This window comes from Lontra canadensis, unplaced genomic scaffold (assembly GCF_010015895.1).
Source record: "Lontra canadensis isolate GAN:19392208 unplaced genomic scaffold, GSC_riverotter_1.0 scaffold69, whole genome shotgun sequence".
Taxonomy (NCBI): domain Eukaryota; kingdom Metazoa; phylum Chordata; class Mammalia; order Carnivora; family Mustelidae; genus Lontra; species Lontra canadensis.
The window spans coordinates 3,081,224-3,153,312 of NW_022631063.1; the positions used below are offsets into that span (position 1 = coordinate 3,081,224).

General features: G+C 36.1%; 1 protein-coding gene across 4 annotated transcripts; it reads right to left on the reverse strand.

The window, feature by feature from the left end:
• Positions 1–928: 928 nt before the first annotated feature.
• Positions 929–51,588, reverse strand: SLC38A11 (solute carrier family 38 member 11). 4 transcript variants are annotated; one of them, XM_032880327.1, is made up of 12 exons: positions 51,447–51,588; positions 50,849–50,966; positions 48,335–48,409; positions 43,455–43,589; positions 42,480–42,545; positions 38,632–38,738; positions 36,598–36,677; positions 16,693–16,763; positions 15,463–15,624; positions 12,272–12,384; positions 9,540–9,671; positions 929–1,412 (listed from the first exon to the last, which is right to left on the reverse strand). In XM_032880327.1, the coding sequence occupies exons 1-12, from the start codon at positions 51,483–51,485 to the stop codon at positions 1,119–1,121; spliced, it is 1,392 nt and encodes a 463-aa protein (XP_032736218.1). In that variant the 5' UTR covers positions 51,486–51,588; the 3' UTR covers positions 929–1,118. The 4 variants fall into 4 exon arrangements, with proteins under 4 accessions (XP_032736218.1, XP_032736217.1, XP_032736216.1 ...); XM_032880326.1 differs by lacking the exon at positions 15,463–15,624 and having other exon boundaries at positions 51,447–51,579; XM_032880325.1 differs by lacking the exon at positions 9,540–9,671 and having other exon boundaries at positions 51,447–51,579.
• Positions 51,589–72,089: the final 20,501 nt, after the last annotated feature.

Genomic DNA, 72,089 nt, shown 5'->3' on the forward strand with positions numbered 1-72,089 from the left:
CAGTGTCTGCTTCTGGAGAATCCAGCCAACAAGCACTCGAGAATCTCTCTGAGGATCCCAGAGGAGTGAGAATTCCTCTTCTGGGGTCCTGACTCTTCTTGCAAGCTTCTAGTCTGTAAGTTCAGCTCCGGTTGTATACTCCCATCAGTACTTGAAATTCAGCAGGTCCAAAGCGGACACATAACCGATCTCTTGGGCTTGTGCCTGAGAACTTGTGGTTTTTCCCTCTGCATTATAATTTATTTAATGGCACTGCCACTGTATTCCCACAGGATCAAAACTCGAGAGGTAATTTTGATTTCTCACGTATCTTGCTCTGTATAGTCTATTATTCATGCTTCTTACCATGGGAAGAACTTTACTCACGTCTCCAGGGATTCACTCCCCTCTAAACAAGGGATCTCCTAAAACTGTAATGGAGACTTTCGCTTTGCTCTTGGGATATCTGTTTCCTTTAATAGTTTTCAGTTTCCCTTCTCTCCCGTTCCACAAACTTAGAAAGAAACACATTTTTTTTCCTCATAAAGGATACATACATAAAATTCCAACCCACAATCACCTACTTATTTTGGAGTGCAGTATGTTGGCTCACCCATTGAATAAAAGAGTAATGCTTTAAGAGGATGGCAGCAAGGGCCAAGGGCTTCACTTTTCCTCCTGCAATTGAGATTAAGGCAGCATAGTCATTAAAACATTAACTTTGTTTAAAATAAATCAATAAACAAAAAAAATCTCCCATTTTCTTTCCCTCTTTATCTTTTAAACATATATATTTTTAAAGATTTTATTTATTTTATTTGACAGACAGAGATCACAAGTAGGCGGAGAAGCAGGCGGAGAGAGAGGAGGAAACAGGCTCCCTGCTGAGCAGAAAGCCTGATGCTGGGCTAGATCCCAGGACCTTGGGATCATCACCTGAGCTGAAGGCAGAGGCTGTAACCCACTGAGGCACACAGGCACCCCAATCCTCTTTATCTTTTATATTGGACTAAAGAGTAAAGAAAACCAAGTCTTGATAAATGCCGAAATAATAATTTTATAATATACAGACTAAAATGTGTAAATGTGATGAGGTTTAGAAGTCTTTGAAAACATATATACTTTTGAAAGCAGTCAACTCATTGAAAGGTACTGCTGTTTAAAACTGAAAGTTGTGTTGTCAGCTGAAGATGAGAAACTGAGCTGTTTGTGAGGGAGAGATTGTCAGGAAAGCAGTAGAACATTTCCTGCCCATGGGTGCAGTCTTGAGGATGTGTGATGGCCATGAGGAGTCCAGTAACCATCACCATAACACCGACAGGAAGCATGACACAGGACATAATCTTATCTGAGTGTGTCCTCAGTTCTTCAGACAGTTTCAGATAGCATGCTGATGGAATGATAAAAATTAGTGGAGTGGCACAGAGCACACCCTGCATATTGAAAACAAGAAATAACAATATGTTACCAAATGAGCATTCTTTGGACAGTTTTTGAAATACATTTATAAAATGTGTTTATCTTTGTACATATTAAAAGTTTAAGAGGTTGAATCAACCAAGGGAAAGAAGAATAACCCAAGACTTAGGAATAGGCTTTCCTCTTTCTGATGATATATTTACAAATGAGAATAAAATAATAGTGTATCAGACCTAAGGAAAAAATGATCAAAAAATAATAATTTAGAAAATAAAGCAGAAGGTAAGACCAACTTCTGGCAAACTCTTGAAATTTCCCATATTTTCAGCACATCACATTTTCCTATATTCTTATTTCAAATTGCTGAGTAACTACTATGCTGTTCAAATATGAGTGGTCTATTTGTTATTTATGTACAAGAGGAGACTGACTACTGGGAGGTGTGTAGAGGAGATCATCTTTCCTCTTTCTTGAATTGGTGTAAAAGTAGGTTCCCCTCTGTATGAGAAAAGAAAACTATCACCCCCGGAGCACTTAACATGAAATACTTTTCTAAATCCTCTTTCAAGTAAAACTAAACATGTTAATTACCCTAGAAAATTGACAGCAGAACTAAATGACTATGACTCATTCACCCTCCCCTGCATTAGCTTATGGATAAATCCAACCTGAGGGGGCATGTCAGATTGAAAACTATGGGGAGTAGTGTTGTCTATTATAAAAATCCCAGGAGGGGTGCCTGGTGGCTCAGTCAGTTAAGCCTCCACTCTTGATTTAGGCACAGGTTGTGATCTCACAGTCATAAGATGGAGCCCCATGTCAGTCTCTGCACTCAGAGGGAAGAGCGCTTGAGATTCTGCCTTTCCCTCTCTCTCTGCCCCTCCCCCGACTCACACCGTGTTATGTTTGTGCTCTCGCTCTCTCTTGCAAATAAATAAATAAATAAATAAATATTAAAAAAAAAAATACCGAGAGTTACTGACTTCAAGAAAAGATACTTTCCCTTTGAAGAGGCTAAATTCGAGTTACACACTTGGCAAATGAAATAATGTTAAAATTTAATGTACTTTAGGCGATATAGTTTTAAAATTATATTAAATGTTAATTATACATTAAACAAAATATAACATACTATTAAATATATTAAATATAATTGTATAACAAATGACATTCTCTTAGGCCATAAAACACAAGTTTTTAAAAACAGACAATAGCAAATGTGATATCGGTTTAAAATTAAAAGCAAGCCTTCCATAAAATACACGTTTTGCTATATTTGAGGAAGTTATTATGGAAATATGTAAATATACAGAAAAGTAGAAAGAATAGTATAATGAAACCCTATATACCTATCACCTAAGATTTAAAAGCTTTCTGACACATTAGTTGGTAGATTTCCCCAAGGAAAAATCACAGAAAACTGATTTTGAAGCTGGAGGATATAAAAAAACAAATTATAACTTGAAATAGTTTTAAAATAAATATTTTCTCAATAGCATCATTTACTAAAATTACTGTGTTATACTCAGTACCATCCTCATACCAGAAATATTACAACTATGATTCCAAAAATACAACTTTTGTAGCTTTTACAAAAATAGCAGAAGTCCAGAGAAATCGCAGCTGATTGGAATACATTATGAAATGACTATTGAGGCACTATCTAAAAACTTGGGGAAGAATAAGAGGGACCACACTTCATGGAAAATATGCCTACAGCTAGAGATAAGAATGGGAAAAGAGGTGCCTAACTGTATTCTAATTTAAAAATATATGGAAAATGTAATTTTGCTATTTCTAATACCTGCATACAAATGAATACCTACAAAGGTACACAGATATAAAGCATTAGTTTTCATATGGCAAGAACTGAATGAATTATGGACTCCTTAAGCTGTCTTGAAATACTCAAAACTGACAATGTTCTTTTAGGAAAAATACTGTAGAACTCCATCTGTGTTTATAATGATTATTATCTTTTGATTTCTTTGAAAAAATTTGAAAACAATGAAAAAAGGGTTAAGATATAAATATACGTATGTGGGTGTGGGGGTGTGTATATGTATAGAGTCTCTTCTCTTCACAGGAACAAACATGTGAGACTAATGCATCTGAACTTCAGAGTGCTGAAAATGCTATCAGGATGAAAACCGCCACCAGCTGCTGTTAAGAAGCTATCCTCTGTCAGCATTTTGGGACACTTCCAAACCTAACTTGCTGGGCAGTCCAAAGCAATGGGTGTTCTGTTTATGCTATAATTCTTAAGAGTTGAGAAAGTAGTAATTAGTGGGTAAACTATATGGCTGATGTTTGTACTGGAAGAAGTCCAGTTGAGTATCTTGTCTAGATAGTGGTTACTTTCTTAATATTTGAAAGCACAGTCCTGCTAGAGGTTGTTGTTGGGACCCAAGATCATCAGTAGAATGACACAGCAGTTCCATCTGCTCTTTTTCCTGTAAATTCGTCCTGCTTATTTGATCTATTTAATATAGCCTTGTGTGAGACTACACCACTGGCTTTGGAATAATTTTTTGGAATTGCTAGGCAGGATGTAAACATCCTAACTTTCATTAAAGGGACAATAAGATGTAGCCTTATTTTAAAGGCAAGCCAGCACTGTCTTTTGATAATAACACTACTGATACCAGGGCATTCTGCAAGTTGCTGTAAGCAAATTAACAGTAGGTGTTGAGGATTTTTACTGGCAATACAAATTGGGAACTTAATTCTCCTACCAGAATAGAAACGTCTCAAAGGGTACAAAGCAGCTGAAAACTGAACAAAAGAATGCTTATACCTCTTCTAGGTTTCTCCTTGGTAATCAGTTTGGATTCTTATAACTTGAAGAGAATCTCGGGCTCACTCAGGCAGCTTGGACTACGCCTTGCTTACCCTGATGACTGTATCTCTCTATGTGGGCTCGCGCTGGGTAATTGGCTTGCTTGCTTTCTCCTATGTGAAGCTGTACACAATGCTCATTGGGCTGGTTACTCTGGCCACAGGCCCCAGCTGCTTCTTCTTTTCTCTTTGTACTGCGAGTAAAAAACCCACCGGGCCCAATTACTGTAGATGGCTTTTTTCTCTAATAGCAACATCAGTGCCCAGATACTGGATTCTTAATATCAAGAATGGGACTTCTGTTTATTTTATTTGCTTCTAAAATGAATCCTTTAAAATTGAGGGTGCATTTCCTTTGGAAAATATGTCATTGTTGTCTACTGTTATGAAAACAATGCAATAATAAGGAAGCTATGCTCTAAATGGGGTTTTGCTTTTTATTAAGTAACTAATGTAACTCCAAATATTTATCCTATATTCTAGTCATAGTAAGTAACAGCATTTCCCCAACTTTGCAAATTGAGAGTCTGATTCTATTACACATCTCATAAGTGAAGATCATTATTCTACTTAGTGATGATTCAGACACCACAGTAGAAAAGAATTCTTAGAGTACAACAATTGTTAACTAATATAAAACTATTAGCTAAAAACTAATTTAGATGAAAAACTTCCAGTTCCATGTTATTTCATCTCCTGGTATTGATTTTATCTCATTATTAAAGTCTAACCATATATATTATAGATTACTCTTAACCTCACTTATAGGTAAGTTTAATGCATAGGTTTTTAACTTAAAAATTGGATAGAGAAATGAACCTACTTATTTTGCATAATTTAAAGCCTTCTATTTAGGAAACCTTAAGCTAGCATAATAATTAAAAATGTGGTCTATAGGGGCTGAAAGCCTGTGTTCAAATCTTGATTCTGCCACTTGCAGGTAGTGTGAACTATTTAGTCACTCTATTTAATCACTCCATGCCTCAGTTTCTTCATCTGTAAAACTAATACAGATTAAGGAAGGTAACACATGCAAAACACTTGGCACAGAGTCATCAATACTTGTTAGCTCACACTGTCATTCCGAAGTGGAACACAGCATGCTTTAGATCCGGCCTATGTTCGTTACTGAGAGAAATGATGCCTCATCTGGCTCTATTAAATGTGACAAATGTCTACATGAAGGGAGTTGAGTTAAGACCTGAATATGTTGTTGTGCATGCCAAAAGACTTTTGTTGATTGGAAAAACATACGCTCAGGTGATCTGTAAAAGAATGGAGATCCTATACTACATTCTCACAAAATGCCCTCAGTGATTCAGCATTTCCATGCAACACCTGGTGCTTATCACAAGTGCCTCCTTAATCCCCACCACCTGTATAACTCATCCGCCATCCACCTCCCCTCTGGTAATCACCAGTTTGTTCTATTTTTTTTTTTTTTTTTAGTTTGTTCTCTTAATTAAGAGTCTGTTTCTTGTTTTGCTTCCTTCTCTCTTTTTTTCCCCTTTGCTTGTTTATTTCCTAAATTCCAAAAACGAGTGAAATCATACAGTATTTGTCTTTCTCTGACTCATTTCACTTAGCATAATACTCTGGCTCCATCCACGTTGTTGCAAATGGCAAGATTTCATTCTTTTTTACGACTGAGTAATAGTCCATTGTGTATGTATGCCACATCTTCTTATCCATTCATCACTCGATGGACATTTGGGCTCTTTCCATAGTTTAGTTATTATAGGTAATTCTGCTGTAAACATTAGGGTGCATGTATCCCTTTGAATTAGGGTTTTTGTATTCTTTGGGTAAACACCTAGTAGTGCAATTGCTGGGTTGTAAGGTAGTTCTATATTTAACTTTTTGAGGAACCTCCCTACTGTTCTCCGGAATGACTGCACCAGTTTGCACTCTCACCAATACTGCAAGAGAGTTCCCCTTTCTCCACATTCTTGCCAACATCTATTGTTTCTTGTGTTGTTAATTTAAGCCATTCTGACGGTTGTGAGGTGATATCTCATTGTAATTTTGATCTGTATTTCCCTGATGATGAGTGATGTTTAGTATCTTTTCACGTGCCTGTTGGTCATCTCTATGTCTTCTTCCCATTTTTAAATTGGATTATTCATTTTGGGATTGTCGAGTTTCATAAGGTTTTTATGTATTTTGGATACCGACCGTTTACAGGTGCCATTTGCAAATATCTTCTTTCATTCCATAGGCTGCCTTTTTGTGTTGTTGATTGTTTCCCTCTGTGCAGCTTTTTATTTTGATGTAGTCCCAATAGGTTATTTTTACTTTTGTTTCCCTTGTCTCAGGAGACATATGTAGCAAGAAGTTGCTATGGCTGATGTCAAATGGGTTACTACTGCCTGTGTTCTCCTGTAGGATTTTTACAGTTTCAAGTCTCACATTTAGATCTGTAATCCATTTTGAATTTATTTTTGTGTTGGTGTAAGAAAGTGGTCCAGTTTTATTCTTTTGCATGTTGCTATCCAGTTTTCCCAACACCATTTGTTGAAGAGACTGTCTTTTCCCGTTTAATATTCTTTCCTACTTTGCCAGTGTTTAATTGACCATATAGTTATGGGCTCACTTCTTTAAACCTAGTGTAATTGTCTTGGGTTATTAGATCATAACAGACAACTTAAAACTCTTATTTGTCTTTTTATGAGTATCTATATAACCAGGTTTAAAAAAAAAATCTAAGAATCTTGAATCATGTTTAAAATTTTTCAAAATAGTCTTCCACAACCAGTTCAGATCTTGACTTTATAATAGACATTCATCCAATATTCTGCCCTCATTATTCTATAATACCAGAATTCTGTCTTAAACACAAAAAACTTTCAACATAAGTACAACAGGGAATATTTAATGTAATTAAGTGCTTACAATTTTGTTGTCAGAGAGATAAGCAATTAGCAGAAAGTTACGGTAATATTTATAAAAATAGATCATTACTAAAAAATTAGAAATATGTATGAGGTTGTTTAAATTAAAGGGAATAAAAAATTGTTAGGCGATCAACATGTGGTGAGCTATCAGGTAGTTGATAAACATATTTTTTTATACCAGAATCCTACAATACTAAAAGAACAGACAACCAAAGATGAACTCAAATGAGACATTTAACAAAATAAGAAATAACAGATCTGGGAATCATTATGTTGATCACACCTCAGCACAGATGAAAGATTACTATCATTGTCAATGCAATCAATTTTTGGTAACACTTAATATACCAGTGCTACTCTAAAGGATGTCTTTTATGTCCAGGAACATTTGTAGAAATAGTTCCTGATCTGTGGTCCCAAGAGTCAATTGCCCATGCAGTAATTTGAGCACTGTGTTCTTAGCACTATGCCATAGACTGTGGAGGATGGAAGAGGCAGCTAAATATCATTCTTGTCTTCAAAGAACTTACTCTCTGGTAGGAAAGGCAAGCTTATGGACAGTCCAAACAGTACATGATAACAATACATAAATCAAGTTAGTGCATTGAGGTCACAGCCATCCACTTACACAGATCAAGGTTGGAATGTGAAATGATTTTGTATGAACTGTCTAGCCTTTGGCCTATGCAAAACTGAGAAGTAGGTGAAAGTTACCTTTGATATTCATGCATCTTTCTAAGAGATTTCTTTCTATTGCTGGTGGAATAGATGTTTCTCCAGGGTCCTGTGGTTTTGGGAAGCTGCCTACTCCCTACTCTTCGTATACCCTGCTACGAGAACATCCTCAAGAGTCTATTACTGACTGAATCTGTTTTGTCTGTAACTTAAAATTCAGATGGTATCTTGAGGGAATAGTGTCTTGGACACAGACAATAATAATACCTTTACCTATCTCTCAACTCTCAATGGAGTGAGGAAATAATGACATGGGATCTCATCTGTAAAAGTCTGCCCTCCCTTTGGTGCACAATTAATAAATGCTGAGTGGTGGGATTCTGAGCAGAAATTCCATAAGGATTGTAGAAGAGGAAAATTAATGACTCTAAAGTGGTAGATCCATTTCTATTCATTTCTCACCAGATGGCATCATTGTCCCAGCTCCACAAAGTAGAACTGAGGAGTCATTCTTGATGTGTCCCTCTAGCCCCCTGTGTCACCAAATCCTCTTAATCTTTTCTTATATGTGTCTTTTGGGAATCCCTCTTTCCTTTCTCTTCTCTTTGATTTATATAGCAGCTGAACTTTTCAGGTTTATTTGTGAGATTGTAAGCTCCATGAAAGCATAGATCTTTTCTGATTTCCTCCCATCATTGTATCTCAATTATATAAATTTGATCAACAAATAAATGAGTTAGAAGTTGCACTAGACCTTAAATCTTTGTATATTTGGACGAAAAAATGAAAGGAAAAATAATAATTATAAAAGAATAAACATAAGCCAAAGGATAAAAGAAAGAATTAATATGGCTTACTCATAGGCCCAAAATAAGATTGACTAGAGCTAAAAGTGGATTTGGGAAAGTAAATGGTAAATAACCTTCTATAGAAGGCACAGGGTCAGATTACAGAGGCAACAGAGTTTATGCTTGCTCTCGTAGGAAAGTGGAGATTTTCAAGCATTGTCAAGATAAACTGGAAGGAGAACTTAAATACGTGCTAGTTGAAACGCAAAGCCAGTTTTAATTCAGATGTGATATGACGGGGACTTAGACTTGGGAGAGAGAAGGAGAGATTATGAGGGAAAGGTCTAGAAAAGGAAACAAAAGATTTTAAAGAAAAAGAACTTGGGCTGTGGTAAGTGAATGTGGGGTATAGATATAAGTCTCTTCATTCACAATTTTTTAATGAATCCCTCTAGACCTGTTTTTATGCAGCAACTTCCAGATCCACTTAATATGTAGTTATTTTTAGTAATATTTATGTTTATTATAGAAAATAAAATATGAAAAAGTGCTTCAAACCAGGGTGTCTCAACCTTAGCACTACTGAAGTTTTAGATTGGATAATTCTTTATAATGGGGGCTTTCCTGTGCATTTTGGGGACTTCAGCAGCATCCTTGGCCTTTCCCAATAGATGCAGAAGCACCCACCTATCCACCTGTGACAGCTGAAAATGTTCCCTGGTAAGGAGGAGCAAAATCTCCCCATTAGAGAATCCCTGCTCTAAAAGTATATAGTTTTAGAAAGTACACAATATCATCATTGTAATATTTATTATCACATAACAAACACATTTTCATCTCATTTCAGAAACTGATACCTTTGTTAGGGAAAATCCTTCATTAAATGTAAACATTATTTTTGAAGGGATTTTTAGAATGGAAGGTGTAAATTTTTAAATGTACTTACATTGAGTTCTAAAACTTTTCCAAGACAATCAATCAGCAATGATATAAGCATGGCTACAGTAATGATAACCACCGTTACAATAATGTGGAAGACCAATGAAAGATTCCCACCAAAAAACACATTGGTAATTACCTGCCAAATAAACACATTATTTAGAGAGGGAGTCTCAGAGGCATGCAGGACTTATCAAGAAAGTATATCATATTATAGCAATCAGGACTGAATAAAAAACTACCAGTAAGACAGTCAGTCAAATCTTAAGCCATATGAATGTCCTATCTTTTCCAAAGTACTTACACATAGATGAACACACAATTCAATAACAAGTATTCTTTGTTGAATTATTAGACAGGCAATAGATTATATTACAGACTCAAAACATGGTATATAATGTGTGAAAAAACATATTTCTCAAGTGTAAGAAAGATCCTGGGAAGTTACCTTATAAGGTATTTGAACCCAACAAGAAACATTGATGCTATTTAGATTATTTGAGTGAGAGGAGACTGAAGAGAATCAACCAATCTAAGAAAACAAATAGTGATCAATTTGTGACTGGATAAAAAAGATCAAATAGAATAGAACTAGAAGTTAATAGAAATCAAATAGAACTAGAAGGAGCTTTAGTTACCTAGATCCAACTTTCTTTAATCAGTTTTATAGCAATCCTGAAATGTCCTTGTCCTACTTTGGCTTGAGGTAAGGTTTGAAAGGTTTGTCCTACTTTGGCTTGAGGTAAGGTTTGAAACATGGGTAGGATTTAGAGCAGAATTAGAGACTGAAGTAACAGTGTGAAAAGAGCAAAAGAGGAAAGAAGAACAGGAAAGATACCTATGAAAGACAAAAGGAGACAATCTGAATAGGATTGACTCTGTGCAAGAGAACCCTGAGACAAGAGTTGGAAATGGTAGAAGGTCAGATGCTGGGGACCTTAATGAAACCAACTCTGCAAGCTGTTACTTACCCAACATTCCTCACAGACTGCACAGACTGCTAACAATTACCATGAATAGTAATAAATTTTACTCATTTATGGTTTTGCAATGGGTGATATTTTTCAGGTATTTAAAATTCATTCAATTACCATGAATAGTAATAAATTTTACTCATTTATGGTTTTGCAATGGGTGATATTTTTCAGGTATTTAAAATTCATTCTTATAGAAGCCTCTAATATATGATTATAATAGTAGAAAATCACTGAGTGTGGCAGAATAGTGAGAGATACTCATTAGTGGTAAGGACAGGCTTTTTGGTGTCCTTGTATGTGGCTGGCTACTTTACCTACAAGTAGAAATGGCTTTGACTGTGTTTATACTAAGTGTGTGTGTATATGTGTATGGAGGGGCGGCGGATAGAAAGGAGAGAAAAAGGAAGTGAATGAGCAAAGTAGATTTGAGATTCCTCTGCCTAGTATTTGCTACCATGGAAGAGATCTTTATTTAGTTCTATCTTCCCATCAATCACGGCAGCTGGAGAGGCAGAGGACTAAAGATATAAGCTGTGCAGGTAGAGTGACTCAGATGGTCACCAGAAACCACATAAGAATGTACCATCTGTTAACTGCTGATCTACTGATCAGATCTGAACCCAAAGTACTGGGCAGAAGCTAAAATAAAACCATTTCCTGTATCCAACAAGAGCAATAAAATTTCAAGGTTCTTAGATTTGAAAAGTCTTCATAAAATTTAGTCTACTTCTCCGGTATACTCAAGGTGGAGAACTGGCCTGTGAGTTAGACATTTGTAAGTGAGGACAAGTGCTAATTGTAAAAGGATATACATAGTGCTGAACATTTCCTTATTCCACTTCCCTGAGCAGTTCCTTACCCCCAGAACTGGCATAAGGTAAGCACTGGTCTTTCTCTAGAAGCCCTAGGGTTAGATAGCATATTTAAAGCTCTGTAGGCGTTTCACTTCACACATTAAACCCATTCACATGGTGCACTGTGTAAATAGCCTCTAGGAATAGATCCTAAAACTAAGCCCTTTTCAGTGTGATTGCTGAAAGAACCACTGTGAAGCAGGATCATGCTTTTTCTGCTGACTGGTACAGTGGATTTTTCACTGACTGTATAAGGGATTCCCAACAAGCCATGTTCTCCAGCTTTACACAAAAAGAATGAGTTCTTTTTCACTTAATCTTCCTTCAAAAATCCATACATATAGAACAAATACATCACAAATACATATATATGAAATATACTATGTCTATTATTTTACATGGTAAAAAATATAAATATATTTGTATAAATATATAAATGAAATATATCTGTAAAACTAGTTTTACAACTAGGTTTAAGTTGAATTTTGGTTTTCCATTGACAATAAGGCATTTTAGTTTTTTCAGAATAACAAAACTGATCAAAAACTGTTCAAAGGATGATTTTGTAAAAAATGTTTTTAATCTTAGTACTTAATTTCTTTGTAAGAATGTTTTTAAGAAAGAACAACTTAGTTTGGCTCTATTAAAGGCTGGCATTCATTTTGGAATGCAGTTGTATAAATATTTATACTTATGCTAATATAAACTAAACCACCAAACATCATCTTCAAATTCAACATTTGAAAAAAGTAATTTGTAAACATGTGAATATAAATTGTAAATGTTTAAGTTATATGACTTGCCATGCACTTGTGAATATGCAGAATTAAATTATTTACAAATCTTCCTAAATTAAATGTAGTAAGAGGGATTGACTAGGTAAAATGTTAGAAAGGAATTGTGCTTACCTCTCTAGTCACAAAGCATTCAATAGGGTACGTTAAAATGACAGTGACTGCATAACAGAACCTGCCGAATGTTACCAAATCATCATTTCTGCAATAGTTTTCAAATAAGTCTCCTAGAGAATAATATAAAATAGATGAATTTCAACAGAATATTTGAAATAAATATCTAACAAATCAGATATTGGATATTTATTACATAAGTGGAGCTCGATGAACTCCATTTAATTAATAGAATAGACTGCCAAGTCTAAATACACATTTTTTGTTTTCAACAACTATACATACTGATAACACTTTCAATAACTTCTCAATATTTTTAATAACTATACATACTGATAATAATATCCTGATATTAAAACTAGTACATGTTCCACGTGAAGATGAACTAATCAGTGACAGTTTTTCTCTTACTCTGTTTGTTTTAGTAGATCTGCCTTAAATTTGTATCAACTTCTGGAAAATACTTTCATCCATTGTCTTCTGACACCCGAATCAACTCCCTAAATTCTTGTGCATTAGCTTTATAAACTTGCTCTGGTCTTTGTTTCTGGCAAATAAGTGACTTCGTTATTAAAAAAAAAAAAAAAAAAAGTCTGTTAAAATAAACAAATTTCCTTTTGAAATGTTATTCTTAGATCAAGGGCAATCCTGAAAGGAAGAGTAGACCAGTACATCTGGGGAGCTGAATTTCCTGTAATCATGCTATCGGGTTTAATCCCAGACCCAGGGCCACAGCAAGGATTCACCTTTTATGGTATCTGACATGTACCCGAGTGCAAGTGCACTAATACAAAACTGTAAAAATATGTTTATTTCTGAGGAAAAGCATTATATTTAATTAGTTCCAAACTAAACAATGGACCATGTACACCTTGAATCAATTCTTTTTTTAGAGACTCTATTTTCTCAGACATCTATGAAGAAATGGAGGGATCTGATGAGGGCCCAAGCGTCATGTCAGCAAAAAGTTTCCCAATACTGAAACAAACACTATTTGGGCTTATTTATTTCCTAAATATAACACACTTACATTTTAAAATTTGGGTCATATTTTCCAGTTAGACTGAAGAAAAAGTCAGATCAAAGTCACACAGTACTTCAATGTTTAGGAAGAAAACAAAACTATACTTCTGTTCTTTTTTTTTTTTTTTTCATTAAAAAGTTAAATGACGTCCTCTGCCAAGACTTACTTTAATGACACTTCTCCCCTCCCCCTATAAATTGGAACCAATGTACATTACTTTCTAGGGTCCCTTTGGGGCAGAAAGGGATTAAACCACAAAGCAGTCCTGACAGAGACCTGCTTCAAGGTTGACTGAAAAGATTGTACCACTCAGAGAAGAGGACAGAAGGTCTCTGATCACCAATCTTCACTAAAAAAATGGATCCTACACCTTTTCCAAAGGGACTGAGAATGTCAAGAACACCCTCGACTTCTTTACTGCCTAACAAGCTAAAATTTATCTACTAAAAGGGAAAAGAAAAAAAGCATGCAGTTTGCACAGGTAAGACCAGATTTGCCCAAAATGAAATGGCCTGAAGAAACAATGTCAAGTTTATTCCAGCTTGCGTCTAAGTATATCTTTGGGAATTATAGCTAAGTTAAAAAACTAAAAAAAAAAAAAAAAAAAAAAAAAACCAACCCAAAAAAAAAAAAAAAAACAAAAAGCCCAAACCAAAACCAACCTGTCAGCTTTGTTATATAAAGATTTAATTGTATCTACGCAATTACCACCGATAACACCACCAGGAAGGTTTTAGTAAGAAAGAGGGTTTATGTCTTACAGGGAAGGCATTTAAAAACCAAGGTTTTGTACAGACTGGCCCCTACAGGCCATTCACCTTGGCAAATGATGTAGCAATAGTGATACATGGCAGTATTTTGAAACATAATTTTTACCAAGACTTTCACAGTCACTTCATTGCTGCACTCAAATGGCACATATACAGATTATATTTTTGATGGCATTGGAATTATGTTAAACACTGTTTTGAAGCCGTTTTTACTTTTTTCTTTATTTCTTGAGAAATCTCTGCCTATAATCATAGTCATCTGTAACTATATGAAACAATACACCCAAGAGTACCTCGTATCATGTGAAAACTAAGTGAAGAGGAGCTTGAGGGTAAGAGACAGCTTTTAATGGGTTGCACTTGACCAAAGTAGGTTAGACAGCAAGAGAGAGTGGAACAAAAAATTGAACTGGAAGTCAGGAGACTTGTTTTCTACTTTGTCACCAGCCAGCCTGGGCAAGTTTCTTCACCGCTTTGTGTTTTAAGCAGGGGGTAAAACTAGTTATTCCACTTACCTTCATAGGGTTGTTTCAAGGTCAAATGAGATAATAGACCGGCAAAAGCTGTGACATGTCTGAATCACAGCATTTTGTGGGCTGTCAGATTACCCTGGGTATTATACTACACAGAGAAGTGAGTGCACAGGTCAAAGGAAGCAGAAGAGATAGCCACTCCGCTGTTGGGCCTGGGTGAACAGGGGAAAGAGAAATAAATTCAGTGTGGGGTGGTGTGTTGGAGGAGAAGGGGAGGGGTGGGGCTGGTTTTGTGGGAACGATGATGTTTTGTGCGTAAAGCAAGAATGGGATAACTCAGTAGGAATGTCCTGCAGGCAAGAGGCTGGAGATGGAAAGAAAGGTCTGGACTAGAGTTTAAAACAATGACAATCTCCATAGAATTTGTTGAGAGAAAAGAAGGCAACTTGTCTGAGCCAGTTAATGGAAGGTGGGGGAAGAAGAGGAGAGAAGGTAGGGAAAAGAAAATATTAACAGAGTGAATGATGATATGGCAGTGCTCCTTCTCCTACAGGAGGAAAGACAGGACGTTTAGAACTGTCATGTGATTCACAGAGATGCATGAGAATCAGAACCAAGAAGATTATTCACTTTGAAGAGTGGGAGGATGCTGGCGTTTCTGAAAGTGAAGCTGCAGTAGAGCAGTGGAGAGGGAAGCCAGATTTCAAGTGCTTTTAAGTGAAACAATGGAAGAAGAGAGTTGAAAAGGGAGAAAACCAAGAAAACAGAAACAGCACAGGTGGGAAGGTAGAGGAGAGAATGGATAAAAGAGATTAGTGATATGTTGAAGTAGAACACTGGGTATAATTGTGCCCTAAATGAGAAGTGACAGAACCACTCCATGTGAGTAACAAAATATAATGACAACTGAATCTCTCATTTTACCTTGGGTGAAGCCAGTAAAGGTCAAGTATCCACATGTAGCAAAGAGAGTACTGATGAGTACAGAAGCCAAGGTGGACATGTGGATAATGCGGGACCACTTAGCTACTGTGGGGTCTTCCAAAGAACCATAAACTAAGAAGCAGTTATGGTGGCAAATGAATGCTGCAATACAAAAAAGAAAAAAAAAGCACCATTAAAGCAAGTGTTACTGGATTTCCTTCTCCTTCGGGGCCCACGGTGTCACAGGGCTTCGAAGAAGGAAGAGGTAGATCAGAGTGGTGGGCAGCAGCAAAGCGAGGTTTACTGAGCAACAGCAATGTGAGAGTACAAAGCTCTGAGGACAGCAGGACCCAAGAGGATTGCCATTAGAGTTTCGAAAGCTATAGGGGTTTTTATGGGCTTGTTGGAGGGCTGTTTTAATCTGATTAACCCTCCTGGCACCTGTCATCCAAGCACATTTTTGTCATCTACCTATCACATGGGAAAGGGTGGAGGGCTCCTTCCAGCGTGGTGTAAAATCCTTTTAAGGGTGGTTTCCTCTTAGAGCAGGGGCCCCCTGTCCCTGCCTGCCTGCTTTCCAACTGTCCTTCATCACAAGCACTAAGATTCTCTTTTTTCCTCCAAAAATTTAGAGATGTATGGACTTTGGAATGCTACTGAACTGAAGTTCAAATACATAAATTTACTAGCTCTGTCAGAAAATAACTTTTTTAACAACTGTAGGAATGAGAAATTTCACTCATGTTAGACTTATGTGGTCTCTTCCCGTCACTCTTGATACAAACCAGTCCTATCCAACTTTCTCTCCCATTTTCTGTTTCCTGGTGGCCTTCCAATCTTAAGGGAAATCTAAACAACACTATATTTTCCATCCATGGCTTCCTTTTCAATCTGGGATATAACAGAGTAGCTTTAGACATCTGGCCAATTTGTAATACCTTGTGTGCAAGGTTTTAAATAAGCACATAACACTTGCTAGATTTTCAAGTTAAAAAACAAGATGACCATAATGAGTTTTCTGCATGAGAAAGAGACTTGTCCAAATTAAATCAAATTTTAGTGATGAGTGAGAAAAGTTTGAGCCTAATTTTATGTCGGCACAAACTAGATCATATGCTGCTAATAGGAAGTATAAAACTTTGACATCTGCTCTCCAGACACAAATATGAAACTTTTTCATTATACAGAAGATTCCATATTGAGAAAGGGTCTGTGAAATCATACACTCACCGAATGACATCACGCCAAGAGCCTGAATGGCACTGGGCTTTGCAAATACCCAAGCATCTTCCGTTTTTGGTCTAGAAGATAAATCAGGTAATTTAACGAATGAGCAAACAAATGCAAGCCTAAGCATGTCAGAGAACAAGAAATGGTGTCACAATAAAAACTGAGTATCTTTAAGTCAGAATTAATAAGGGGCCCCCATTAATTTTCTTTAATTATAAATAATTTCCCAGGAACATGCATGTTATGGTTCCCTCGGGTCCTCTAAAATGCATGCCAAATACTTGGGAAGACTTCATTCTTACATATTTAAAATATCCACTGACTACTTAATTTTATGACTTTTTTACTCACCAATTTAACAACAAACATTTGTTATGCACTCATCCTTGAAGATACTGATTGAGGGAGATACAAAAATTAATAATGCAATGTTCCTCCTCAGCTAATCAATACATCCTTCATTCCCCTTTAACTCATTCTCCAGGCTCATCCTACCTCAGGGAAATTCAGTTGCCACTACAGTTTACTAAAGAGGGTAGACATGAACTAATATTAACTGAATATTAACTATATTATAATATATAATATAATATTAACTGAACGTTAACAACTATATTCTGGGAATTATCTTATGATTTCTCAATCTTCACAGTAACACTCAAATATTATTGTCACTATTTAATACATTAGGAAAGTTAAGCTCTGGGTGGTGATAAAATTTGTCAAGCTTCCACAGATAATAAGTGAAGCTGAGATTTGCTGTCTGTCCCAGTATCTCTTTCACAGTGAACTTTCAGTGACCTCAAATTCCCACCTGTGGAAATAGTTCTCAAAGACATTTTGGAAATATATGAACTTTAAATTATCTGAACATTCTATTTCTTAGTGGAATTAAAATACTTGCCAACCTGTCTGCTGGCAGAGATTGGTCTCCCTGGTTAACGTATACCTGAATAACGGTGAAGAGTCTAGGTTCTGAGATCAGACAGCCTGTGTTAGTCTTCTGGCCCCTTCCACCTATTAGCTGTGTGATCTTAGGCAAGTTATGAAACTTTCTGTGCTTCAGTTTTGATATCTATAAAATGACAGTAATAATAGTAGCACCTAATCCATTGAGTTATTGTGTGAATTAAATGAGATAAAATATGTAAGATTTCTGAGAGACTTACATATTATAGTCAGTGTTTAGTAACTGGACACTAATATTATTAGCTCATTATTATTATTATTCATTGTCATTTAATAAAAGTAGACAAAATGGCTAAAATATGTCCAGCTTCCATGAAAAGGAAAGGCTTGAGTGAAACCCAAAAGAATATATTAAGATAGAAGAGGGGAAAAGGGGAAGAAGGGTCACAGAAAGCATAAAGGCAATAGGTGTAAACCCACCTATTTCATAAGTTTGTTAGTCATTCTCCAAGTAAAACAGACACACAAAAAAGTCTCATTTGCTTTGTCAGTTAGTGGGATTTAAGCATTGTCTTATTTCCCTCCCTCCCCCCCTATATTCGAAATGCGCAGTTACAGGCACAAAAGAGCTAGCTCGCCTGTGAGGGAGGCCTCAGGCTGCTCTAAGACTTGTGATTCCCAGGTTTTTGAGTGGGAGCTGCTGCCACCTGCTGCCTCCACTATTCTTACTGCAGTGAACATGAACTGATAAGAGCACCTGTCAAATTCCAAGGTTATTATGGAAAACCACAGACTTTGTTCACGATCTTTAAAAAAAAAAAAGATTCAGAAAAGCAAGCAGCACTAAAAACTACAGAAACTTGGAAGATTGTAAGCTTTTTAATATGTTTTAAAATATCTACTTTCTCTGTTAGGGTATTTGCACATGATTAATACTCATTTTTCCCTTAAATACAGATTATAGTGGTGTCCTACTTTTTAACTCATTTATTAGTAATGAAAATGCAGGAGTTTGATTTTCATTTTTCTTCCTCCATTCAAGTTTTTAAACTCTTTCCTGTCCATATGTTGCACTGAATATATTCCAAGATGGAGTATGAACTGGTACATAGAGACAATTTTGAATTTTTTTGTGTTTACCTTAATGATGCTGATTTTATGATTTATTTGTTTATTCATTTATTTTATTTTTGAGAGAGAGAGCAAGTGATGTGGGGCGGGGGCAGGGGACAGAAGGAGAGGGAGAGAAAATCTTAAGCAGGTTCAACGCCCAGCACAGAGCTTGACTGAGCACTAGATCTCACCACTCCTGAGATCTTGACCTGAGCTGAAATCAAGTCATATTTTTAACCAACAGAGCCACCCAGGTACCCCGATGATGCTGATTTTATAAGATAGAAAATAATAAAAAAAGATGCTGCAGATAGGAAAGGATGTGCATCCAAATCTAGGGCAAGGAACATTGAATATGGCTTTCTGATATTTTATAAAATAGCCTGAAATTAGAATTAGTTGCAGAATCAACTAGCTACACACACACACATACACACACATGCACGCGTGTGAAAGAGAAAGAGAGAGAGAAGAGAGTGTAAGTGTGTGTCTAAGTTTCTTGACATATTTAGAGATTTCTGGAAACTTGATACCCACAATGATTGAGAAAATGAAGTTATATACAGTTCTGATTTTAGACTACAGATGCTGAAACACAAAATGAAATATCAAATGCAACAAGCAGTGTGTAAGAGAAAGTCATGACTAGGCAGAGTTTTTCAAGTAAATGCAAAGGTTGTTCAATAACAGAAAAATCTATTAATGCAATTCATCTCATCAACAGATTAACTGAGAAAAAATGCTTATGTGCTTTCAAAATATGTAGAAGAGCCTACAATCTAGTATTTACTTTGAAAAACATACTAAGCAAGCTATTAATAAAATAGAACTTCTTTACTCTGATAGGAATATCTCCAAAATCCATAGCAAATGATACATTTATAAGTGAAAATTTAATGTGCTATGGTGAGTGCTGTGAAGTGTGTAAACCTGGCGATTTACAGACCTGTACCCCTGGGGCTAATAATACATTATATGTTTATAAATAATAAAAAAATTTAATGAATAAAAAAATAAGGTAAAATAAAAAAGTGAAAATTTAGAAATATTACAATTAAAGGTGGAAATCAGATAAGGATGTTTACTATCACTGCTTCCAGACTATGTTACAGGAATTCCTAGTTAATGCAATAAAATAAGAAGTGATAAGATACTTAATCATTGGAAATGGATAAATAATTTGAACACAACGGAATTGTGTACACAGAAAATTCAGGGGAATTTACTGACAATCTACTGGAATTAATAAGAGTATTTAGCAAGGTTACTGGATATATGAAATATATATATATTTGATACATGAAAATCAATATGGTTGAAGTACATAAATAATAACCAATTAAAATGTTTTTTAAATGGCAGTGGTAATAAAAACACTACATATTTTAAAAGATATGCATAATTGTAATGGCATGATATAATTGTATAGAAAGACATGTATAAATGAAAAGATATACCGTATCCATATTTATGAATAGGAGGACTCAATATCATGTAGATGTCCATTCTCCACCAAATTAATATTTAAATTCAAAGAATAAAATATGATATTCAAAGAGAAAATATATGTTTTTTAAAAACCCATAAAAGCAACATAAAAGTAAAGATTGATAAACCTTATAATGTTTGTATAGTAAAATAATCCATATACAAAGTTAAAATATAAAGATAAGCTAAAGACTTGGAAATGAAATTTGTCATGCATAGAAGATACTCCAATAAGCAATGAACAAGAGACAATTGACAGAAAAGGAAATGAGAATGGTCAATAATTAAACTATAAGTTGCTCACTTTCCTTTGTAATCAGGGAAACTCAAATGAAATCCATAAAGACATTTCACAGTTAATTCAACAATAGCAAAGTTGATAAATTGCTGGGAAAGGACAACTTGCAATTATTATGGAGGGAACTATAAATTGTAAAACACTTAGGAGAAGAGTTTGATAGTATCTAGTAAAGCTGAAGGTACTCGAAGCTTGCAAGCAAACAATTATGATTCTACATATATAGTCTAGGCTAGGAAAGCACACGTGTGCACACAAAGATATGGATAAGCATGTTCACTAGTGCATTGTTTATATTAGCCAAACTTTGGAAACTATCTCAACTTTAAGCAAAGAATTGATAAATCAATCCATAAGTAAAACATTATATAATCATAAAATTGTGTCTTATGTGCAGTTAAAAAGTCACTCAGTGCTAACTGTATCAAAATGGAAATATATGGCATACAATACTAAAGGAAAAATGATGAGTTATAGAAGAGAATGTGCATTTTTTTTGCCAGAGTGTTTATTTATGTATATTTCACAAACATACTAATCAATACTAGATATTGTTGTCAATACATAAATGCATAGTACAAGTATAAGAGCATAAACAGAAATGATTTAAACCAATTAAGAATAATAATTACCTCTAGGGAAAGAGAAATGGATTGATTTTTAAATATGATAATCTATTACTGATAATATTGAAGTAAATATAGAAAATTATTTAAAAAATACCTAGCCCAATTTCCGCTTCCTGAACTTTATATGATTATACAATATTTTCTACATAAAACCTTTCTGGATCTGAACCTAATTTTTAGCCTTAAATTTCCATAAATACTCTATAACTGATACTACATTCCTCCTGCTTTCCAATCTCTTGTTCAATTCATTCAATATTCAACAAATATTTGTTGACCACTACCAATGTAGCAATCACTGTTATAAATCACTGAGGCTACTGCAGAAAAAAAGACTAAAGAAAGAAATCAACTATCTTGGAGTATATTCTGTATCATAATCTAGAATAGCACCGTGTAATAGTTCTTTCTGTGATGATGGAAATGTTCTAGACCTTTGCCATCCCATATGGTTACTATAAACCACATGTGGCTCTTGAGCTGTGCCTTTGAAATGACGGCTAGTATGACTGAGGAATTAATTTTTTTTAAAGATTTTATTTATTTATTTGAGAGAGAGAGAGAGAATGAGCAGTGGGGAGGGGCAAAGGAAGGGGAAGAGAAAAAGAGAGACAAGGAAGCAGACTTCCTGCTGAGAAAGAAGCTGGATGTGGGGCTGGATTCCAGGACTCTGAGATCATGACCTGAGGTGAAGGCAGATGCTTAACTGACTGAGCCACTCAGGCACCTCTAAGGAATTCATTTTTAATTTTATTTAATTTTATGTAATTTAAAGAGTCACATGTGACTAGTTACTACTATATTGGGCAATACAGAGCTAGAAGGAATCATATGGATAACTTTTGTTGAGAAACCTAATTCTTTTTTTTCTAAATTTTATTTATTTATTTGACAGAGAAAGAGTGAGCGAAAGAGAGAACATGAGTGGGAGGGGAGGGGAAGAGGGAGAGGGAGAGGAGAAACAGGTCCCCTACCAAGCAGGGGCTCAATACCAGGACCCCTGGATCATGACCTGGGCCAAAGGCAGCCACTTAACTGACTGAGCCTCCCAGTCACCCTGGGAAACCTAATTATTTTCTAATCGTCTGAAAGAATTAAAGAAATTACCTAAACAGGTTTAATTTTTTTCCTATTGTGTAGAGGTACGTGGGTGGTTCAGTTGGCTCATGTCATGATCCTGGGGTCCTGGGACCAAGCCCCATTTGGTGGGTTCCCTGTTCAGTGGGGGGCCTGTTTCTCCCTCTCCCTCTGTCCCTCCCCCACCACTGTTGTGCTCTCTCACTCTGTCAAATAAATTAATAAAAGCTTAAAAAACCTTTTTTCCTATAGTGTAGCTTATGCTATATATTTCAGTATTGTTTACCACTTGAATTTTCTGAAGACAAGTAGAAGAATGGAGGAGTTGAGTATAACAATAAACAGAAAAAAATACTTTGTTAACTTATAAAGAACCATGGATATCAGAGCATCTTCAAAATTAAAAAAAAAAAGCAAAACAACAATAACAACAACAAAAACCCCAACAAACTGGGAGAAACAAACTGAAATTGTTATTATGAATAGAGACCTGGCAGAAAAGACATAGTACATAATAGTCATAACCGAAATACTATAAAATATGAATCAAATAAATGAAATTTAATTTGTATTAAATAATCAGATTATAGGATGAGTGCTTTTTTAAAATTTAAAGTATAATTCACATTAAATTATCCATAAACAGGGAATGGCTTTCAAATGACCATTCAAATTCAAACATACTAATTAACATACAACTCTTCTGGAGTATTTATTTTGTACAAAGTGAGGCAAGTTTTCTTCTGAAAAAATCCCCAAATAAGAACTACTCTCCAATTCGTCTTTGTTTTAGATTCTTCTATTGCTACTGTTGAAGTTTATTTCCCTGAGGAACTGAAACCAACTGCATTCACTGGTGTGTGTCTAGAGTTTGCAATGGAAGCCAATAGTTCTGAAATTAGTCCACTGAGGTCAATAGCATCTCTTCAGCAAGTGTTAATGTTACCTGCTGATGAATGGACTAGCTTTTTACCTCTACGTGGTTTCTCCCTGCTTCTTTTATTTACTGTGATTATTTGCTGACCACAGACAAACTGTGGTTAATATTGGTAAAGGACAACGAAAACAATAATGAACTTAATTTCCTCTGTGAAGGACAACCTTTCTCACAACTAAGAAAAACCAAATGGGAAACAGAAAGCTGTAATGGAAAAAACAAAAACAAAAACAAACATACAAAAAAACCAGGCTTTAAGGTCAGACAAACTTGGATTTAAATCTTGGCATTATTCTATACTAGCAGAGTACGTTGGGGCAGCTTACTTAATGACACTGGTCTCAGTTTTCTCTGTTAAACAGAGACAATATTATTCATTCTATTTACATATCTGACATAAGGTTAAATGAGAAAATGAATGAGTGTATTATATAGTGGACAATCAATGTTGGAGGAGACTTCCTTCTACTCTTTATCCCTTTCCTTATGTTATCATTAAAGTAACAATACATGTCTTAGTCTAGCTGTAAGTATCTGCAAGTACACAAAATGCAAACTTCCTCATGGTATTTATATTCCTTTGGAGAATGAAGGGACCTTGAGGAAGATGAGCTGTTTTACTTAAAATAAATGAATGATTAATCTTGAAAATAGACAGACATGCTACCAAATGGGCAATCATTTGGTTGATAATAATGAAAAAGATGAAATGATTCATTTATTCTTTGGATATTCACAGTAAATATTCAGTATTCTGTCCAACAGACCAATTTTCTGCACAAGTGGGTCTGTTGAATTGGTGCAAACTCCAGCCTCATAAAGCCATTTTCGACAATCTCGGGGTATGGGGAGCTGCTCACATCATTCCAGGGCTTATACCTTAGCTCAGCCCTCAGTCTCCCCAGAACTGTAGCTCTGTGTTGGTAAGATCTGCTAGGTGGTGTGGAGAATACCACCAAGGGAAGATAATTAAATGTTTCAGTAAAAGAGGGCACTCATTAAACCTGAAGATATTTGACATCTTGCCAGATTATTTAATCACCAGATAATATCTTAGACTAATCACTTAAAAGAAAAAAAGTTTAAAATTACATTTTTACATAAAATTTTACATAAAATTTTACATTTTAAAGCTTCTATCTATACATACACGTAAGCAGGATCACATACACAAATCAAGAGTTCTTATTATTTTTTGTTATATCAATTTTAAATTATAGAAAAGGTTTTATTCTGTCAATATTGCTAAGATAAAAGTTCTCTTTGTATTTTACCACAGAGAAAATTATGAAAGAATATATTTTATCACTGGCATTGATAAAATATAAGTACAGTGACATTTAATTTCATTTCTTAAACACTTAGCACTACCTTCTTAGAGATAGCCAGAGGCTACCAACCTCATCAGAAAACTCAAGAGTTTCACTTTCATCAATTACTTGGAAGTTCTGTATTTTGTTTTAATAAGGTGAAATAGCCAAACACATATAAAATGTTGAGGCATGCATGTGTGTGTGCATATGTGTATTTAATAGTCTTTGGAAGCAATAGGAAATATTTTCTCATGATTTTTGCCATATAGAAGACAAAGAAACTTTTGCTGAATGCATAAAGGACAGGCAGAAATAATCAATTCCCCATTTTGGGTGCTGAATAAAGAAATATCCAGCAAAAAAAGATAAAGTCTTAGGTTAGTCATTGTTTTTCATAGCTATCTCTTCACGAAGTTTTAAATCAAGTGCCAATACAGATGGTAGTTGTTTTTTCTTTTCTTTCCTAATCTCTCAATCCAGTAATAGCATAATAGCAGCTGTAAACTAAGAACCAGAGAAGGGGATTGCATAATCCAGTAATTGGATAAATTTTGAGACAGAATTTTCTAATTGTCCTCTACCAGGGTACATGTATAGTAGATCTACTTCCATCATGTCATAGTTGCAAGCTCCACACACACACACAAATAAATAATAATAATAATAATAACAACTTCTCTAAGGAGAAGAACATATTTTCAAAAAAAGGTCTGAATTTTTACTTAAATCCTCAGGCAAATTAATCCATCAAAAGTTAAACTTGGACATCTAAAGAACATGGTGGATGGGCCACATACATTTACTATCTTTACCTACTCAGACCTTACTAAAATGATATTAAAGGAATTTAAAATGGAGATACATCCATGGGGGAGGGGATAATGGAAAAGAGCCTCAGTGGAAAAGACCTTTGGGAACAGGAAAGCAGATGCTTACATGGTAACTGCAGAGAATGGAAGAAGTGACCAGCACATAGAGGGAGCTCATGATGAAAAAGCTGAAACTCTCGTGTGTGCAAGACTCACAGACAACAAAAAGCTATGTCAGATGCTGGGGAAAATGGAGAAAATAAAGAAAAATTAAAGACATGAGATCCAGGGATAAGGCATCTAACACAAAAAAGAGGTAAAAGGAAGCCTAGAATGACATTGGGGCAGGAAATGGAAATCAATCCATTCAGAAAGGAACAAGGAGGTGGAAGGCTCTGGGAGGGAGGTCTCCAGGAGAAATAATAACATCTGTAGATTACCTTACATGTTTGAGCATTTGGGGAAGGAATAACAAAAATGATCAAAATCAAAAGCTAAACTAGGAGAAAATATTTGCAAAAGACACATCTCATGAAATACTCTTATCTAAAATGTACAAGGAACACTTAAAACTCAACAATAAGAACATAAACAATCCACATAAAAATGGGCCACAGATCTTAACAGACCCCTCACCAAAGAATATATACAGGAGGTAAATAAGTGTATGAAAAGATGCACCATATCATATGTCATCAAGGAAATGCAAATTAAAACAATAATGAGATACCACTACGTACTTATCAGAATGGCCAAAATCCAGAACACTAACAATACCAAATGCTGATCATGATGCAGAGTAAAAGAGACTCATTCATTACTGGAGTGAATGCAAAATCATACAGCCACTTTGGAAGACAGTTTGGTGGCTTCTTAAAAAACTAACACCCTCTAACCATACAATCCAGCACTTGCATTACTTGTTATTTACCAAATGATTTGAAAACTTCTGTTCAGGCAAAAACCTGCACACGATGTTTACAGCAGCTTTATTCACAGTGGCCCCATCTTGGAAGCAACCAAGATGTTCTTCAGTAGGTGAGTAGAGAGACTGTGGTACATCCAATCAAAGGAATATTATTTGGTGCTAAAAAAAAAAGTACTTTTAAGCCATGAAAAGACATGAAGAAATCTTAAATGCATATTGCTAATTGAAAGAAGCCACTCTGAAAAGGCTACATGCACACTGTATGATTCCAACTATATTTCATTCTGGAAAGGCAAAACCATGGGGACAGAAAATAGATCAGTAGTTGCTTAGGGTTGGAGGTTGGGAAAAGGGTGTGGATAGACAGAGCATAGAGGATTTTTAGGGCAGTGAAGAAAATAGTCTGCTTGATAATATAATGATGGATACATGACATTATACATTAGTATAAACCCAAAGAATGTACAACACAAAAGTGAACTCTGTTATAAACTATAGACCTTGATGATTATATACTAATCTGGGTCCATCAATTGCAACCAATGTACCACTTTGGGGGGCGTGATCTGGATAAGGGGGAGGCTATACATGTGTGTGGATAGTGAGTATATAGAAAATCTCTGTGCCTTCCTCTTAAATTTGCTGTGGACCTAAAACTGCTTCAAAAAATCTCAAAGTCTTTGAAAAAAAAAAAAAAGAAAAGAAAAGAAAAAGCTAAACTGGACATCCAGGTAAACATTGTTAAAAACAGAATCAAAGGGGCACCTGGGTGGCTCAGTTGGTTAAGTATCTGCCTTCAGCTCAGGTCATGATCCCACGGTCTTGCTTCTCCCTCTCCCTCTGCTGCTCCCCCTGCTTGTGCTCTCTCCTCTCTCTCTCTCTCTCAAATACAAAGATAAAATCTTAAAAGCAAAACAAAACACTACAATCAAAAGCAAGTATTCATTCTAGGAGAAAAAAATTGTTCCAAAAGAGAAATATAACTACTTTTGAATATGGTATTTATCTCCACATATTAGGGTATGGTCAAAAGGAAAGATACATTTTTTTAATCTTTTTTTTTTTTTTTGGTACACAAAAAGGAATTAAGATTAGTTGGCCACAGCTGTGGACATTCTGTCATTCTGTACTCATCTTTTCTTTGGATATATTTCTTTTTTTAAATGTTCCATATTATTTATTTAGTTAGTTAGTTTGGTTTATTTTTTAATTTAAATTCAATTAGTTAACATATAATGTATTACTTGTGTCCTGGGTACGGGTCTGTGATTCATCAGTCTTATATAATACTCACTGCCCACTACAACACATACCATCCCCAATGTCCATCGCTCAGTTACCCCATCCCCCACCCACCTCCCCTCTAGCAATCAGTTTGTTTCCTAAGATTAAGAGTCTCTTATGGCTTGTCTCCCTCACTGGTTTCATCTTGTTTCATTTTTAAAAAGCAAGATAATTTAGGAGAGAGAAATCTTCATCTACTATATAAGAGAAGCATGAGAATCCAGAAGTAACAGTTAACAAGCACATTATGCAGAAGTGAAGATGTAAATGTCAAAAGACACACTTGAAATAGAAAAGGATTTGGTATGAGGAGTCTCTATTTCATTAAAAAAGTCATTTATAATATTTGATTTTATAAAAATATGTGAATGTATTCTTTTGGGAAAAAATAAATCCAAATAAAGCACTACCAGGAAGAAGTAGGATCCTATAAAATGTCTTACAAAATTTCAAATAGATCACAGCCACATAACAGAGGTTTACTATAAGGTTTAAATCATTTAAGGTGCAATGCTTCAAGTGTTTTAATGTATTTTACTATTAACAAAAATAGAGATTGGCTTATAGTGCTTTGCATCCTTGTATGGTAAATTACTTTCAAAAGAATGACTGCTTCCTTTACTCTAAAAAATCCAGTCAAATGCTTAGTTATATTCTTTTCAGAAACCTTTTGTGGGTGTGGAGGTGGATGGGAGTGGGGAGATTTAGGGGAGATAAATTTACTTTGCAAAATTATTTTAGTTTGGATTCTTGGATTCACATTTCATCCTATATTGAAAGGCAAACTCCACCTTATCTCCACAACAGCTGAGTAGTAATAGGGCAAAACAGCAGAAAGCAGGTCCCATCAAACATATCTCCAGTCTTCACATACTTATGAAAACAAGCTTCAAGGGGATTGCTTCTGATCCCTAGAACGTCAGACCTCTGATCAGGAGGATCAAGCATCCACTTCTGTGTAGTACCTGCACAGACTCTTTAGGGCTACACGTAGGCACCTCCTGGATCATATAATCTCAGCAGAGCCTACATTTTTGCTGAGAGAGACTTACATAGTAACCTCTTCAACCATACACATCCAGGAGTTAAGTGGTCTGGCTGGTACACAAAGGCTCGCATTTCCTGTCACACCAGGAATTATACACAAGCTATTAATGACACATGTAGGTCTGTCCATTTCCCCAGCTGGGACATCAGCTGACAGCTCTCTGCCACCCCTTTGTTCCCAGCTCGGTTTCTTCTGATTCTCTTCCATAAACAATCGTGGTTTATGTGAACATATAAAGCTGTTCAAGAAAGTTCTTCTTGGGAATCACTCGAAACGTCAAAGCTGATTCTTTTTTTTAAAAAACAAATTTTATGTAAAGCTAATCTTGAATTAAAATTTACATAAAACATTATGCTGATTTTTTGGGGGCAAAATGTAATTTTGTTTTTTTATATGAATCCTACAAAAAGTTTGCACAACTTGGCACCATAAACATGACAAATACTTCCTGTTTTCCATCTGGGACACCAATCACTTTTAATTCTTATTCTTTTATCTACTTTTTCCTTTTTTCCCACTATTGGCTCCAATTCCACTGTGAACTATTTAAAAGTTGGTGTTAACTGTTTCTGTGAGTTGGGGTTAAAAGGCAGAGAATGGATGTGAGGGGGCACACTTCACTTTTTAATGGAATGAAAATTTGTTAGAATTATGAGTTGTTTTTGGTTCTCTAGTATGTTTATCACAAAATGTTATTAAATTAAAATACAATGTGAATTTCAGATGTGAGTTCCAGATAATTATTTTTCAGTGGGTTCTCCTTGGGTTACACCATTCTTCACCTTACACATTGTTCCTGTACAATCTTCCAGACTCTCCCTAAACTCAACTTGCATTTCCAAAACACTGAATGACTTCTCCTTGGTTTTCTTCCCCATTCCAAGAGTTATTCAAAATTAAGATATTAAAACATTAAACATTTATCATCCCAGACCTGCTTCCTCTCCTAGTTAGCAACTAGGAGTTGTTAAAAGAAGCTAGGGTCCTTCCTCTATGTTTCTATAGCAACATGCTCTTAATTCTATTAAACAGTTTATTGAGGTTACCTTTTATGTGTTTATCTGCCCTACCTCACCCCCAATGAGTTATAAGAGATCCATAGATAGGGACTGTGGACTAAAAAAGGTGACTGACCCAGTAAGCAAATGCTAATTGCCTAAACAGACTCTCCCATTTTCTCCCTTTGATGGTGAGTTTTGGACCATCTAACAGTCTGGTTGTTCAAGCTGGACACCTGGGCATCACCTTTCTCTTCTTCTTCTTCTTCATTTCTACCAGCCTTGTGCTTATACTGTTCAGTTTTCTTTTGCTGGATGCTTGCTATAGATAGCTTCCTTCCAAGTCTTTGCACTTCTAGTCTATCCTCACCTCTGCTGTAGGATGAGTCCATTGATACAGAGACTTGCTCCAGTTGCTCTCCTGCTGAAGAAACAATGCCCCATCGGCTAAAGAAAAAATTCAAATTTCCTAGCACTACACATGAAGTTTTCCTTCCTGTTGGTCTCTGCCAACCTGTCTACGATCATTTCTTTGCACAGTCTTGCCAAACTTTCAGCTCAGAATCACCAGTCTAGTTAGTTCTTAAACACACAAGCTACAGAGGTGGTGGTGATGGGAGAATGGGGGGTCCTTGGATCAGGAAAGTACCACCTTCAGTAGTTTTTCAAATGAGCCAACAAGGAGATATGACTGTCATTAAAACTGTGATAAAATATATATCTGAGGAGTAATGCAAGCAAAATAGAGTTTTTGGGAAAATTCTCAAGGGCAGCACTTTATTTTCATTTGATAGTTCCTCAACCAATGGCAGTATCCCTACTCTCCAAGTCCCTCCCAGTGTTCCAACCTTGAACTGCTTCTGCCAATACACACATCACATGCCTGGGCCTCATACTTCTGCCAGCAATAGATTTCAACCTCTTTCCACTTTCCTTTTTGATCCAACTAACACTCATACATTTTTTCAAGCAGCAGATTACATATTCGCTTATGTTGAAATATTACCTGCCTGCCCAGGTTGGACTAAGGGCCCTTTCTCTGTTTCCAAGGCACTTTCCCGTAAGTCCATGAATTATTATATTGAAATTCTCTTCCAAATGTCTATTTTCCCCATCCATAAACTATAGGTATCTAAGGTCAGGGACTGTGTTTTCTTCATCTTCATAGCCTGAATACCTAGATAAGTGACTGGCATCAGCTAGATATTTCATAAATGCTTGTTGACTGAAACAAGAGATTATACTATTTTTTGCTCTTTGGTTATGAATCTATAAAACACAGACCAGTCTGACTTCTTGCTGGAAATAACAGACAGGTAGCAAAACTCACTATGGCAGCCATTAATAAAAATAACTGATGATGAGTGGAATAAGTTTTAGCATGGAGTAGCCTAGACTATTCCTCCAGCTCCACTAGCATAGTGACTGCACTAATCTTCTCTGAGAATATATCATCTTGCAGTTGTTTTTTCCTATTTGCTTGTAGACTTAAGCCAAACGATGGTTCTATTTGTTGCTTCATATGTAGGCAATCTGTCTGGTTAAATGTACCACTAATTCTAACAGTGTTGCTAAAGCTTGGAGTCAAATGGTATTTTAGCAAATGAGTTAGCTGATTTTGCTAGCGTGGAAGTAGGGTTAGGAAAATTTTTTTTGACAGGGAATGCTTTTGCATGAAATTTTTATCATCCTAGGATAATCTTTATTGTCTCATTACTTCAAAACTATGGTTAGTTAATTTCCAGGTTGAACCAACCAAAAACAGAAGGCTCAAGGGCCCATTGGTTTATTCAAGGGATCATTTGACAATTTTTTTGCTGCAATTCTACTTCTGTGTTAGGCACTGTGCTGAATAATGGATATATGATGCAGAAAAAGCAAATGTGACCTTGTTCTCATGGAGCTTATAATTGTCTGAAAGACATAAAACATACAAGAATACACATAAAATACGAATAAAGATAATTTAACATATAGTATGATTATTTTATTCCATTGTGTAGATCCCTTCTCACTTCCTGTGGTGAAACCTCCAAATATAACCAACTAAAATATTCAGGTTCTGAACATACTTCTGTCCACCACCCTCTGAGATAAAAACCTCATCTCTAAAAAACAGAGCCTACTGGCCATGTACATTCAAATGCCCTTCACTGGTCTTCAAAATGTAACCATATTTTACTCTCTATATTTGATCTTATTGTTTCAAGAGGAAGAAGAAGCATCCCAATTCTTCTTTAAGGATTGCTCTTTATTATAAATTCCAACTTTTCAAGATCTCCTGGTGGACATGGGTTCCATCTTATTGCTTGACTTATAACAAGTAACAAGTTCAATATCTACCATGGTTAAAAAAAAAAAAAAAGTATTTGTTGGAGATCTTACTGTCTCCAGCCACTATTTTGTTATGTTATTTTCATTCCTTGATGCTCTTAAAAAAAAAAAAAAGGAGATGGGTATTTGCCCAATTCACTTCCCTATCATTCACTTGGATCTTAATTCTCTCTAACCTGATGTCCACCCATATCATTTGATTGCTACTCCTAAAGGTTACCAATAACCTCCTGTCAGCTGAAGTGGACATCTATAGCTTGTACTATGCTGGTGGCTACTCCTTCTTCTCCTGGCATCATTGCCTTGACTTTGGGACCACCTTTTCCTCTACTCTCAGTCCATGTGCTTTAGGGGGTGGGGGGCTGACCATATCCTTAGCATCAAGGGTAGGCATAAAACATAAACCTGAGCAAGTCAGCATAGGCCATGATGTTAGGGTTTGGGATCATAATGGGTCCTCACTGGAGGTAATCACAACTAATACTGGAAGTAAGGCTGGAGGTAATATAAAAGAGAAAGCTCATTGTCTTTTTATGGACTTGGACTTGAATAGATGGATGAAGGCTGGTTGTCCCACTGTCATCTCATCACAATGAGGGGAGAACCTTTCAGAAGCTGGCGACAAAACAGGAATCAAAGCCAAAAAGTGAAAAAAAAAAACAAAACATGTCTGATTTCATTGATTAAACTCTTAAATGCAACCAAATCTAATAACAGGAATATTCATGAACTTTAAAGTTATGAGAGATAATAGATTTTCTTTTTTAAGCAGTTAGAGTTCTTTGGTTGCTGTCTTTTGTAACAAAAAGGGCAATAATTTAATCATAAAAAAATCAATGGCTAGTGTATGACAGAACTAATCATTTCCTTTTTCAAATATGCACCATTCCCCTATCTTCACCAATTTTTTTTCTGATCCTTTTTTTAATCCCCTCTAGATCCTCTTTATGAGAGCATCAAACTGTAGAATTTCATGGCTAGAATGGATAAGAGGTAAAGAAACTAATATGCCTCAAGATCCTTGGAGATGGCACATTTTATGTGCATAAATGCCTGCTGAAAGTACAGACACACTTTTTGGAATTATATTTGGAATACCACATTAAGGATTAAAATGCTGTAAAAGAGATGTTAGATGAAGAGAAAATAATTGTAAATTTGGACTGCATGCTATCATTTCCATTCTGAATGTAAAGAATGGAATACTAATGAGGCACAGAATGAAGGTTTTCGCAGTAATAATGCCCTCAATTGTAGTTTGAAAAAAAGAAAGAACTGTCATTGCATTTTGATACTAGCACACTTTCTAGAAAGCAATTAAATTGCCTTGCCACCTCAGTTTTTAAGAAAGCAAAAGGTTAGAAAATACAATAAAAATGAACATTATTTCCAAAGAGAACTAAAAGTCATTGGACTATAAGATATTTGAAATCATATCAAAAAGCAGAATTTATAGCCTTATGAGTTATAGAAAAGGAAATTGAATTGTGTTTTATTTTTAAAACACAACTACTAAAAAGATGTTTCCATAGTAACAAGGTCAACACCAGTAGCCATTACAGACCTTCCTCTTTTCTGATAGTGTGTTTAAAGATCTTTTCCAAATACCATTTAAAAAGCCCTGTGAAAAAGTACAGCTTTTCTGATCATTCTTCTGAACCAAAAATGAGGAAAAACACACATGGAGTATTGAATTTCTCATGTTTTATGGATTATAAGCATTCATGGCTGTCTTATTTCAGAAAGAAGCCTGCCCGACTAGCTATTATGCCAACCCTTGAACATGGGATTTGATTAGCCTGATTGTAAATCTGGACAAACAGAAGTTGTTTGCAGTAGTATTCAAACAGAAATAAAAGGCAGCACACATTAAACACACACACACACACACACACACACACACACACACATCTTTAACATCTAAATATTGAAAGAGTTAAGTAAATAATCCCTGTTATTAGAAAAATTTCAAAGGCTCAGATGAAGTCTGATATCACCGCTCAAAGAAGGTTAGAAGATACAGACCACATTTTGTTTATAGCAGAAATAAACAGCTCTTTGGCCATAAAATCAATTCATTTAGTACCAACAGGACGTAGCCTCTCCTTCCTCTTTCCTTTGTATCAAGATAAACGACTGTCATTTGTGCTGCCTTATCTTCCCCACTAAACGGTGAGCCACCGAGAACAGAGATATTTTTTCTTTGTATTTACAGTAGTATCTCAAGCACATGTTGTATAAAAACAGTAAGTGGAGAATGAATCCTTAAAAATAATGGCACAACAGTGCCTAAAATAACACAAAATCTATGGTCTGTTTTTAGAAATGATACGTCAGTTCAAAGGTGTACTCCTGATTTTAATCTCTTGAAACCAAGCGGTTCTAGATGCGTGTTCACAAACTCACAGCTGCTCAATAATGAATTGGTTCCTAGACCAAGTCCCTCAGCATCTCTGCAGGTGGGCCCTGTTATCAGTTATTTTTTAAAGCTACTTAGGTAAATCTAATGTGACATTAGAGTTGAAAAATCTTTGTTCTAAACTGCCCCCTTGGGGCTCGGTTAATGATTAATTTATTTATCTCCAACTTTTATTTACTTGGGTTTTTTCCTTCAATATTGCCTCACAGTACTATATTTGCCAAGACCTATAAGACCTTTTATTATAACCTAATAATTTATTCTCTAGAATCACTTTTCATAATAAAAGTTCCAATTAAAAAAGTTCTGCTTTGGGGTGCCTGGGTGGCATAGTCAGTCAAGAATCTGCCTTCAGTTCATCATAATCCCGGGGTTCTGGGATCCAGCCATGCACTGGGCTCTCTGCTCTGCGGGGAGCCTGCTTCTCCCTCTCTCTATGCAGCTTCCCCTGCTTGTGCTCTCTTGCTCTCTGTCAAATGAATAAGTAAAATCTAAAAAAAAAAAAAAGTTCTGTCTTACACAATTAAAAACATTAACCAACAATTATTGTATTGTATTCTGTTCAATATACTTATTGGCTTTTTGTTGCATAAATTCAGCTTCAGAAAATCAGAGATGAATACAGTACCATTACAGGAGATACTAAATAAATGTCAATAGTTTTGGGTTTTTATGCTTATCTTTCCTGGGCCTGGAATGCCTTTTACACTTTTATCTATCTGAAACAATTCAGATTCATCTTTCAAAACACCCATATCCCATTTTTTTTTCCTCCAGGAAGCCCTTCCTGATCCAGACAAACTCTTAAGCACTCTCTTCTTTGGCGCTGCTCCTGCTCCTAAAGCTCCTATTTTGCACTTCTACTGCACTGCTGTTTCTTTTTTCTTCTTTTTTGTTTTTAAAATGTTCTCTACTTGATTATGAACAACTTGCAACAGGTGCTGACTTTTGTCTCTGCTCTTTTTCTCTCATGGTGCAGCAAAATAGCTAGACACAACGGGCATTCAGTATGCATTCACTAAATGAGAGAATAAATGGCCACAGCGAAGGGAACTGGGAACATTTAAAAAATGCTATTGCAGAGGACTGAATTGTGTCCCCTCCAAAAATTCATATATTGAAGCCAGAGCCCCTTTGAGCTGGTATCTGGAGATGCGGACTTCCAGGAGATAATTAGGTTTAGAAGAGGTCTTGAGGACAGGGCATTCTTGATGGGATTAGTGTCCTTCTAAGTAGAGATACCAGAGAGCTTGCTGTCTCTCTAGGCATCTGCCCCGAGGAGATACAGCAGGAAGGCAGCTTTCTGCAACTAGGAAGATAACCTCTCACCAAAACCTGACCGTGCTGGCAGCCTCCAGGACAATGAGAAAATAAATTTCTGTTGTTTAAGATCCCTATAGTATTTTGTTCTGGGAGCCTGAGCTAATACAACCATGAACTAGGATTCAGTTATTTGAAAACATTAATATAAACACGATAGATATTTATGCTTTTCTCTTTTATTCCAATTCTTTAAAAAATAGGTATTTTTTTCAAAGTAAAGATTATAGCAAATACAATTAGACTATATGTTTCATAATTCCTTCCAAATAAATTTGAGGCACAATTTTTGGAACTTGCCTGGTAGACTAAGAAACCAGACAGAAGCACATGAAGTTGCAAACGAGGTGATCTTGCATGACAGTTAATCAATAGGAAAAAGAAGTTACCTTGGGAACCACACTATCATGGGTAGTTATTCAACAGGTTTCCTTTTCTTTCCCCCCTCACAGGCAACGTTCACAGGCTATTGCCATCAGTTCACAAATGACAAAAGCATTTTAACACAAAATAATCAAAGAATATAACCTCAGTAGAGAATAAAGGGTGGTTTGCCAAGTGATTACGTTTCCTCTAATGGAGAAAACTTCCACTATATTCTTTATTCTTCTCATTTCAGCCTATATTGGTAAAACTCTGTTAAGAACAAATCCCTCTCTGGGATAGATATAAAAATTTCTGCCATTTACCATTTTCCCTCCCAAGTGCTCTACTTCATTCCTATGTCTCACTATTCGAAATCTCTTCCTTATCCTAATTCTTAGGACCGGTCATTAACATACAAAGTAAACTCAGTTTAATTTCATCAGCCATAGAGGGGCCAAATGGAAAATGCCTGTCTGTGTAGATGTAATTATCTTCTCTCATTTTGTCAAATATTAAAGATAAATGGTGCTTCTGGTACCATAATTACTTTATACTTCAGCATTTACCATATGTTGTATAAATATCTATGTGAAGGCTATAAAGTAAAGACTAACCAATATAGCAACAAAACTTACATATATGGACCCAATGAGACTACCCTTGCCATTACAATTCCAAGAATCAGCGTTGTTAAAACTGTAGAAAGAAAAGAGATCTGCAAAAGAAAATGTAAAGGTATTATCAGTTTGGAAGAGAGATTATTATATTGAAAGTATTAGATGTTTCTCTTTTTACTTGAGTAAACATATATACAGCTTTTGTTTAGACAATCCTGTAGTAGTTTCTTCTTATAGACCATTGTTGATAATCTCAGGCATGTAACTTTTTATTGAAAATGGTATTATTTTTTTTCCACAAATAGGGAGGCAAGTATCATATATGACTAATCTTGCAACATGGCTTTAAATGCTTTTAGTGGCCTATTGAATACAAAACAAAACTGGTGGTTTTAGTTTATAAAAGTCAAATGAAAGTTGTTTCTTTCTTCTCAGTCCTATTTTGGTGTTGACTTGTGCTTTTTTCCTATCTATACTTGCTTCTTCTGCTTTTGTCTTTACCTACCCTCCCCCTATCAAGACACACACCCTCCCCCAACACACAACCACTCACACACACTTTTGGGGTGCCTCTCTTTTTTCCCTTCTGTTCTCTAGTTCTTTTAGTCTAGTTTTCCTATTTGATTTTGCCCTTTGGTCTGTGTTTCTAAAGTCTTTGCTTTTTCCTTTCTATTCTGTCACTATTTCAACTGGTTAAAATATAAACTGGTCTGTGCGTATGTGTTCTGTGCACTTGTTATTATATCTGTGTTTCTGCCCTTAATTTTTTTTAATAAATGAGCACATTTTTGACTTCTTTCTCTAATAAGAAAAACATAATGTAAATTTGCTTTTATTTCATTTGGTTATCATTAACCTTGTTTCCTGGGTTGTTGGTTTTTAACTAGAAGGAATGTTCTGTAATGAGTCCTCTGATCTACAGAGGAAGAGATTTTAAGTAACATTTCCAAGGTCACACAGAATGCGGCAGAAGAATTCAAATGCAAGCACCCTGACTCCAGATCAGGGCTCCTAGCTGCTCTGGGTTTACTCACTGGGAGATTTACTTCAATATTCCAAGATGACACTTTTAAGGAACACTTAGGGAAAGATGTTCAGGTATTAGTAATATGATAGAATATTAGCTTTCTTTTCATGAATGCCTGGCCTTCTGCTCTCAGAAGATAACATTTATGCCTACAATATGGGAAATGGAAAATTGTTGAGCATTTCAGATAATTCACAAAAAAGCTGCTTTTGATGAACTCTTGTTTATTTCTGGAAGTCTGTTAGGGAACAAAGGTAGAGTGGTCAGAATACTTTGGAGTATCTTCTCACTCTCAGCTTTACCTGGAAGGACCATGGGTAATAGGACCAATAACAAGATCCTTAAGGAAGGATCCATAACTGTGGATACACATGAAACATCACAGTGAAAAGTAAAATTCACTTAACTTTTCGAATTAGAGCATAAAAATATATAAAGAGCCCTTTTAAAAAACTCATCAGGATGCTTGGCATAATGTAGATATAATGCCAATAATATTCTGCATAAAATACAAACACTCCTTTAGAGTAAGGAAATAAAAATATGGATAGATAAAGGCTAATGATACCTTATGGTAGTTAAAGAATTATTTTGTTGGTTTCATTAGAAATGCATCATCATTTTTCTTTAGCAATAAGATTCGTATACACTGACCAAGTTCTCGTGAATTGAGCCATGACATATTGATATTTAAAATACACCGTAGTTTACAAAAAAATTTTGAGCCAGTGAAGTGATTCATCCTTACTCCTTATACTTAGTCTAACTTAAATTGTTTAAACCACTATCCATAAAAAATGATAGAACATTTTTTCAGTAAATTGGACTTGGTGTAAGTATAGTTCTTTTTATTTTCTAAATTGGAAGTATGGTATCTGACATCAGAGTATATACCTTAGAAAGAAAGGTAAGAAAGAAACTAAGACAAATACTATAATTAAGAACTTGGCCACATGGACAGAAGTTTGACAAAATCAGTGCAGGTAACAAAGTGCATTTCTGAGCCTTTTTAAGATGTAAGTTACCTTTCCAAGCTTCGATATATCTCGATACAAGGACAAAGGCAGAGCAAAGGCAGCCGTGGAAAGCACAATAATGAAGTGGCGACCAATAAGCAAGTTTTCAGGGTCAACTAAAACACAATAAATATTATAAAGTCTTTATAGGTATGAGTTAACACACCAGCCATACAAAAACAGCCAAATATTTAAGGGCAAAAAGGACTTAAATAACTAAATGTTATCTAAATGACAAAGATTTTGAGTAAATAAATCCCACAAAACCATGTAAAAATTGAAATAACTCACAAAAATGTAAATACAATATAACTTAAGGGTGAACCTATAGTTCAAATAATCTTACAATATTTTTCATTCAAATTATTTTGAGCCTCCTAATCAGTCTTCCTGCTTCTACCCTTCCATTGTCCCCTTAGAATATACTTTTAACCTAGAAGGTATAGAGATCTAAAAACACGATGTCACCCTTTGTCTAAAACCCTCTAATGGCAAATTCTTTTTCTAGGAAATAAGCTACATGAGAAGAGGGCATGTTCTGAGCCTCTTTTTTTTTTTTTTTTTTTTAATTTAAATTCTGTATCCTAGAGAGATTGAAACAGTAGGGCTTGAAACTTCAAGACTGGAGCCTTAGATAAAAATATTCTATTTCTATACTTTTATTGAGAAAGAAGTGGTTTCCCTGAAGAAAAGTAGACAGAAGCAAAATAGGGGAGCCATCAGGAAGCTCTGCTGAAAGCAGTATACACTGCAGAGTCTTGGCTGTCCCAATGAGTACATAATTGTGTACTGTTGGGGAGGCGGTTTGTACCTGTATGTGCACATGCACCTATCATAAAATACAAGCAAAAGTTGTAAACATAAAATAAGACAAACTTCCAAGGATTTATATATTTTTAAGGCTGTGCTAATCACAGTGTTAATGTGATTAACATTATATATAGCTATTCCAAGGAAGATACCACTGCTTACCTTTTTTAGCTCCTATTGAATTCCTTCAAAGAAGGAATATCATTATGTTTGGGAAATGTCCCCAGTGGTACCAAGTCTTTGTTCATTTATTTCTGCAAAGTCTAAAGTCTACAGAATAAGCAAGTGAATGTGGTTAAAAAAAAAAAAATAAAGAGGGGCGCTGGGGTGGCTCAGGTCATGATCCCAGGGTCTTGGGATCGAGCCCCGCATCGGGCTCTCTGCTCAGCGGGGAGCCTGCTTCCCTTCCTTTCTCTCTGCCAAATAAATAAATAAATACATAAATCTATCTTAAAAAAAAAAAAGATAAAATAGAAAGAAACTTATTACTGGGAAAAGTAAGTGACACTAATTTTCTCATATGGCTAATAACCTCACTTACAGGGACGTTTCCAGATAAAATTTCAAAGTGGTGTAAATGTGACATGCTTATATATATAGTGTAATAAAATAATCATGAATATTTGCTTAACTCAGATGTAACTAAACAATCATCATAAAGTTGTGAATCAAAACACTAAAAGAGGAAGCTCAAGTTCCAGAAACCTTGAACTCAACTATTTACATATTTCTGGTGAGCATAATTTGAATTAAATAACTTGCCTATTTGTTTCTGTTTACCCTTCCAAATCATTTGCTTTACCAATATGTTTGGTAGAAAATATAGATTTCCTTCACTAAGAAAATTCTAAGTCCTAGAAAAGCACTGAAATAGAATGCTATGAATAGCAGAGAGGAGCCTAGTAACAAAGGATTTCTATTACCATAAAGGACATTTTTAAATAAGGATCTAATGGTTAGATCTATTATTTATCCTGATCTTCTAACAAATAATACACCTTAATAAGCATTTTAAATGAAGATAAAGTGATAACAAGATTTTTCTAAATTAATATATGCTCCTTTGAAAGACCAAGACGACAAAGGAAATAAAAATCTCATGAATCCTGTAATTAAAAGATAATCACAGTTTACATGTGAATATATTTTTTCTTGTTTTTTCCTTAGTTGGTTATGAAAATAGAAAATTTACATAATTAGGTCAAATTTTATATATGACAATATATTCTTTGCATTTTTCCTTAGCATTCTATCTACTCTCATGATCTCAGTTTATGAAAGCATGATTTGTAGTTGGTGGCTAGAATGGAAGATGTTGCTAAGAGCTAACAGCGTTGGGACAGCCTACTACATGCCAAGCGCTGTGTGTATGACCTCTGTTGTTTCACACAATAATTCTATGAAGCAGGTGATACTCCATTATTCAGAGATGAAGAAACTAAAACTCAGAGAGGGCATTAACCTTCTTAAGGTCACACAGCAAGCAAGCAGTGGCTCTGTGACTGGATGCTCAAGTCTCCCTGATTTCCGTTTCCACTAAACTCTATGAAAGGAATAAGTACAATTTCTAGTTTTAGGTTTTGTTTTATTTTGGCTAGTTTGTCTCTAGAAGGAGTGATTCAGCACTAAGAGGAAAGGTGTTTTTACATCATTTTCAACTATGATAAGAGCTATAGAGTAGGTCACTATGAAATGAGGATTGTGTAGTGTGGTGAGAAGCTCTTCAAACAAAAAGACTCATGATCTTGGAATTATTCAAACTGCCATGATATGGTGAAAGGCTGAAGAGGGAATGGGGTTGTGCCACATGTTGAAAAGGTCTGCTTGAAATGTTCAAAATGGTTTTTCAGAATCATACCAAACAAAACAACCCAAATGTCCCTCCACTGGGGGACAGATAAACTGTTGTACATTCATATGATGGAATACTCCTCAGCAATAAAAAAAAAAAAAAAAAAAGGAGCAAACTTCTGATACAATGCAGAACTTGGATTAATCTCAAATGCAACATACTGAGTGAAGGACGCCAGGCGTGAAAGGCTACGTGCTATATGATGCCCTTTATTTGTCATTCTGGGAAAAGCAAAACCAGGGAGAGGAATCAGATCAGTGGTTGCCAGGAGCTGTAGATGAGAGAAGGTTTGTACACAGGGAAATAAGGAAAATTTTGGAGCATGGGTAAAGGAACTGTTCTGTATTTTGATTGTAGTTGTGGATATGTGACTATAAGCATTTGTTAAACTATATGTTACAGAACTAAACATTAAAAAGGGCTAATTTTGGAGCGCCTGGGTGGCTCAGTGGGTTAAGCCTCTGCCTTCAGCTCAGGTCATGATCTCAGGGTCCCGGGATCAAGCCCCTCATTGGGCTCTCTGCTCAGCAGGGAGCCTGCTTCCTCTTCTCTCTCTCTGCCTGCCTCTCTGCCTACTTGTGATCTCTCTCTGTCAAATAAACAAATAAAATCTTAAAAAAAAATAAAATAAAAAAGGGCTAATTTTTACTATATTAAATTATATCTTAATACAAATAATGGAGAAAAAAGTCAGCTTGCTTATTTTAGAAGTGGCATAGTAAAAACAGTACATGAAAATGTTACTACATAGAGTTGGTGATATACAGCATAAGATGAATTGTAATGATATCCTTTAAACAGCTAAATAAGAACTAAACTATCTATAAAAATAGATTAATGCTGAGGGATGCCTGGGTGGCTCAGTTGGTTAAGCTGCTGCCTTCGGCTCAAGTCATGATCCCAGGGTCCTGGGATCAAGTCCCACACTGGGCTCCTTGTTCAGCGGTGAGCCTGCTTCTCTCTCTGCCTCTGCCTGCTGCTCTGCCTGCTTATGTTCTCCCTCTCTCTCTCTGACAAATACATAAGTAAATAAAATCTTAAAAAAAATAGATTAATGCTTTAGGATCAGAATGGATCATGGATATTGCTAGATACTTGAAGTCATCCAACTCTTCCACTTGTAAGTATTTTGGTTGTAAATTATTATGAACCACATTAACTATGAATAACACATAAAATAAGTACATGGACTTACCTCCTGGAATTCTTTGGAAGACTTTGCTCAAAGTATCTCCAGTTATTATGTTGTAACTTATCATAGCTAAAAACATAATTAAAACAATACAGTCACCAAGAAGCCAGCATATATTTCATCATGAATATTTTGATTTTTTTTTTGCATTTAACACTTTATTTTTTTCCCCAAGTTTTTATTTAAATTCCAGTTAGTTAACATACAGTGTAATATTAGTTTCAGGTATAGAATTTAGTGATTCATCACTTACATACAACACCTGGTGCCCATCACAAGTGCCCTCCTTAAAACTCTTAAGCTATTTTGAAAGTAATCAGTTATTCCCAAATATTGGCATAATCCTACCTCTTTCAAATATATATTGTGAATATAAATATGTATAATTTCAAAAATAACTAGTCAACAAATATATGGGAGAATATCAATTTATGTTACAAAAACATCTTCACTTCATGAATTCTTTCCAGAACAACTTTAAGTAACAGTGAGTTTCTGTAGTCATTTAAAATGTGATTTTTGTTATTAAAGTTCAGTTTCCACATATGTTTTCAGGAATACACACGTTGCTCTAAGTGAGGAACAATAATAGAAAACTGTGAAGGCTCCCAAATTGTCACTCATTTGAAAAAGTCAGATTTTGGGGAAATATATTCTTAGCCTTCCGTGGAGACATAAGGAGCTAATGGTTTGACCAATAGCTTCTGTATTACTGATTTAAAAAAATGATGTCAATTTGGTCGTTGGTGAATGTTAACAATTTATGTAAGAAGTGCTAGGGGACATGTTCACCATTACAGTGCAGATTTAAACTATGCCTTCCACAAACCCTTAGGTTTTCAAAAAAAACATATTTCAGCTTTGGAAGAAATCTATAATTTTACCCATTCACTTTTAATCTCCTATTAAAACTACCTTTTCAGAAGTAGTTATATGTTTATGAAAGAGTTACACTTTCCATTTTCACATTCAACTTACCAATAAAAGGATAAAAAAACTGAAGAACAGAGAGGAGGAGATATCCTGGAAAGCCGAAGGTTTTATTGACCAAAGATTGGTAAGTGTCTGTTCCAGAGAGGGCCCCTCCTTTTATCAGTAAAACAAGGGAAAAGTCTGTGGCAAAAACAGCCATTAAACAAATGTCAGACTACATTTAATACAAAAGTTTTTTGTGTTTTGACTTAGAGAAAGAAACTTTGAAGAGTTCAGTTTAATGCTACAGTCATTTGGCTTGGCAAGGCTTACTTTCCTTTCATAAAACATTACCTTTCATGAAACAGTAGTGTTTCCAGTTATATATTTTTCAGTTGAGTTGCAAATACACTTAACATATCTGTGCAATGACCTGGACAGAAGAGGGTATGCAGACTAGAGTCAAAGCATCAGGTTTTACTTTCCCAACCCAGCTAGTGTAACAACTATTAATAGGCTGCAGCTCAGCTGTCCAAGCAGCAGAATGTAGGTAATCAAATATATCATAAACGTTCAATGTGTGAAAACCGAGAATGAAAAATGATGTAAGCATTCAGAAAAAAATAGATTGAGGAGAATCAGATCATTTGTTTTATAATGAAGTACTACTAGTAGCTCCCTTTTATAGCTATGGTTAAGAGAATGACACTTAAGTTGTACTGGGTACACAGCTATGTACAGGGTGTGATTCTTGTTTTTTCTTTTCTCTTGCTCATGCTTCCATCACCGTTGATTTTTTTTTATCCTTTAAATAATTTGGAAATCCATTAAAATACAAAGAAGAAAACAGAAATCATTACAATGTGTTTTCCACCTTGATTCCCTCCCAAATCACTGAATTGTCTTTCAACAAATTCACCAATGAGCTCCAAGTTGATAAATCAAATTGACACCTCCTAAATCTTAATCTAATTTGCTACCTCGGTAGCACTTTTTCTTTTTTTTTTCTGATTACTATTCTCCTCTTCCTCGATCACCTTCCCTTGGTCTTTGTGACTTCACTTTCTCTTGGATTTCCTCCTACATTTTCTAACAATCATATAGTTTTTCATCGGTTTCTTTTACTCTGTTGAAAACCTGGATTCTTGGACTTTTTTCTCACTCTTCAAATGTCCTACTATGATCTTATTCATGCCTGCAGCTTTAATTTTCACACAGATGTTATTAATTCCTCAAACTTCATCTTCAACCCAGACTTCTCCCAAACTCCAAATTTCTATATCTAGCTATCTAACGAACATTTATCTTGGAGATCTCATAGATATCTCACATTCAAATGTCTGAATTCTAATTTATATATTTGTTCTGGAACCTGCTTCTCCATCTTATTTCTCCAAACTGTGAACAGTACCAACAGAAATTTGAGTATCACCCTAGACTTCTCATTACCCATTACCTGCTACCTTCTTTTGGTCACCAAATCCATTAACAATTGCATCATAGATTATTCAATGATATCCCCTCATTTCTAATCTCTACTCTATTTTAGCGTTTTTATCATTTCTCGCCTAGATTACTGTGAAAACGCCTATTCTCTCATCCACCAATGTGGCCTCCCTTCAAAACACTTCTAACATTCCCACCCTACCAAGATTTTCTTGACATCCCTCTTCTACCAGATGCATCTGACCACACCATAATAGATCTGACCTCGTCTTCTGCTTAAAATCCTCCAGGGAAATCCTCTAATACTTTCAGATAAAATAATCCTTTTCATGGGGCAGAGAAAATTATTTATTAGTTATGTGATCTTAGGTGAAAAATTTGACTTTCTTGAGTCTCTTCTGTAAAGTAAAACCATACACCAAACTTTGAAAAGTCTGTGAATATTATGATGTATCTGTCTACCACAATGCCTGGTATGTTATGGAGGCTAAATGAATGAGAACTGGTGTTACTTTTGGCTATTTTCTATAGGCTGCATCTGGTGGTGGAGAAAGCACCGTATCTGGAGTCTGATAATAATAACGATGAGAAGAACCACAAAAATACTAGCAAATACTTTTACAACACTTTTTGCGTGCCAAGCTTTTTTCTAAATGCTTTATACATATTAACTTGTTTAAGCTTCACAACAACTCTAAGTAGGTGCAATTATTACCTCCCATTCCCCCTTTTAATAGATGGGAAAAGTGAGGCACGGAAGGCTAAGCAAATTGCTGACTTCATAGGGCTAGAAAGGAAGAGTTGGGACTCAGATCCTGGTAGTCTGGTTCCAAAATCCATGCACTTAACCAAAGTTTCAACTCTGTTGCTAGTAACTGGTGACTCTGGGCAAGTCATCTCAACCTGCTAAAGTCTCAGTTTCCTTCTCCACTAAAGTAGAACACGAACACCTAGTTCATGAAGTCAGAAGGATTAGATACAGTGGCTGCATTATGCTCAGCATCAAGCTAGTCCTCAGGATGTGGTAATGATTATCATTACATGGGAGGCTTCATAAATGCCTCTGCAAACCTCTAACTTCCTCCCTCTCCACTCACAAACATCAACCCTATGCTTAAGCAGATGGAATCACTCACACAGTTCTCTTACGCATCTCCACATTTCCATCTCCTCAGAGTGCCCTTCCATTTTCTTTGCTCGGTAATAAACAGTCAGTGGAGGTGCCTCCTTGTCCCCAAAACATACTTGCTTCTTTGAGACTGGGTTAAATGCCAATAGCTCTATCATTTTGCACATATCAGTATGTACGTTTGGACAATAAAAATTATTACACTCTAACCAACAAATATGAAAATCATAAATTAAAAGAAACATTTGTTGTAAATAATTTGTTCTTATTCCATAACATTTCACAAACATGAAAATAGGCCTTAGAAAAATTAACTGCTGAGCTGGACATATCTCATTAGAGACTTAAAAAGACAAAATAATAATTATAGAGAAAAACCATTGTGTAATTAAAGTGTCAATTTAAAGAAAGATTTAATATTATACCTTACTTGTAGATTTTCCTCTTAAAAGCCTAATTAAGAAATAAAATGAATCATAGTCCATGCATTTTATTGCTTCTGTGTGGTCATCCTTTATTCATCAAAATCATTTAAAGATTTTGATCATGCAACTGAACTAATAAGAGTAACTAATTTCTACTGATTAATAAATTTGCAATATATAACTTTTCAAAGGGCTGCTCACAGTCATTGCTGCAAGTATATGCATAGCATTAGTTGAGAAAGTTATTCACATTATGATTTATTTGTGTATAATGTGACTTAATTCACCTCAATTATTTAATTCTTAGGTGACACACATTTAAAATTTTTTTTCCCTACAGTTTACAGTGTGCGCAAATGTTTACTATGTACTTAAATAAGCCATGGTTATTATGCCCGGGTGGAAATTAATTATTTGTCAGTGCTGACTGACTGGGAAACAGGAAATTAAAAATGACAAGGGTAATCCTTGAGTGGGATTTTTTAGTGTGGTGAATGCTCTCGTGAATGGAGTGCAGTTTTTAAACACCAACAGCCCTGAATAAGCAGTGTTAGAGGTCCCAAGTTACTACGTTATGGATGTCAAGTGACAAAGTAAGAGCTGTAGAGGCTCAAAGTAGTTTAGGTTTAGGGAGAACAGGAGGTGGGAAGAAAGGAGGGAGGAAGGCAGTCCAGTGCTTTGGCAACTCAGACTTTGGTATCTATAGCATGCTTTATTCTCTCTCCCTCAGCCTGAGGGGGAAAAAATGGCAGAGTTACAGGCTGGCCTTCAAAACCTGAGATTTTATGAGGACATGGCATCTCCATCAGGGTCTCTGGAAGCAGAGATGAGTCAGAGATTCTTGGGATGCGGGACTTTGAGGAGAGCTCTTCAAGAGAATGGGAGTGACAGGTTAGGGCTGGAGAACCAGTTCGGCATGGAGGTTGTCTCTGATGGAGAGTAGCTGCACCTGCAACACACATTGGTCTCTCGGGGCGCAGGTGTGCCTGTGTGTGCGCACACGAGCGCACAGCTTTTATGTTCCTAATAGGCAGTCATTAGCTGAAGGCTGTGGGGAAATGGTGGCTGGGGATTGTAACTTCACAGGAAGGTGGTGCCATCGAGAGCCAGGTCAACACTGAAAAAACAAGGCTGGGGTGTTTTGCATTCCCCGGTAAAAGGGCACCTAAGTGACCACACATAGTGGCCACCGTAAAAAGAACCACTGCAGGTGGTATCTGTTTGTGATCACTTCCTTTTCTACAGTAATTCTAAGGTAGAGGAAGGACCCCGTGGTTGTCATGAGGTGTGCTGGTGGCATGACAGGGCAGGGATGAGAACAGCAGAAAGAGGAGGTGACTACGAGTTGTAAAGCCTGCACTCAGATGGAGAAATGGCAAAACATGAGTGTGAACAAACAGGTTACACGGGAAGAGGGAAGCAGAAGTGATACAGAAGCACCTTATTGCTTAAAGATAGTGGCAGGCAGGGAGGCTGGGCAGGCACAGGAGAGGTGGGGATTGGGTGGTGAACCCTGCTGGCTGAGCACCAGGCCTTTCAGTTGTACCTGCACCAAAATTGCTAGAAAATGTTGCTCATTCATGTACACTTGCTTAAGGTTTTTGTGGGAAAGGAAGGCCTGGTTGTCTACAATTTCAAAGCAGTCTCTTTCAGCATTAATCAGCCTTTAAAATGGCTCCCCCGTCTACCACTATATGCATAAAGTGAAAAAGGCACATGAAAAGGATTTAGGCTTGGTAATATATAATGCTTTTCTAATCTGTTCAGAGGATTAGCAGGAAGAGTAAATCTTCTCAGATGTAAATGTCTGAATTCTTTAGAGTTATTTGATGCACTTCTTAATTAGGAAATTCAATTATTGTGTGTGTGTGTGTGTGTGTGTGTGTGTGTAAAATCATCATTGCATACTTTAAGTTGCAGGAAAAAGCAATTATGTAGTATTTTACCTGTAACATATGAAACCCCAAATAAAAGTAGTATTCCCAGAGGAAAACCAGCTTGCTTCATTGAATAAGGCAATCCTGGAAAAATATAAAACACCCCACCCACCACATTAATAAAACATATAGAAATATAGAAGCCTCCCCCCAATTCCTGTATATAACAGGCTAAGTAAATTGACATTTTATAGGACATGGTTGTAAACTGCATATAGTTACTCAAATTAAATGTTAGCATATTAATGTTATTTCAGAAGAAAATGCAAGCTAAGGACAGGTCAAGAGAGCAAGTTCTTAAGGTGATGGAATAAGAATAAGAAAGGAGCAAATGAAAAACAGATGCCAGTTCACACAAATAATGTTCACTTCAGGCTCAGGAGGGAATATGAACTTGAATATACAGAAAGTAATGAACTAAAGCTTTCCTTACACACTAGCTGGGAAAGCAGAAATAAGAGCACGAAAGGATTATGGGATGTAAGGAAAGACTGACTCCAGAATCAAAGTGGGTAACCAGGAGAGAAAAACGAGAAGGCAAAAGTATTTTTTATTATTTAATAATTTTTAATTTTTTTTTTACTATTTATATATTTTTAAAAAAGATTTATTTATTCATTTGAGAGAGAGAGAGAGCGAGCAAGAACAGGAGTAGGAATAAGATCAGAGGGAGAGGGAGAAGCAGACTCTCCGCTGAGGAGGGTGCCCTACCCTGGGCTCCATCCCAGGACCCTAGGATCAGGACCTGAGCCGAAGGCAGATGTTTAATGGACTGAGCCACCTGGGCATAGCAAAAGTGTTTTTAATAATCTGAAGGGGTATATGAAAGTATTTCTTATGAATTTCTTTTGGAAATGGTCAATTTTAGATTATGGGCAATAAAATATTTAACATAAAACATATTTAAAATATATCCACCCAGAACTTTTATTCTCTGGAAAATTTTCCCTTAAAAATCTGCTGAACAGGGGTGCCTGGGTGGCTCAGTGGGTTAAAGCCTCTGCCTTCAGCTCAGGTCATGATCCCAGTGTCCTGGGATGGAGCCCCGCATCCAGCTCTCTGCTCAACAGGGAGCCTGCTTTCCTCACTCTCCGTCTCTGCCTGCCTCTCTGCCTACTTGTGATCGCTGTCTGTCAAATGGATAAATAAACTCTTTAAAAAAAAATCTGCTGAACATAATTAAGAGATACTTTTTAATGTTGCTGACATGAATCAGCTTAAACTTCAGGAATTAACTCTGGAATTCTGCCAGGCAGAGCTGTCTACAACTCCCTAATCCATAGGGGTAGAATTTCAAACAAATCTTTGCCCCTACTTGATTACATTGCCTCACGTACCTCTATTTTATGTGCCATTAAAAAGAATATCTGTATATGGAAGCAGGTAATATCAAGAAACACATCAGCTTGCAAAAGGTGAAAAAAGTAACTCAATTCAGGTAAATGTTCAGTGATGACTGTAATTAAAATGTTAAAACTTTACAGGAAAAAGTAGTGTTCTTAATGAATATTGCAGGATTTTGTTTTGTCCTTGCTTTTTCTTAAATTGGATTTTTCAAATAAAAGAAAGAATAATTAGGGGTGCCTGGATGGCTCAGTTGGTTAAGTGTCTGCCTTCAGCTTAGGTCATGGTCCAGGGGTCCTGGGATGGAACCCTGCATCAGGCTCCCTGCTCAGAGGGGAGCCTGCTTCTCCCATTCCCGCTGCCCCCCCCTACTTGTGCACACTCTCTCTCTCTAATAAATAATTAAAATCTTAAAAAAAAGATAAATCAGCACTGAAAAAATAATTGCCTTAATTACTATAATGCACTATACTTTATTTTGTCAGAATTTTCCTCTTGGTTCAAACTGGGAAAATATGAGCTGCTCATTTCTTTCATGCTCGTTGTCTACAATGAATAATCTACTGATTATTTGGCTCCTTTGTTAAATAAAATAATCTATGCATTTTCATTTAACCAATATCTACTTATTAAGTGATACTTAAAATTAATATATCATTATAAGTTTGTACTTTAAAATTAAAACTGTATAGATAGGTAAGGAAATACTGTTATGTATTTAATTTTCACAAGACTGTTGTTTTCACATTAAACTTATGTACCTTCAATACTTCCAAATATCTGGAGATTTACCCTCTAGAAGGTCACAGAAAGGTGGTTTAAGTAATGGTAGATATTTTAGGAAAAGGGAAAAAGTATATTAGGTAGTATTATCAATTGACCATAATATAGCCCATAAAAATAAATTTGGCATATCCCATATGCAGTTCCACCTTAATCTACCACATATGAAGGATGCTCTCAAATGAGGAAAAAGTCTGAATCACAGTCCCATCTCAGCATAAAAGACGTTGGTATGATTCACATAGTTATATTGGGAAAAAAGGAAGGTTTTTATGGGAAAAATTACCAACTTTATTATTTAAGATTTTTTTCCTTAAAAATAATCAATGCTAGTAACATGGTAAGCATTTTAAATTTCGTCTTTTCACTTAAAATTCAAAACAAAACAACACTTACCTATTATACCAGATCCTATAATCGAGTTGACAACATTAAAAACGGCTGTGAACTGGTGATAAGTTTTCCCTTTGTGCTTCTGTTCAGAAACGAGGGTTTCTCTGTCATCTAGATTGCTCTATTTTAATATATAAGATGGCAATTAAATATTCACTAGGTCAAAAAATTAGAAAAGTGTCAGACAAATACGCAATGCAGGACACCCACACGACATTAGTAGTAATAATTAGTAATGTCAGTAACTATAAGAACATAATGACTAAGAGTAACAGGTAATTCAACAGAGCATTGTAGACAAACTCCATTCTAAAATGTCCCGATTACAGCTGCGCCAAGTTCAAGGACTGCCGCACGGAATCCCAGAATACAGGATCTGTTACGGAGTCAATGATGCGATTTTGTGAAATTCAAGGGGTTATACTGAAAAGTGCCTGTCGAGGAAAAAAAAAAAAAAAAAGATGGAGGCAAAACTTTTTCTCCTGGAGAACTTTCCGCGGTGCTAAACCAAGACCCCGGTGAAGTCAGCGGCTCTCTATTGCAGGCTGAATGAAATTGTAAAGGACCTGGCTTCAGAAGCTGCCCCACGTCCCGGCTTTACCTGCGGCGGGATGACGGGCCCCTGTGCCTGGTAGCCCATGGCCGCTACAGAGTCCTCAGCACGTGGAAGGCTTGAGGGCCTCGGTAGCCTAGTCAAGCCTGCCCAGCCTCCTCGGCGACCTCCTCCAGCTGGAGTTCGCGCGCACGCGCGCACGCGACGGGAGAGGGGAGCGAGCGGTCCGGCAGTCGCCCCTGGCCCCACCTCCTCGGCTCCCCCGGCGCGCGGGCTGCAGCCCAGAGCTCCCTCCGCTGCAGCAGCAGCCCGGGGCGCTTTCTTCCCGGAGCTTGCCCAGCCAATGCACCTTCCTAATACGAGGGGATGCTACAGGATGTTTCTGATGTGGGAAGCCCTCTTTCCCTGCACCCTCCTTTTCCACCCTACCTCCAGTTGGAAAGTACAGTGTGTTCCGCCCCACGCTGCCTTGCCCAGATTGTGAAAAGAGTTACGGTGCCTTCATTTGAGTCCATTCCACAGTTAGCAGCTTTTTGGCTGGAGACTGACGTCCAGGTAAGAACGCAGTAAGTAGTACCTCTGCTCCAGTGGAGCATCGTTTCTTACTTAATACCACCTCCTCCCACTCCCTACACATCTTCTGCATCAGAGATGCTAGATGAACATGTAGGACTTTTATTTTAAATGTAAAACAGCCAACCAACCAAAAACTTTTCTAGAGTTTTAGCTAAGTTGATTACTAAGCATGCTTCGGTTAAATGTTTCCTGATGACTTTTCAGAAAAGGAGACTTAAGAGTGGAAAAGGAGATGGATCGCTGATGGATTCAGGTAGTGAATCTTAAAAGCAGGTAGGAGGGAAGTGTAAGGGGGATGGGAAAAGGAAAACAGAGTATCTGAGGTAGAAAGAATCTTCAGTGATCACCTATACACGCTTGTATGACAGATGAGGAAACTGGCCCAGGGAATATTCAATCACAAAGAGAATACATAGAGAAAGGTTTCAAGGACAGTAAGAGTGGTAATATAATATCCTACTTACCAAATACTTATTAAAGTTCTTTTATTTTAAATTATGAAACATTTAAAAAACATGAAAAAAGCTAAAGAGAATTATAAAATATGCTCTATATCAAATTAACAAATGTTAACAGTAAAAGAAACATTTTATTTATTTCAGAGAGAGAGAACATGGTGGGTACAGGTAGAAGCAGACTCCCCGCTGAGCACAGAGTCCCCTCCAGGCTCCATTTTGACCATGGGATCATGACCTGAGCCCAAGGCAGTCGATTAACCATCTGAGTCACACAGGTGCCCCACAGATGTTAACATTTTTAAACAGATTTATTTATTTATTTATTTATTTATTTATTTATTTATTTATGAGAGAGAGAGCAAGCTTGAGCAAGGAGAGAGAGAGGGAGAGAATCCCCAAGAGACTCCATGTTGAGCAGAGAACCGTTCCCCGGGTTGGATCCCAGGACCCTAATATCATGACCTGATCTGAAATCAAGAGTCATAGCTCAACAGACTGAGCCACCTGGACACCCCAACAAATGTTAACATTTTGTCATATTTTCTTCTACTGAAAAAATAAACATTTAATGTCCCAATGGAAACCCCTTTGTCCATCCCCATTCCTTTCTCTTCATCCCTGAAGTCATCTAATTTATGAAGTTGGTGTATATCTTTTCTATCCATGTTTTATATTTTAACTCATTCAATTGTAGCCATAAATAATATATGTACATGTTATTTTTGTACATATTGTACATGTTATTTTTCCCACTAGCATTAGTGTTTGTTTACCCAATATGTCGTTTTCAAGATATATTATATAGATATAAGCAGGTTTATTCATTTTATCTCTCACAGTTCAGTTAGCCATCCTCCTACTGAAGGAAGGTTGTTAAGGTTCTAATTTTACACCCTTCTGGAGCATATTAAGTGACAGATTCTTTAACAGTAGAATTGTTAGGAAATAAGTCATGCATATTTAAACTTCACAAAATATTCCCAAATTGCTCTTCAAATTGGTAGTACCAATAACACTTCCACCAGCAGTGATGGAATTCCTGTTTTTTACATTGTCTACAACACCAGAACTTCCTTTTTTTATTTTAAGTTTTGTTATTCTAATGGGTTTTTAAATGGTATATACTTATTGTATAAATTTGTATTGTCCCAGTCTATACTGTGGTTGAGAATCTTTTTATGCTATTTCATGAATATAATTAAATATTTAGGTTGTCTTCTTTGTGAATTTCATTTTATGTCCTTTGCCCTTTTGATTTTGGTTGTTAGTCTTTTTCTTATTGATTTATGAGAGTTACTTATATATTTGGGGTGCCAATTTTATGTCTGTTATGTATTTTGCACATATATTCTCCCAGCTTCTTTCTTTTAAAACTATTTGTGTCATTTTTTATTATGCAAAATATATATTTTTGATAATCACAATTAGTAATCTTGGGGCACCTGGGTGGCTCCCTGGGTTAAGGCCTCTGCCTTCGGCTGGGGTCATGATCCCAGGGTCCTGGGATCGAGCCCCGCATCGGGCTCTCTGCTCAGCGGGGAGCCTGCTTCCCTCCCTCTCTCTGCCCACCTAAATGCCTGCTTATGATCTCTGTCTGTCAAATGAACAAATAAAATCTTTAAAAAAAAATTAGTAATCTTAATCCCAATACAAATGCATTAAGAGAAAGAAAATTCCAGCATTATTTTACTAAAAAAAAGATTCAAAAATTCCAAATAAAATATTAGCAAATTAACTCCAATAGTGTATGAAAAGTTAACAATATCATGAAAAGTTGGGTATAACTCAAGTACGAAAGGGTGGCTTAACTAAAAAATATCTGTAAGTGTAACTTCCCACATTAACGGATTATGAGAAAAACCATGTAATTATTTTACTAAAAACAGAAAAAAGTTTGATAATGTTGAATTCACAATTGAAAAGCTCCTCTTTGTAAATTAGAAATAGAAGACAACTTCCTTAAACTAATAAGTTATAGCAGATATTTTCATTAATGAGGAAATTTTAGGAGCACATTCATTTAATTAAGAAATGAAACAAAAATACCCATTATCATGACTTTTATTTAACATGATGTTGGAGTCTGTAGCCTTAAGCAATAAGAAAAGAAAAAGAAATTAGAGATATGAGGATTTGAAAGGTAGAAGTAAAACCATCATTTTCAGATAATAAGATTATTTTTGTAAAAAGATCAGAATAAAATATTAGAAGGGAAAATATTAGAAGTAATAAGAGACTTTAGGGAGTTGCCTAGATACAAGAGTTACCTGCAAATATATTAATTTTTCTACAGCAACAACAAACAACTAGATATTATAACAAAAATAAACTAATTTTTAATATTGTCAGAGAAAATGAAATATCCAGGAAGAAATTCAACCAAAGATATGCACAGTCTGTTTAGAAAAAATTACAATAATCAAGAGAAATTAAATAAGGTCTAAATAAATGGAAAGAAATAGCAAATTCATGGATAAGTAGGATAAATAAAGATATTGGTTCTGTCCATGTTGACTTATTAAGTACAGTGTTTCACTATATTGACCACAAATATCCCTGACTGTAAATTTGTAAAATTTGTAAACTTTTCCTTTTTTAGTTACTTTTTTTAAGATTGTACTTGTTTTTGAGGTCAAGATCCAGAAAGAGAGCGCGAGTAGGGGGAGGGGCAGAGGGAGAAGCAGACTCCCTGCCCATCAGGAAGCCTAGTGCAGGACTCAACCCCAGGACCCTGGAATCATGACCCAAGCTGAAGGCAAATGCCTAACTGACTGAGCTACCTAGATGTCCTCCTTTTCTGACCATGAAAAAAGTTTGTTTTTAAAAAGCGTAAAATAAAGTAAAAAGGAGAAAGAATTTTAAATGACCGTATGTTTACTTTCAATTATCTTTAAGACTTTTTTCAATATATGATATGTGTTTGTGTATGTGTGTGCATTTTTTTCTTTTTGTGAATATGGTCTCTATGGTAGCTTAAAATATATCTACAAATTCGCTCACACCCCTTCCTTTAGGAAGTAGAACTTCTTTCCCCTTCCCTGAATGAGGGCTGGACTCAGTGACTTTCTTGTAATAAATTGGGTATGATGGAAGTTATATGTATACCCTCTGATTCTAAGGCATAGAAGTCATTGTGGTTTCTGTCTTGTTCTTTCTCAGATCATTCACTCTGGTAGAAGCCAGCTGCAATGTCCTGAGTGCATTCAAGGTCCTCATAGCAAGAAACTGAAGCCTCCAGCCATTGCCATGTGAGTGAGATATAGTGAAAGGGAATCCTTTGGCCCCAGTAAAGCCTTTGGATGACTGCAGCCCCAACCAGCATTCCTACTGCAACCTGAACCAGTGCCAGTCAACCAAACTGCTCCTTTGTGACCCACAAAAATGTGAGATAATGTTTATTTTTGCTTGAAACCATTAGTTTTGGGGCTATTTGTTATACAGTGATAGATAACTGAGAGGATTTTATACATATATTATATATATATATATATATATATATATATAGTTGTTGTTCAAGTCTTTATTTATACTTTAAAAATTGAATGTTTTATTTTTATTTTGAACGGTTTTGGGTTTACAGCAAAATTGAGTGGAAGGTACAGAGATTTCCCTTATACTACTTGACCCCACATATGTAGAGCCTCTCCCATTAACATCCCCCACCAGAGAAGTTTATTTGTTAGAACTGATGAACCTACACTGGCACATCGTTATCACCTGTACTCCACAGTTTACATTAGTGTTGCTGTTGATGTTACACATTCTGTGTATTTGGACAAATGTATAATGACATGTGTCCACCATTACTGTATCATACAGACTTGTTTCAGCTACTCTAAAAATTCTCAGTGCTCTGCTGTTTTATCCCTGTCCCCCTGCCCCCTAATCCCTGGAACAGCTGATATTTTTACTATCTTATAGTTTTGTCTTTTCCAGGAAAAAAAAAAAAAATATATATATATATATGGATTGGAAAGGTAGAAGTAAAACCATTATTTTCAGATATATATTTTTCATTTTTCATTATTTTTTAATTCATTTTTCATTTATTCATATATTTTCAGATATATATATATAAATGTCATATGTCATATAGGTGGAATCATACAATATGTAGTCTTTTTAGATCAACTGCTTGTACTTAGTAATATGCTTTTAAGTTTCATTCATGTCTTTTTATGGCTTAATGGCTCATTTCTTTTAGTGTTAAATAATATTTCACGGTCTGTATGTACCACAGTTCATCCATTTGCCTGCTGAAGGACATCTTCATTGCTATCAAGTTCTGGAAGTTATGAATAATGCTGCTATAAACGTCTGTGTGTAGGTTTTTGTTTAGACAAAGATTTCTAGCTCCTTTGGGTCAATACCAAGGAGTGGGATTACTGGGTTCTATGTAAGAGTATGTTTACTTTTGTAAGACCATCAGACTGTCTCCCAAAGTGGCTGTATCATTTGCATTGCATGGTAAAATGAATGAATGAGATTTCCTGTTGTTTCATATCCCTTGCCTGAATTTGATGCTGTTAAAGTTCTGTATTTTCGCCATTCTAATAGATGTGTACTGGTATTTTATTGTTGTTTTAATTTGCATTTCCCTGATGACATATAATGTGGGACATCTTTTCATACACTTATCAGCCACCTGTGTATATTCTTTGGTGAGGTGTCTATTAAGGTCTTTGTAATTGGGTTGATTTTTATTGTTGAGTTTTAAGAGTTTTTGTATATTTTGGATAGCAGTTCTTTATCAGGTATAGCTTTTGCAAATATATTCTCCCAACCAGTGGGTTTTCTTTTCATTCTCCTGACAGGTTTGTTTTTTTTTCCCCCAGAGCAGATGTTTGTAATTTTAATAAAGTCCCATTTACCAAGTGTTCCTTTATGGATTGTGCCTTTGGTGCTGTATTTAAAAGCTGTTGCCAAACCCAGGATCATCTAGATTTTAGATGCTATCTTCTAAGATTTTTATGGTTTTGCATTTTACATTTAGATTTATGATCCATTTTAAATTAATTTTTTAAGGGTGTTAAGTTTTGTGTTAGGTTTCTTTTTTTTTACAAGTACATGTCCTATTGTTCTAGCACCATTTGTTGAAAAGACTCCATTGTATGTCTTTGGTGTCAAAGATAAGTTGACTATATTATGTAGGGTTATTTCTGGGTTCTCTGGTGTCTTCCACTGATCTGTTTATCTAGTCTTTCACCATTTCCTCACTGTATATATGACTGTAACTTTATAGTGAATCTTGAAGTCAGGTAGTGTCAGTTCTAAGTATTTATACCTATTTAATTTCTTGAGTGCTAATGTATTGTGCTTTTGGATTTCAGGTTACATTTGTTCTTTGCTAGTTTATAGGAAAATGATTGGCTTTGCTTATGAACCTTGTAACCTGAAATCTTGCTATGACCATTTATTAGTTCCAGGAATTTTTTATTTCCAATTCTTCCCAATTTTCTGCATGGATGATCATATCATCTGTGAACAAAGACAGTTTCATTTTTTCCTTCCCAATCTGTACATCTTTTATTTCCTTTTCCTGTTTTGCTGGCGTTATTTAGGACTTCCAGTATGATGCTAAAAAGCAATGATGAGAGGCCTTGTTAAAGGCCTTGTTACTTATTTTAGTGGGAAAGCTTGAGTTTCTCACTATTAAGCATGAGGTTTGCTGAAGTTTTGTTGTACGTATTCTTTATCAAGTTAAGGAAGTTACCCCCATTCCTGTGTTCTGAGAATTTTTATCATGATAAGTGTTGGATTTTGTCAACTGTGTTTGCTGCATCTATTGAGATTATCATGTGATTTTTTTTCTTCGTTACCCTGTTGACATGATCAATTACATTAATTGATTTCTGAATTTTGAACTAGACTGATATACCTGGGATAAACTCCACTTGATTGTGGTGTGTAATTCCTTTTGTACACTACTGGATTCAGTTTAATTGAATTTGAATAATACTTAATTGAACAAATTGAATTGTTTTGTTGAGGATTCATTATTTTGTTTTGTTTTCAATTATTCAAAATTCAATTATTCAATTACTGAATATTCAATTATTACAAATATTCAATTATTCAAAACAATTCATTATTTTGTTCATTATTTTTTCATTATTTTGTTGAGGATTTTTGAATCTATGTTTCTGAGAGATATTGGTTTGTAGTTTTCTTTTCTAGTAATGTCTTTGTCTAGTTTGGTATTAGATACTGGCTTCATAGAATGACTTAGGAAGTATTTCCTCTGATTCTGTATTTTGAAAGTGATTGTAGAGAACAGGTATAATTTCTACCTTAAATCTTTGGTAGAATTCACTAGTGAATCCATCTGGGCCTGGTGCATTCTGTTTAGGAAGGTTATTAATTATTGATTTAATATATGTAATAGATACAGGCCTATTCACTATTTCTTCCATAAGTTTTGACAGATTCTATTTTTCAAGGAATTGGTCCATCTCATTTAGGTTATTAAACATATGAACATTGAATTATTCATAATATTCCTTTATTATCCTTTTAATGTCCAAGAGATTTATAGTGATGTCTCCTCTCTCATTTCTGAAATTATTAATTTGTGCCATCTCTCTTTTCTTAGCCTACTTACAGGCTTATTGATTTTTCCAGTCTTTTGTGTTATTTAATCTCCAAGTATTTGGGATGTTCTAGCTATTTTTCTATCATTGATTTCTAGTTTAATTTTGTTTTGGTCCATAAGCAGACCTTGTATGATTTCTATTCTTTTAAATTTGCCAAGGTGTGTTTTATGACCCAAAATGTCATCTATCTTGATAAATGTTCCATGCACACTTAAGAGGAATATGTATTCTGCTATTATTGTTGGGTGAGGTTGTCTCTAGATGTCAACTATATCCAGTTGATTGACTGTATTTTTGAATTCAGCTTTGTCCTTACTGGTTTTTTGCCTGATGGATATATCCATCTCTGATATACCTAAAAATCTCCAGCTATGCTAGTATAGTATATTTATCTGTTTTATCCTTGGAGTTCTATCTTTGTCTCACATGTTTTAATGTTCCATTATTAGGCACATACATGTTGAGGATTATTATGATTTCTTGTAGAAGAGACCCCTTTATCATTATGCAATACTCTTCTATCCCTGAGGACTCTCCTTGTTCTGAAGTCTGCTCTGTCTGAAATTAACATAGCTGCTCTTTCTTTTTCTTTTCTTTTCTTTTTTCTTTTTGAAGATTTTATTTATTTAATTGAGAGAGGGAGAGTGAGAGAGAGCATGAGAAAGGAGAGGGTCAGAGGGAGAAGCAGACTCCCGGCTGCGCTGGGAGCCTGATGTGGGACTAGATCCGAAGAGTTCAGGATTATGACCTGAGCCGAAGGCAGTTGCTTAACCAACTGAGCCACCCAGTGCTCCTCTTTCTTTCTTTTGATTAGTGCTGGCATAGTATATTTCCATTCATTCACTTTTGTTTCCTATATACAAAGTATAATTGAGTCTTGTTTTTTGATCCACTCTGGCAATCTCTGTCTCTTCACTGACTTTCAAAGTGATTAGCAATATAGATGGATTAATATCTATCACATTTCTTTACTGTTTTCTGTTTGTTGCCACTGTTCTTTGTTCCTATTTTTGTTTCCCACACTTTTTCTGTTTTATGGTTTTATGTGCACGTTCTGCGTGATTCCATTTTCTCTCCTTTCTTAACATGTCAGTTGTACTTTTTTTTTTTACTCTTTTAAGTGCTTGCCATAGAGTTTACAAAGTACTTTTATACCTAATCCAAGTCCACTTTCAAAAACATTATACTGCTTTAGAAGTAGTGTAAATACCTTATAATAATATAAAAATCCCAATTCCTCTCTCCCATCATTTATATCATTTGTCATTCATTCATTTGTATATAAGCATACATTTGTATATTACACATATAAGCATATTTGATTGAATACATTGTTACTCTTATTTGAACAAACTGTTATGTGTTAGATCAGTTAAGAATAAGAGAAATAAGTTTTTATTTTGCCTTCACTTACTTCTCCAATGTTCTTCTCTTGTTTATATGGATCCAAGTTTCGGACATATCATTTTCTTCCCTCTAAATAACCCATTTTAATATTTCTTGCAAGGCAGGTCTACTGGTAAGAAATTCCCTCAATTTTGTATTTCTCTTTCACTTTTGGAGGGTAGCTTTACAGGGTACAGAATTCTAGGTTGGTAAGTTGTTTTCTGTCTATATTTTAAAGATTTCATTCTACTTTCTTCTTGCTTGTGTAATTTCTGAGGAGAGGTTGGGTATAGTTCTTATCTTTGTTCCTCTATAGGCCAGTTATTTTTCCCCCTGGCTTTTTTTTTTTTTTAAGAACTTTTTCTCTATCTTTGAAATTCTATAGTTTGAAAATAATATTCCTAAATTTTTTTTTTTCTTTTATCCTGCTTGCTGTTCTCTGAGCTTGCTGGATCTGTGGTTTGATGTCTGATATTAATTTGGGGGTGGAAATTCTCAGTCATTCTTGTTTAGTATTTCCTCTGTTCCTCTTTTTCTTCTCCTCCTATTATTGCTAATATGCATATGTTACACCTTTCATAGTTGTCCTATAGTTCTTGGATATTCTGTCCTGGGTGGTTTTTGTTTTTGTTTTTGTTTTTGTTTTTGTTTTTGTTTTTTCTGTTTTCTGTTTTTTTTCTGTCTGCTTTTCAATTTTGGATATTTCTATTTTGATATCCTTTAGCTCAGAGATTATGTCCTAAGCCACATCTGGTCCACTAATAAGTCGATTAAATAAATTCTTTATTTCTGTCATAGTGTCTTTTATCTCTAGCATTTCATTTTGGTTCTTTCTTAGGATTTCATTTCTCTGCTTACATTGCCCATTGGTTCTTGCATGCTTTCTACTTTGTCCACTGGAACTGTTAGCATCTTAATTATAGTTGTTTTAAATTCCTTGTCTGAGAATTCCAACCTCCCTTCTGTAGCAGAGTCTGATTGTGATGCTAGTTAGCTTTGTCTCTTCAGACTGTGTTTTTTTGCCTTTTGGTATGTCTTGTAATTTTATCTTGATAGCTGGATGTGATTTAGTGGATAAAAAGTACTGCTATACATAGGCCTTTAGTAATGTGATGATGAAGAGAGTGGAGCGGAAGCATTCCATAATTCAATGAGTAAGTTTCTGTCTTTTAGTGAGTCTGTACCTCTGGATGGTGAACTCCATGTGTGCTTCTCAGTACTACCTTCCCCCTTAGATGGGATAAGATGGCTAGAGGAGGTTGGCATTATTTGTTTTCTTTCCCTAGGTCAGTTAGGCTCGGATAAAACCACAGCAGTCTAACCTCTGGTCAGATAGCTTTTCCTGAGGGCAGACCTTGTTAAGAGGAACAGAATGCTTTGGAGTATTTAAAGAGGATTCCTTTCCTCTCCTCTTACAGTAAATAAGAGATTTTTCTCTAGTATTTATTGTAAAAACCTGGAGGTTTTCTGGAGGGAAAACTCACAAAAGCATAGGGACCCCTGAAGACTATATTCTCCTGGACTAACCTCTCAAGCATGTAATGCTAAGCCTCCAGCAATTCGTCCATTATAGTTCAGGTTGCCCTCCCTTAGCACTGGGTTCCTGTGGGGGTTAGAGATTCTCTGTATTTGTCTCTTGGTCTAATTTTGGAGGCTGTGTTTTGCCCTCTGACCTTACTTCTCTTAAGGACCTAAGAAGAGTTGTTGATTTTTCAGTTTTGTCAGTCTTTTCCTTGTTTTTAAGATGGAGTGGCATATTCCAGCTTTTTATATGCTGGGCCAGAAACTGGAAATTCTTTATACATATTTTGATGATCTTTCTTAAAGAACTTTTTTTCTAATTCCAAAAGTATTATTTCTTTAAATATAATTTCAAAAGTACTATATTCTCAGTGAGAAAACAGGAAGAAAGTAGAACACAGAATTACTGGAAATCCTCCATGTAAAGGTAAACACAGTTAATATTTTTAGAACCCTACTCAGATTATACAATATTTGTTGTTTGCATGTTTACATGCACATAAACAGCTTTACGGAGTCCATCTTGGCCTCAGATATAAGGCCATGGGATCCAGACTTTCAGGAATGTAGAGAGCTGTACTTAGAGCTTTTTATCAGATTGTATAATTATATAATAGTATACTATGCTCATGTAAGATTATTACTTTATTATTTGGTTACAGTCCAGACTAGGTGACCTCCAAGAGCACCTAGCTCTCCTAGAAATGATCAGAGAGGGCTCTATCTTGGCAGAATCCTGAATTTATGAGTTCGTTCTGATGCCTAACCTCTTTTCTCTCATTGTTAAGGCTCCAGTTTGGATGAGACTAAAAATAACAACTTTCAGTCCACATCTTTGGGAAAATTCCTTTTTCCTTAACCTTGAAAAGGAGTTTGGAAGAGGAGCAAATTCGTTTTTTGTAAAAATGTATGCTTGACATTCTCCACAATATTAGATTATTGGCTTGGTTACTATAATAATTAGAGCCTTAATATGCAGAGTCTCAAACAAGAGAGACCTACCTTTCCCTCTTAACTTTCCAGGAATGGGGTCCTTCAGTCTTTAGAGGTCTGGAAGGACTGCTCAGATACTTTCAGCTAAGTAATCAAGATGTATTCTCTCTTTTTATGGATTAATCATCTTATAAAATCATTCCTATAACTATCTTTTATGATCTGTATATTGCTCATCATCAAGAAATATTCTTGTGGTACCATGTTATTATTATTGCATTGTTAGGTATTTTTGATGTTTTCTAACTGTAATTATTAGGATTAGGTAAAGTCACCATATTGTCATTTCTGGCTGGGAGTCTGAGGGAGGGGGTGCTGAGAAATGAATTAAAAATAGTGTTGGTTTCACCAAGACGGTGATGGTTTAGGCTTCTTTTTCCAGTGTAATTTTGAATAGCATCTTTTTCATTCTCAATAGTGTCCCAATTTGAAAGACAGTGTACATCATCATACTAAAATGCACCTGGGGGAATAATAAAACCACCTAATATCTGCATAGCACTTCTCAGTTTGTTGGATGGAAGATCCAAAAACACAATTTTTTAAAAGATTTTATTTCTTTATTTAACACAGAGAGAGAGATAGCACAAGTAGGCAGAGAGACAGGCCGAGAGAGAGGGGGGAGCAGGCTCCCTGGTGAGCAGAGAGCCCGATGCGGAGCTCGATCCCAGAACCCTGAGATCATGATCTGAGCCAAAGGCAGAGGCTTAACCCACTGAGCTACCCAGGTCCCCCAAAACACAAATTTTTGTTTATTCTTTGGTTAGTATGGCAGATGAGGAGTTAAGGCTCTGCAAGCAGAAGAACCTGGGTTTGAACCAAAACTCAAAGGATCTTGGTGAGTTGCTTAACTTTTTTAACCTTAATTTCTTTATTAGTACAAAGTGAAGAAGAAAAACAGTACCTCTTTCATAGCAGTAGTTATGGGGATCAAGTGATATAAGCTATTTTTATTAGTTCCCTACTGCTGTTGTAACAAAGTACAGTAAACTGGGTGACTTAAAACAACATAAATTTATTCTTGAAGTTCTATAAGCTAGTGGTCTGAAATCAAGGTATCAACACAGCCACAATTCCTTTGAAAACTATAGGAAGAATCCTTTCTTGCCTCTTCCTAATTCCAGGTAGTTTGCCAACAATCTTTAATATGCCTTGGCTTGTAAATGCATCACTCCAATTTTTCGTCTTCACAGGCATTCTCTCTTTGTCCCTTTGCACACTCTTCCCTCTGTGCATGTCTGTGTCTTTGTCCAAGTTCCCATTTTTTAAGGACATCAGTCATATTGGATTAGGGCCCACACTAATGCTTTCATCTTAACTACACCTGCAGAGATCCTACTTTCAAATAAAGTCATATTCTGAGGTACTGGGTCCAGTCACATTCTGAGTTCATAGTGAAATTAGGATTCAACATATCTTATAGGGGGACACAATTTAATCCACAATCAAAATACTTTGTTAGAGGGTGACTGGTGGCACAATCAGTCAAGCATCTCATTCCTGGTTTCAGCTCATATTGTGATCTCAGGGTTTTGAGATTGAGCCCCCATGGGGCTCCATGCTGAGTACGGAGTTAGCTTGAGATTCTCTCTCCTTCTCCCTCTGCCCCTCCCTTTTGCTCTCTTTCTCTCTATCAATAAAAATAATTAGATAAATATTTTTTTTTTTAAAACAGAAAGCTTTGTTAGGGCAAATTGTATAATGTGGAGGGAGTTTGGGTTACTATAGTAGAAACTATCATTTGGCTCTAAATAGCTGTTCTCCCTTCTACCATGATAGAGCTTCTGATTTTTGTCTGGATCAGAGCCACCTAGAAAGAGGAATAAAATTCACATCTTCATTTGCAGTTGGTTGTGGCTAAGTTCTGACCAGGAGGATAAAGGTAGAATACATATCCTTAAAAAGAGGGGTACTAATTTACCTCTCTTTTGCACCTTTCTATTGGATGGAGTACAGAGATGCGATGGTTGAAGCTGGAGCTTTATTCTAGAACAACCATTCTGTTGGACGTAGTGAAGAGGGCTGAGTAACCAGACAAAGGGGCCTGGGTCCATGGCAGATATGTCAGATCTGGATTTGTTCAGGTAGTATGAGAAAGAAAAAACTTTAGTCTTATTTAAACTTCTGTTATTTGGGGAGTTTTCTGTCATTTATGGACAATTCTAATCCTTATTAAGTAAGATACCTCCTATGGGTACTAAAACATGGTCAAATGGGATTCATCCAATTCAGATGTGTATGATGTGGGTTCCCTCTGTGTGTCCCATGTTGGGCCTAATTTTAGATATACTTAGTTGTCTGGGCAGCACTGGCCGCCCATGTCTTGCTTTGGGATCTACATCACTTATCACAGAGAGTTACTAGTTTTTATTATTAACCTGAGGACTGACCCAGAAAAACTGCAGCTCTGACTCTGACTTGAGATGACTTTCAGTATCTTCTGCCCTACCGCCTGTGTTCTTTGCATATGTGAGACAGAATGTACTTTTATGTCTCTGTGGAAGACATATTTCTACTGGAATACAAATTCAAATTTGATCCTTCAGTTTGCAACTTATAATATTTACTTTGTAAGATCAAAACCATTTCCCAGGCTCCAGAAGCTGGAGGTTAGTGTCTTAGTACAGCTTAGTACAGCTTAGTCACTTCATGCCCACGGTCCTGTGAACATGATCTAAAATAGTAGGTGAGTGAGCTATGATATATCCTCAGTAGCACTGTTTTTGGTTTTTTTTTTAAGATTATTTATTTATTTATTTATTTGACAGAGAGAGAGAGAGAGAGAGAGATCACAAGTAGGCAGAGAGGCAGGCAGAGAGAGAGAGAGAGGAGGAAGCAGGCTCCCTGCTGAGCAGAAAGCCTGATGCGGGGCTCGATCCCAGGACCCTGAGATCATGACCTGAGCTGAAGGCAAAGGCTTAACCCCCTGAGCCACCCAGGCGCCTCAGTAGCACTGGTTTTTATCACTCATTAATAAATATTCTCAAGCTCACCTAAGGTGACGGGGTTGAAGAAATGAAATTGAGTGATGTGTACTCTGGTGCTTTTAGTCAAGGTTATCAGTGATAGTTACCCTAGAATAAGTAAGAGCTCATTTACCTATTTTGATCTTCCTTCTTCTTTGATTATAATAAAGTTCCATTTGCCCTGTTGAAGCCCAGTTGAAATAAACTGGGAGAAAGGATATTGTGGACTCCTTGGGTAGGCTGGCTAAGAAGAGCCGAGCCTCGACAAGATACTGCACTGAACCATATCAGCTCAAGAACTTGTAAAACTGGAGCCGAGTGGGGTGGAACCTTGGCAGGGGAAGCGTTAGGGACAACTGTGACTGTGTATCCTCTTCTCGCTAGAACGTTGCCTTCTTGTGTGTGATGTGTGCCAGAAATAAGAATGGCAAGTGGGGCTGAAATCAAGAAACGGGAATATAGGGACCAAAAAAACCTTTGTGACTAAAGTCGGGATTGCTCACAGTATAGACATGAGGGGCTGGCAAATTTTTCCATGTCTCCTAACCTGACCATCTTTTTCTTTCTGGTCTTTGGTAATTTTGTTTATTCCTAAAGTGTGATTCCTATTACTTTACTTTGTGCCATATATAACTGTGGACTTTCTTAGGAATGGGAAGATACTTGAGGGGAAGAATCACATTTATATCTTCTATTGATGATGTTATTAATTACTGCTGCTCATTAAACATGTCCTAAATAGAAACCACCTCAAGAGGTATCAGCTAGTAAAAAGCCTTGTTAAATGAGAATAAGTTTAATGTGGCTAGAAATAAGGGCCATCAGGAGAACATTTCAGTAATGAGATTATGATGCTCATTTGCTGCTAGGGCTTCTGAGACACTGAGAAAGGCCTGGCTCATCTCCATTTATGATTGCAATCAGAATTTTTAAAAATAATACTGATATTGATATTCCGTGTGAATATTGAATTGATGTTAAAATTACAGAAAATAGTGACATACAGTTGTCACACAGTTTTAAATGTTTTCATTTAACAAATTAATGCTTTGATTTTAATCCCCTAATATAGTATAATACCATTCTGCTGTGCATATGGTAATTATAGGATATATTAAAATATATTTATCCATAACATGTAACAGCGGGGTGGTGTTTCAATGGGACATGAGTTTGAAATTGTTTGAGTGACATGATTTAATCTCTTTAGTGTATCTCTATAACTGTATGTGTAACTTTAATTTGAGTTAAGGTTTAAATCTGAGATTCTTCAAGCATTGAAGACTCAAGCCAAATGACCCTGTCAACCTGGGACAGGTACTGTCTGTCTTATAAATGCTTATTAGAGGGGTGCCTGGGTGACTCAGCCAGCTGAGCATCTGACTCTTGATTTCTGCTCAGGTTATGATCTCAAGGTCATGGGATGAAGCCCGGTATTGGACCTCATGCTCATTGCAGAATCTGATTATCCTTCTCCCTCGGCCCTTCCCCCTGCTCATGCTCTCTCTCTTTCTCTCTCTCTCTCAGATAAATACAATCTTAAAATACAAATGTTTATTAGAAATATTTTTAAAAGATGCCGAGAATATCTGAAATCCTGAAAGTTGAAGGTACATATTATCTACTCATGTTTCAAGAGGCTTGTCCACTCATCCTATATAAGGATGGGAAAGAACGTACCAGAATGCACTGCATATCCCCACTTTGGTCACATAGCCAGAAGCTCACAAGTACTGACTAGGCAAAGAGTGTATGATCCACTGGATATACTCTTTTTTTCTCATTATTTGATTATTATTAGTTATAAGTAAATTTTTTGTGTACAGCCTACGATAGGTTGTGAGAACAAAGTATGTTAACGCTGTACTTTGGAGCCAACCTTCATTTAAAGAAGAAAAACTTGATTAGGTAGTATAAGTGATATACCAAATGAGTGAAACAGATATATTTGCTAAAGCAGTTCAGAGGATTGAGTGTTCACAAAGGGGTTGTTGGTGAGGGACATTTGATGAAAGACAAGAAACTGAGAAAGTTTAGCCTAGCAAAGATTTAAATTTAAAATATCAACCTAGGGGCACCTGGGTGGCTCAGTCATTAAGCGGCTGCCTTTGGCTCAGGTCATGATCCCAGGGTTCTGGGATCGAGCCCCGCATCAGGCTCCCTGCTCAGCGGGAAGCCTGCTCCTCCCTCTTCCACTCCCCCCCGCCCCCGCTTGTGTTCCCTCTCTTGCTGTATCTCTTTCTGTCAAATAAATAAATAAAATCTTAAAATATCAACCTAAATCCTAATGTTAGATCCAAAAAATGAATTACATACATGTAAGGTGGGGACATGTGGGTTGTCTGAAACTAATTTCAAAAGAAGTTAGCTTGTGATTAACAATAAATTGAAAATGATTTGACAGTGTCTTGAAAAAAGTCTATTGCAGTCTTGGGCAGCAGTACTTGAAATATTTACACACAACAAGGAAAGTAGTAGTTCAGACCATCTATGGTGGTTATATCACCTGACTATTATTTTCAGCTACAGAAGCCACTATTTGGAAAATTTACAGATAAACAATAACATTATCAGGAGGGAGGAATCAGAATGACGGAAGGTTTCATAAAGCTTAAATACTTGGAGAATCTATGTTTCAGGGGATTAAGGGTTTACTCAATATAAGAAATAGCTTTAGGGGCCCCTGGGTGGCCCAGTTAGTTAAGCCTCTGCCTTTGGCTCAGGTCATGATCCCAGGGTCCTGGGATAGAGCCCAGCTTTGGGCTCCCTGCTCAGTGGGGAGTCTGCTTTCCCCCTCTTCCTTTGCCCCTCCTCCTGGCTTATGTTCCCTCTCTTCCTCTGAAATAAATACAATCTTAAAAAAAAAAAAAAAGAAAGAAAGAAAGAAAAGAAAAGAAAAAAGAAATAGCTTTAGAATTCCATTACCTGGAAGTATATTGGGATAACTTGTGTGGTAATTTCTACTGGAAATACTTAAATGTAGGCATAACCAAGGGGCAGGAATGTACTTTGAGTGTTATAGGGATGATGAGAGATAGGAAAGGGGCTGGGTGTCCTTTGCTTATAAGTAACAGAAACTGAACTTGTTCTTCCTTAGAAATGGGGAGGGGTAGTTTTAGAAAAATTTATATACTGGATCTAAGACCAGAAAACTTGGCAGGGTTCCAGATAACCCTGGATATTTGTTCTCTTTGTCATGGCCACTTTTTAATCTTTATCTCACAGAATTTTGGCTTCTCTCTGTGGATTTATCATTTTTTCTCTGGCAACTGACCAGCATGGCACTCAATTCTCCAAGGCAAATTCTAGAGGAAGTGAATCTGACAAGCTCAGCTAAATGCTTTCAGCTCTTGAGCACAGCCCTTTGATCCATACCTCCTCTTGGGATGCTGCCAGCAGAGGGATGTGATCTCCTTGGGTTAGGTTCCAATCTCTCATCCAGTCAATAGCCAGATCATTGGACCAGCTACTGTGGCTTCCCTCTCAAGCACTGGGGAATAAGGGTGAGGAAAGCAGTTTGAGCTAAAGGTGGGCCTGGGGCAGTGGCCTGAACCATGATCAGCATATATAGAAACACTAAGTAATTTTAAGTTTCTTTTGGAATTTCTAACTCCCTAATTCCATCACCCTATGTAGGACTTGAGTTAGTCCTTGATCATTGAAAGTAAGATGAGGGGAGGTTATGGCAATTTTTATTTTATTTATTTATTTTTATTTTTTTTTAAAGATTTTATTTATTTATTTGACACAGAGAGAGAGAGATATCACAAGTAGCCAGAGGCAGGCAGAGAGAGATGGGGAAGCAGGCCCCTGCTAAGCAGAGAGCCCGATGTGGGGCTCGATCCCAGGACCCTGAGATCATGACCTGAGCTGAAGGCAGAGGCTTAACCCACTGAGCCACCCAGGCACCCCGGCAATTTTTAATATGGGCAATAAAGCAGAAATATGTATTCTAGAGTTAAATAAAATAAGAAAGAGAAAAAGTTGTTTAGAAATAGATGAGGTTGATTCCACTTAGTTTTATTATTATTTCTCATTACTTTTTGGTTTGTAATATTATCTTTGACTACATACTTTCCTCCTGTTAACTGTGGAGGTACTGTGGTGTATTACTAGACAGAGAGTAGCAAAGGTGCTCACTTTGCAAAGATGCAAAATATTTTAAAAATATAAAGCACTGAGAGTGTTTCATGAAATTAAAAATAGTATGTTATAATAAGCAGTTTCCTTCTTGGTGGCTGATTTCTCTATATTGAAAGCTATGTGGGAAAATGAAGTGAAAACAAGAGTGAAGCAAGCATTTTTCCTTGATTCATCCCCCCCTTTTAAAAAAGACATTTGTTTTTAATTTCAGTTCATTTCACTTTCATTTTCCCTTCCCCAGCTGTGGCCTCTTCTCACAGCTTTTTGAACTTATCTTGTTCAAGATTCTCCATGTAGGATGTTTTCTAGAAAAATGTCAGTGTGAACAAAGTGGCATCTTGCCACATAGCCAGTGAGGAACTCAGCCTTATTATAAAAAGTAGTTTTAAAATAGTATGGGCAAGAATGATAAGAATCCATGTGTATTTGTTCTAAATACTATTACCTTCTTCAACCTCATGTCCAAAATGACCTGCATTTCCCTAAGGACTAACGAGCAAAGCAGAGAGCAGCCTCATTCTCACACCCTGGGTCTGACCTGACCCAGATTTGGTGGGAAGCACAGGGCAGTGAAGACCTTGTTGAGTGTTTGCCTGCATGACGTTGGCCTGACCTCAAATGTCCTTGCTACAAAAGGCAGAAAAAAAATGGCAATTAAATAATATAAAACATATTTCCTTTAAAAATGTAAATTATCTAAAAGGAGGAAACCATGGACTTAAGAATAGTAGCAACAACTAGAGTCAATAAACTGCAAGAAGACACATTGTGTGTGTTTGTATGTATGTGCATGTGTTTTAAAATTTAATGATAAAAATCTGTTAACTTTCTGGTGTGAAGTATATCCTGTGTAAAAGCCTGTAGAGGGACGCCTGGGTGGCTCAGTCAGTTAAGTGTCTGCCTTCACCATAGGTCATGATCCCAGAGTCCTGGGATCAAGTCCCGCATTGGGCTCCCTGCTCAGTGGGGACCCTGCTTCTCCCTCTCCCTTAACTCCTCTCCCTGCTTGTGCTCTCTCTCTCTGACAAATAAATAAATAAAATGTTTAAAAGCCTGTAGAATTTCCCCTTGGGTAACTGGGAAAAAAATAAGAGTAATCTAATAAGCTTAATACATACCTCCCAAGTCCTCCCCCCCACCCACACACACTCCAAACTCAATGTTCCATGTTGGAGTGGGTGAAACTAGCTCATGTACACTTTTTTCTTTTATCTTAAATACCCAGTGGATAGCAGGACACCATAACTCCACCGATTCAGCAAAAGGAAAAAAAGCACAACAATTTTTTTTATTTGTATATTTTTAGAAAATTTTTCTGTTTTAAGTACCATTTGACTATACATACTTGTTTTATATGTCTATTTTGTTATTTACTCCCCAAATATTACTGGGGACAGGTAAATTATAAAATCATGTAAAAAATGATATGGAAACCATAACGGACTCTGAAGTCATTATTATTCCACAATCCTGATAGATTCTCTGTTGGTTCAGGTTTTCTTTGGTCACTTTTCTGGTGTGCTACTGAAATCCTTTTGTGTGTGATATGTCAGCTGATAAGATTCGAAGACTGCAACTTAACTCCTTTCAGTGATTATAAAAATATTCATAGTCAGGGGCACCTGGGTGGCTCAGTTGGTTAAGCAATTGCCTTTTGGTGCAGGTCATGATCCTGGACTCCCAGGGTCGAGTCCCATGTCGGGCTCCCTGCTCCACGGGGAGTCTGCTTCTGCCTCTGACCTCTCCCCTAGCATGTTCTCTCTCCCTCATTCTCTTTTGCTCAAATAAATAAATAAAATCTTCAAAAATATTCACAGTCAGAGAAATGCAGTCCTTTGTAGTTAAATGATTCATAATTCATTTTGCAAGATCCAATGATCTGGTCCTTTAAGAAGTAGGAAGATCAGGTCCTGGGATCAATACTGTGGGGAGCTCAGACTTTCTAGGCGGTCACTTTGGCTATACCAGAGGGTGGTGAAAACATTTAAAAACTTTTCTCATCATGTCACCAGCCAGCCCAAATAAGGTCTATGTCAGATAAAAATCTGTTAATTC

Bases quoted from the DNA above. Each gene is read 5' to 3' on its own strand.
- SLC38A11 (XM_032880327.1), bottom strand. From the start codon at position 51,485: ATGGGCTACCAGGCACAGGGGCCCGTCATCCCGCCGCAG. The intron at 38,739-42,479 runs GTAAGTCCATGT...ATTGTGTTTTAG, and splicing joins CTTCCAAAGAATTCCAGGAG to TTGACCCTGAAAACTTGCTT. The intron at 15,625-16,692 runs GTGAGTGTATGA...TTTGTATTGCAG, and splicing joins TCTTGGCGTGATGTCATTCG to CATTCATTTGCCACCATAAC.